Below are 71,602 nucleotides of genomic sequence, written 5' to 3'. Positions count from 1 at the left end.
TAACCTCTCCCATACAGGACGTCCCCTCTTCTATTATCTCTCCTATACAGGACGTCCCCTCTTCTATAACCTCTCCCATACAGGACGTCCCCTCTTCTATTATCTCTCCTATACAGGACGTCCCCTCTTCTATAACCTCTCCTATACAGAACGTCCCCTCTTCTATTATCTCTCCTATACAGGACGTCCCCTCTTCTATAATCCCTCCTATACAGAATGTCCCCTCTTCTATAACCCCTCCTATACAGGACGTCCCCTCTTCTATGACCTCTCCTATACAGGACGTCCCCTCTTCTATGACCTCTCCTATACAGGACGTCCCCTCTTCTATAACCTCTCCTATACAGGACGTCCCCTCTTCTATAACCTCTCCTATACAGGACGTCCCCTCTTCTATGACCTCTCCTATACAGGACGTCCCCTCTTCTATGACCTCTCCTATACAGGACGTCCCCTCTTCTATAACCTCTCCTATACAGGACGTCCCCTCTTCTATAACCCCTCCTATACAGGACGTCCCCTCTTCTATAACCTCTCCTATATAGGACGTCCCCTCTTCTATAACCTCTCCTATATAGGACGTCCCCTCTTCTATAACCCCTCTTATACAGGACGTCCCCTCTTCTATAACCCCTCCTATACAGGACGTCCCCTCTTCTATAACCTCTCCTATACAGGACGTCCCCTCTTCTATGACCTCTCCTATACAGGACGTCCCCTCTTCTATAACCCCTCCTATACAGGACGTCCCCTCTTCTATAACCTCTCCTATATAGGACGTCCCCTCTTCTATAACCTCTCCTATATAGGACGTCCCCTCTTCTATAACCCCTCCCATACAGGACGTCCCCTCTTCTATAACCCCTCCTATACAGGACGTCCCCTCTTCTATAACCCCTCCTATACAGGACGTCCCCTCTTCTATAACCTCTCCTATACAGGACGTCCCCTCTTCTATAACCTCTCCTATACAGGACGTCCCCTCTTCTATAACCCCTCCTATACAGGACGTCCCCTCTTCTATAACCCCTCCTATACAGGATGTCCCCTCTTCTGTAACCTCTCCTATACAGGACGTCCCCTCTTCTATAACCCCTCCCATACAGGACGTCCCCTCTTCTATAACCCCTCCTATACAGGACGTCCTCTCTTCTATAACCTCTCCTATACAGGACGTCCCCTCTTCTATAACCCCTCCTATACAGGACGTCCCCTCTTCTATAACCCCTCCTATACAGGACGTCCCCTCTTCTATAACCCCTCCCATACAGGACGTCCCCTCTTCTATAACCCCTCCTATACAGGACGTCCCCTCTTCTATAACCTCTCCTATACAGGATGTCCCCTCTTCTATAACCTCTCCTATACAGGACGTCCCCTCTTCTATAACCCCTCCTATACAGGACGTCCCCTCTTCTATAACCCCTCCTATACAGGACGTCCCCTCTTCTATAACCCCTCCTATACAGGACGTCCCCTCTTCTATAACCTCTCCTATACAGGACGTCCCCTCTTCTATAACCTCTCCTATACAGGATGTCCCCTCTTCTATAACCTCTCCTATACAGGACGTCCCCTCTTCTATAACCTCTCCTATATAGGACGTCCCCTCTTCTATAACCCCTCCTATACAGGATGTCCCCTCTTCTATAACCCCTCCTATACAGGATGTCCCCTCTTCTATAACCTCTCCTATACAGGACGTCCCCTCTTCTATGACCTCTCCTATACAGGACGTCCCCTCTTCTATAATCCCTCCTATACAGGACGTCCCCTCTTCTATAACCCCTCCTATACAGGACGTCCCCTCTTCTATAACCTCTCCTATACAGGACGTCCTCTCTTCTATAACCTCTCCTATATAGGACGTCCCCTCTTCTATAACCCCTCCTATACAGGACGTCCCCTCTTCTATAACCTCTCCTATACAGGACGTCCTCTCTTCTATAACCTCTCCTATATAGGACGTCCCCTCTTCTATAACCCCTCCTATACAGGATGTCCCCTCTTCTATAACCTCTCCTATACAGGATGTCCCCTCTTCTATAACCTCTCCTATACAGGACGTCCCCTCTTCTATAACCCCTCCTATACAGGACGTCCCCTCTTCTATAACCTCTCCTATACAGGTCGTCCCCTCTTCTATAACCCCTCCCATACAGGACGTCCCCTCTTCTATAACCCCTCCTATACAGGATGTCCCCTCTTCTATAACCTCTCCTATACAGGACGTCCTCTCTTCTATAACCTCTCCTATATAGGACGTCCCCTCTTCTATAACCTCTCCTATACAGGACGTCCTCTCTTCTATAACCTCTCCTATATAGGACGTCCCCTCTTCTATAACCCCTCCTATACAGGATGTCCCCTCTTCTATAACCTCTCCTATACAGGATGTCCCCTCTTCTATAACCCCTCCCATACAGGACGTCCCCTCTTCTATAACCTCTCCTATACAGGACGTCCCCTCTTCTATGACCTCTCATATACAGGACGTCCCCTCTTCTATAACCCCTCCTATACAGGACGTCCCCTCTTCTATAACCTCTCCTATACAGGATGTCCTCTCTTCTATAACCTCTCCTATATAGGACGTCCCCTCTTCTATAACCCCTCCTATACAGGACGTCTCCTCCTCTGTAACCCCTCCCATACAGGAAGTCTCCTCTTCTATATCCCCTCCCATACAGAAAGTGCCCTCTATAACCCCTCCCATACAGGACGTCTCCTTCTCTGTAACCCCTCCCATACAGGAAGTCTCCTCTTCTATAACCCCTCCCATACAGGAAGTCCCCTTCTCTGTAACCCCTCCCATACAGGAAGTCCCCTGCTCTAAACCCCTCCCCTGTAGGCGGGACTTCCGTTTCTGTCCAGTGTGTGAAGGGGATAGGCACAGCTCTCAGTATAATTCTGCCCACTTCTCTGAGGATCCATCCAGGTTCAGGTTCTCTCCAGATCTGTTCCTGCAGCTATCATCACTCAGAATGGTACCCGGACCTGGAACCTGGCAGTCCCCAGCTGAAACTGGACCCTGCCTATACAAAACCCTGCGTTGTGTACATGCTGCCTGGTGTACCCCCGTAGGGTGCTGTATGGGTACAGGGCAGTGAGCTCCAGATGGGGGATCAGGTCCCAGAGGGCAGCCTCCTGCTATTGGTGAAGATAAGGGGAGAAGGCTGTGGTTGGAGGTATATGGGGTGCTCCTATCGCCCACTGCTGTAAATCGGCAGTTGGATTTCCTCTTTGTGCCCCTGGAGGGGTGAAGGAAAGGTCATGCCCCTCTGGGTCTGCAGTGACTAGGCCCGGCACATCGCACTTCCTCTGGTCACAGTATATTGCTGGAATCATCACCAGATCCCCCCCTCCAGAATTGAGGTCTGTGATTTTCAGGAGGACTTCCTGTTGCCGGTGTCAGCGGCACATGGCCCCGGTAGTGAGGATCGCTGTGTCCTGTGACATGGATTGGACGGATCAGACCCCCGATCTGGGGGATGTTTAGTTATGTGTCTTATAAACAATATATCATTGTGTGATATTCCGGGGGAGGGGGGGGGGTTCTCCCTCCAGGGGCAGAGCACGAAACCCTGGACTGGGACTGGCGGCCCATCTTCACCCCCCTCACCTCCGGAAGATTTACCCCCCTTCATGACCAGACCATAGCCTGCTATTCAGCACTGCCCTACTTTACCTGACAATTGTGCGGTCGTGCAGTACTGTACACTAATTACATTTTCCTACATAGAGCTTTCTTTTGGGGGGATTTGATAACCTCTGGGGGGGGGGGGGTATTTTTTGTTATTTAAATGAAAACGGACTAAAAATTATTTTTATTTTTTTACTTTCTGTTACAAAACATCCAATAAAAATATCTAAAAATTCAAATTTCTTCATAAATTTTGGCCAAAGTGTATTCTGCTCCATGTCTTTGGAGGAAAAGAAAATCCCAATAAGTGTTTATTGATCGGTGTGTGAAAGTTATATCCTCCACTAAATATCGGATATATGTACTGGAATTTAAATTTTTTTTAATGATCAGCTAATTATAATGGGACTGTGATAGTGTGGCGAAAAAATCTGACACTAACTGATGCTGGGAGGGAACTGACTGACACTAACACAGAGATCTGTGATAATACTATGCACTGTCACTGTACTGATGACACCGGCTGGGAAGGGATTACATGCAGGGCGGATAAAAATCAATGATTTTTTTTTTTTTTTTAAATCCTTTTTTTTTTTTTTTAATCAATTTTATTTGAATAAAATGCTTTTGGGGTAAAGCAGGCTGTATATTCTGCAATATTTACAATTTTGGTAAACTCATTCAAAGAATGCAAGCTGAGATAACATGTACTGCATTGATGTCACAGCAATCGTGAGATAAAACAAAGTTCCGGAATATTCCTCTATGTACACTACAAACTGTATGATTGAATCGGTTCTGATATCGCTTGTTTTACTAACCTGACAGCTTATCATTCTAAATAGGAAACCTTCATTTTGTTTGCAAATATTAAAGATTCTAATTACCAGCAAGAATGAGTCCTTCCATATAGAGAGCCCCTGTCATTATAGATCCATCATGGCAGCACCTGTTAGCGGGCGTCCAATCACCTGCTGCCGCCACATCCCTCCCCTTGTTGTGCCGCATCACCAGCTGTCCTATTAAAGTGAATGGGACTGTCGGTGAGTCACCAGTGCGTCAGAGGAGGAGCCAACAGCAGGTCAGAGGAGGAGCCAACAGCGGGTCAGAGGTGGAGCCAACAGCGGGTCAGAGGAGCAGCCAACAGCGGGTCAGAGGAGGAGCCAACAGTGGGTCAGAGGAGGAGCCAACAGCGGGTCAGAGGTGGAGCCAACAGCGGGTCAGAGGAGCAGCCAACAGCGGGTCAGAGGAGGAGCCAACAGTGGGTCAGAGGAGGAGCCAACAGCGGGTCAGAGGTGGAGCCAACAGCGAGTCAGAGGAGCAGCCAACAGCGGGTCAGAGGAGCAGCCAACAGCGGGTCAGAGGAGGAGCCAACAGTGGGTCAGAGGAGGAGCCAACAGCGGGTCAGAGGAGGAGCCAACAGCGGGTCAGAGACAACAGCGGGTCAGAGGAGGAGACAACAGCTGGTCAGAGAAGGAGCCAACAGCGGGTCAGAGGAGGAGACAACAGCAGGTCAGAGAAGGAGCCGCTGCACGTCAGAGGAGGAGACAACAGCTGGTCAGAGGAGGAGCCAACAGCGGGTCAGAGGAGGAGACAACAGCGGGTCAGAGAAGGAGCCGCTGCACGTCAGAGGAGGAGACAACAGCGGGTCAGAGGAGGAGACAACAGCTGGTCAGAGGGGGAGCCAACAGCGGGTTAGAGGAGGAGACAACAGTGGGTCAGAGAAGGAGCCGCTGCACGTCAGAGGAGGAGACAACAGCGGGTCAGAGGAGGAGACAACAGCTGGTCAGAGAAGGAGCCAACAGCGGGTCAGAGGAGGAGACAACAGCGGGTCAGAGAAGGAGCCAACAGCGGGTCAGAGGAGGAGACAACAGCGGGTCAGAGGAGGAGACAACAGCGGGTCAGAGAAGGAGCCAACAGCGGGTCAGAGAAGGAGCCGCTGCACGTCAGAGGAGGAGACAACAGCGGGTCAGAGGAGGAGACAACAGCTGGTCAGAGGAGGAGCCAACAGCGGGTCAGAGGAGGAGACAACAGCGGGTCAGAGAAGGAGCCGCTGCACGTCAGAGGAGGAGACAACAGCGGGTCAGAGGAGGAGACAACAGCTGGTCAGAGAAGGAGCCAACAGCGGGTCAGAGGAGGAGACAACAGCGGGTCAGAGAAGGAGCCAACAGCGGGTCAGAGGAGGAGACAACAGCGGGTCAGAGAAGGAGCCAACAGCGGGTCAGAGGAGGAGCCGCTGCACGTCAGAGGAGGAGACAACAGCGGGTCAGAGAAGGAGCCAACAGCGGGTCAGAGGAGGAGACAACAGTGGGTCAGAGGAGGAGACAACAGCGGGTCAGAGGAGGAGACAACAGCGGGTCAGAGGAGGAGACAACAGCGGGTCAGAGGTGGAGCCAACAGCGGGTCAGAGAAGGAGCCAACAGCGGGTCAGAGGAGGAGACAACAGCGGGTCAGAGGAGGAGACAACAGCGGGTCAGAGGAAGAGACAACAGCGGGTCAGAGGAGGAGCCAACAGCGGGTCAGAGGAGGAGACAACAGCTGGTCAGAGAAGGAGCCAACAGCGGGTCAGAGGAGGAGCCAACAGCTGGTCAGAGGAGGAGCCAACAGCGGGTCAGAGGAGGAGACAACAGCGGGTCAGAGAAGGAGCCGCTGCACGTCAGAGGAGGAGACAACAGCGGGTCAGAGGAGGAGACAACAGCTGGTCAGAGAAGGAGCCAACAGCGGGTCAGAGGAGGAGACAACAGCGGGTCAGAGAAGGAGCCAACAGCGGGTCAGAGGAGGAGACAACAGCGGGTCAGAGAAGGAGCCAACAGCGGGTCAGAGGAGGAGCCGCTGCACGTCAGAGGAGGAGACAACAGCGGGTCAGAGAAGGAGCCAACAGCGGGTCAGAGGAGGAGACAACAGCGGGTCAGAGGAGGAGACAACAGCGGGTCAGAGGAGGAGACAACAGCGGGTCAGAGGTGGAGCCAACAGCGGGTCAGAGAAGGAGCCAACAGCGGGTCAGAGGAGGAGACAACAGCGGGTCAGAGGAGGAGACAACAGCGGGTCAGAGGAGGAGACAACAGCTGGTCAGAGAAGGAGCCAACAGCGGGTCAGAGGAGGAGACAACAGCGGGTCAGAGGAGGAGACAACAGCTGGTCAGAGAAGGAGCCAACAGCGGGTCAGAGGAGGAGCCAACAGCGGGTCAGAGGAGGAGCCAACAGCGGGTCAGAGGAGGAGACAACAGCGGGTCAGAGAAGGAGCCAACAGCGGGTCAGAGGAGGAGACAACAGCGGGTCAGAGGAGGAGACAACAGCTGGTCAGAGAAGGAGCCAACAGCGGGTCAGAGGAGGAGACAACAGCGGGTCAGAGAAGGAGCCAACAGCGGGTCAGAGGAGGAGACAACAGCGGGTCAGAGAAGGAGCCGCTGCACGTCAGAGGAGGAGACAACAGCGGGTCAGAGGAGGAGACAACAGCGGGTCAGAGGAGGAGACAACAGCTGGTCAGAGAAGGAGCCAACAGCGGGTCAGAGGAGGAGACAACAGCGGGTCAGAGAAGGAGCCAACAGCGGGTCAGAGGAGGAGACAACAGCGGGTCAGAGAAGGAGCCAACAGCGGGTCAGAGGAGGAGACAACAGTGGGTCAGAGGAGGAGACAACAGCTGGTCAGAGAAGGAGCCAACAGCGGGTCAGAGGAGGAGACAACAGCGGGTCAGAGAAGGAGCCAACAGCGGGTCAGAGGAGGAGACAACAGCGGGTCAGAGAAGGAGCCGCTGCACGTCAGAGGAGGAGACAACAGCGGGTCAGAGGAGGAGACAACAGCGGGTCAGAGGAGAAGACAACAGCTGGTCAGAGAAGGAGCCAACAGCGGGTCAGAGGAGGAGACAACAGCGGGTCAGAGAAGGAGCCGCTGCACGTCAGGGGAGGAGACAACAGCGGGTCAGAGGAGGAGACAACAGCGGGTCAGAGGAGGAGACAACAGCTGGTCAGAGAAGGAGCCAACAGCGGGTCAGAGGAGGAGACAACAGCGGGTCAGAGAAGGAGCCAACAGCGGGTCAGAGGAGGAGACAACAGCGGGTCAGAGAAGGAGCCAACAGCGGGTCAGAGGAGGAGACAACAGCGGGTCAGAGGAGGAGACAACAGCGGGTCAGAGGAGGAGACAACAGCGGGTCAGAGGAGGAGACAACAGCTGGTCAGAGAAGGAGCCAACAGCGGGTCAGAGGAGGAGACAACAGCGGGTCAGAGGAGGAGACAACAGCGGGTCAGAGAAGGAGCCAACAGCGGGTCAGAGGAGGAGACAACAGCGGGTCAGAGGAGGAGACAACAGCTGGTCAGAGAAGGAGCCAACAGCGGGTCAGAGGAGGAGACAACAGCGGGTCAGAGAAGGAGCCGCTGCACGTCAGAGGAGGAGACAACAGCGGGTCAGAGGAGGAGACAACAGCGGGTCAGAGGAGGAGACAACAGCTGGTCAGAGAGGGAGCCAACAGCGGGTCAGAGGAGGAGACAACAGCGGGTCAGAGAAGGAGCCAACAGCGGGTCAGAGGAGGAGACAACAGCGGGTCAGAGAAGGAGCCAACAGCGGGTCAGAGGAGGAGACAACAGCGGGTCAGAGAAGGAGCCGCTGCACGTCAGAGGAGGAGACAACAGCGGGTCAGAGGAGGAGACAACAGCTGGTCAGAGGAGGAGCCAACAGCGGGTCAGAGGAGGAGCCAACAACGTGTCAGAGAAGGAGCCGCTGCACGTCAGAGGAGGAGACAACAGCGGGTCAGAGGAGGAGCCAACAGCGGGTCAGAGGAGGAGACAACAGCAGGTCAGAGGAGGAGACAACAGCGGGTCAGAGGAGGAGACAACAGCGGGTCAGAGGAGGAGACAACAGCGGGTCAGAGGTGGAGCCAACAGCGGGTCAGAGAAGGAGCCAACAGCGGGTCAGAGGAGGAGACAACAGTGGGTCAGAGGAGGAGACAACAGCGGGTCAGAGGAGGAGACAACAGCGGGTCAGAGGAGGAGACAACAGCTGGTCAGAGAAGGAGCCAACAGCGGGTCAGAGGAGGAGACAACAGCGGGTCAGAGGAGGAGACAACAGCGGGTCAGAGAAGGAGCCAACAGCGGGTCAGAGGAGGAGACAACAGCGGGTCAGAGGAGGAGACAACAGCTGGTCAGAGAAGGAGCCAACAGCGGGTCAGAGGAGGAGCCAACAGCGGGTCAGAGGAGGAGACAACAGCGGGTCAGAGAAGGAGCCAACAGCGGGTCAGAGGAGGAGACAGCAGCGGGTCGGAGGAGACAACAGCGGGTCAGAGGAGGAGACAACAGCGGGTCAGAGGAGGAGACAACAGCGGGTCAGAGAAGGAGCCAACAGCGGGTCAGAGGAGGAGACAACAGCGGGTCAGAGGAGGAGACAACAGCGGGTCAGAGAAGGAGCCAACAGCGGGTCAGAGGAGGAGCCAACAGCGGGTCAGAGAAGGAGACAACAGCGGGTCAGAGAAGGAGCCAACAGCGGGTCAGAGAAGGAGCCAACAGCGGGTCAGAGGAGGAGCCAACAGCGGGTCAGAGAAGGAGCCAACAGCGGGTCAGAGGAGGAGACAACAGCGGGTCAGAGGAGGAGACAACAGCGGGTCAGAGGAGGAGACAACAGCGGGTCAGAGGAGGAGACAACAGCGGGTCAGAGAAGGAGCCAACAGCGGGTCAGAGGTGGAGCCAACAGCGGGTCAGAGGAGGAGCCAACAGCGGGTCAGAGGAGGAGACAACAGCGGGTCAGAGGAGGAGACAACAGCGGGTCAGAGAAGGAGACAACAGCGGGTCAGAGGAGGAGACAACAGCGGGTCAGAGGAGGAGACAACAGCGGGTCAGAGGAGGAGACAACAGCGGGTCAGAGAAGGAGACAACAGCGGGTCAGAGGAGGAGCCAACAGCGGGTCAGAGAAGGAGCCAACAGCGGGTCAGAGGAGGAGACAACAGCGGGTCAGAGGAGGAGACAACAGCGGGTCAGAGGAGGAGACAACAGCGGGTCAGAGAAGGAGCCAACAGCGGGTCAGAGGTGGAGCCAACAGCGGGTCAGAGGAGGAGCCAACAGCGGGTCAGAGGAGGAGCCAACAGCGGGTCAGAGGAGGAGCCAACAGCGGGTCAGAGGAGGAGCCAACAGCGGGTCAGAGAAGGAGACAACAGCGGGTCAGAGGAGGAGACAACAGCGGGTCAGAGGAGGAGACAACAGCGGGTCAGAGGAGGAGACAACAGCGGGTCAGAGGAGGAGACAACAGCGGGTCAGAGAAGGAGCCAACAGCGGGTCAGAGGAGGAGCCAACAGCGGGTCAGAGGAGGAGACAACAGCTGGTCAGAGGAGGAGCCAACAGCGGGTCAGAGGTGACAGTTGCTCTTTAAATTATGGTTTAAATTGAGCCTTTTTACTTGTGATTTAAATGAAATAAAAAGCCGGCACATGGCTGCTGTCTGTGGAGAGCTCTGTGTTGTTTTCCAGCACAGAGATTTCTCTTCTGTCATTCGCTAAGCCGATCATTGGGTCCCAGACAGAAATAATTGTCCGGGACCCAGTGATCGGCATGGAGCGAAGGTCAGCATAGCCGGAGAGGCGGGCGTGCGCCCACCCACTACCCCGAACAGCTGGATCGCATACATGTACTTGACCCGGTGCAGTGGGGCCGCTCTGCCGCAGTATATCAGCCATAGGGGCCACTAAGTGTAAGTGGTTAAGGCTCCATTCACACTGGCCTGTCTCCAAAGCCACACGACTTTGGTGCAACTTTTGGTGTGATTTTACATTCTATGAATCAAAGTCGCACCAAAGCAGTGATTTGAATGGGTGCCATTGATAATAACGGGGTGCGGTTTGTCCAAAGTCGCATGACAAATGGCACCAGTGTGAAAAAAGACACAAGTCCATCCAGTCCAACCTATGTGTGTGATTATATGTCATATTACATTATATATCTCTGTATGTTGTGTGATTATATGTCATATTACATTATATATCTCTGTATGTTGTGTGATTATATGTCATATTACATTATATATCCTGTATGTTGTGTGATTATATGTCATATTACATTATATATCTCTGTATGTTGTGTGATTATATGTCATATTACATTATATATCTCTGTATGTTGTGTGATTATATGTCATATTACATTATATATCTCTGTATGTTGTGTGATTATATGTCATATTACATTATATATCTCTGTATGTTGTGTGATTATATGTCAGTATTACATTATATATCTCTGTATGTTGTGTGATTATATGTCAGTATTACATTATATATCTCTGTATGTTGTGTGATTATATGTCATATTACATTATATATCTCTGTATGTTGTGTGATTATATGTCATATTACATTATATATCCTGTATGTTGTGTGATTATATGTCATATTACATTATATATCTCTGTATGTTGTGTGATTATATGTCATATTACATTATATATCCTGTATGTTGTGTGATTATATGTCATATTACATTATATATCCCTGTATGTTGTGTGATTATATGTCATATTACATTATATATCTCTGTATGTTGTGTGATTATATGTCATATTACATTATATATCCTGTATGTTGTGTGATTATATGTCATATTACATTATATATCCCTGTATGTTGTGTGATTATATGTCATATTACATTATATATCCCTGTATGTTGTGTGATTATATGTCATATTACATTATATATCCTGTATGTTGTGTGATTATATGTCATATTACATTATATATCCTGTATGTTGTGTGATTATATGTCATATTACATTATATATCTCTGTATGTTGTGTGATTATATGTCATATTACATTATATATCTCTGTATGTTGTGGTCATTCAGGTGATTATCTAATAGTTTCTTGAAGCTATCAATGCTCCCCGCTGAGACCACCGCCTGTGGAAGGGAATTCCACATCCTTGCCGCTCTTACAGTAAAGAACCCTCTACGTAGTTTAAGGTTAAACCTCTTTTCTTCTAATTGTAATGAGTGGCCACGAGTCTTATTAAACTCTCTTCTGCGAAAAAGTTTTCTCCGTATTGTGGGGTCACCAGTCCGGTATTTATATATTGTGGGGTCACCAGTCCGGTATTTGTATATTGTGGGGTCACCGGTCCGGTATTTATATATTGTGGGGTCACCCGTCCGGTATTTATATATTGTGGGGTCACCGGTCCGGTATTTATATATTGTGGGGTCACCCTACCGGTATTTATATATTGTGGGGTCACCAGTCCGGTATTTATATATTGTGGGGTCACCAGTCCGGTATTTGTATATTGTGGGGTCACCAGTCCGGTATTTGTATATTGTGGGGTCACCAGTCTGGTATTTGTATATTGTGGGGTCACCAGTCCGGTATTTATATATTGTGGGGTCACCAGTCCGGTATTTGTATATTGTGGGGTCACCAGTCCTGTATTTGTATATTGTGGGGTCACCAGTCTGGTATTTATATATTGTGGGGTCACCAGTCCGGTATTTGTATATTGTGGGGTCACCAGTCCGGTATTTGTATATTGTGGGGTCACCAGTCCGGTATTTATATATTGTGGGGTCACCAGTCCGGTATTTGTATATTGTGGGGTCACCAGTCCGGTATTTATACAATGAAATCACATCCCCTCTCAAGCGTCTCTTCTCCAGAGAGAATAAGTTCCCCTCACAGGGGTTTCCTCACCACTTCCAAACACAAAAGCAAAACGTCATTGAGCCTCCCAGCTTCTTCTTGCGGTATCACCGCTTTGGCTGCACGCTCAGGTCTTGTGTCTGCTCCTTCAGCTCACATACTAACTCTGTACTCCCGCACCCCCACCCCCCGCTGCTCTGATCCACACCCCGACCTCTGGACAGGGGACCTTCTGTCTCCCGGGTGGCATCTTGAATCGCTACCGGCCCCTTGATTACAAAGGCTGTGTGACCTGTACAGTCCGGCTGATTGTCTCTAGAGGCTTTATTCCTCCCAAGACTCTTCGAAATCTCTGGACTCCACAACCCAGTTCAGGAGTTCCCAGTTCTGGAGTAAAGTGTAAGACCAGTTTTCTCCACTCAGAGAAGCCACCCTGGAGCCCCTCATCCTTCATCAGTGAGAAGCCTGATATTTCCTGTCAGGGCATTGCCACGATTTTATCACAGTTCCTCTTTACACCACATCTCAGTGCTGCGGATGTCTGCCACCTCTTTGCAGCCACATCCGGTCTCCATACACTTCCAGCACTGACTATACGGCACCCCTCAGGGCGGGTTTCCTGATGGTGGACCATGTCTGTGTGACAGGGTGACAACACAGGCGAACAATTGGGAGACGGGGACAGAGCGTTGTCACTCTATAAGAGGACGTGGCCGAACAAGAACCTTCCTCTACACTATTATTATAACGAAGGCTGCAGATTTAATGTGATGACAAATGATTCATCTACGTTACCATCCCATCTCCAGGAAGGGGAACCTTCTCTCTATGACCTCTTCCATGGACACAGCCTGACCTGAGACCCCGCAGTTACCAGCTGATCTGTGGGATTTCTCCAGTTAGAAGCAGCTGCCAATCAGCGGAGGGGAGGGGAATTGTGCCGGGTTCTGACTAAAGTCCGTGGGATTTCTGTGGTCAGGAACAGCTGCCGATCAGCGGTGTGGCAGAGCTTGTGCCAGAGTTCTAGTTACACCTAGAAAACTTTTAAAAGTGAACCGGGACTTATTTTAAAATGGAATCCCAGATGCATTATTCCGACCTGAGCCATCTCCATCATACTCATCTCCGTCCCTCATCCACCACGCTCATCTCCGTCCCTCGTCCACCGCGCTCATCTCCGTCCCTCGTCCACCGCGCTCATCTCCGTCCCTCGTCCACCGCGCTCATCTCCATCCCTCGTCCACCGCGCTCATCTCGGTCCCTCGTCCACCACGCTCATCTCTGTCCCTCTTCCAGTGCACTCATCTCGGTCCCTCATCCACCGCACTCAACTCGGTCCCTCGTCCACTGCGCTCATCTCTGTCCCTCGTCCACCGCGATCATCTCGGTACCTCGTCCACCGCGATCATCTCGGTACCTCGTCCACCGCGCTCATCTCGGTCCCTCGTCCACCGCGATCATCTCGGTACCTCGTCCACCGCGCTCATCTCGGTCCCTTGTCCACTGCGCTCATCTCTGTCCCTCGTCCAGCGATCTCATCTCGGTCCCTCGTCCACCGCGATCATCTCGGTACCTCGTCCACCGCGCTCATCTCGGTCCCTCGTCCACCGCGATCATCTCGGTACCTCGTCCACCGCGATCATCTCGGTACCTCGTCCACCGCGCTCATCTCGGTCCCTCGTCCACCGCGCTCATCTCGGTCACTCATCCAGCGCGCTCATCTCGGTCACTCGTCCAGCGCGATCATCTCGGTACCTCGTCCAGTGCTCTCATCTCGGTCCCTCGTCCAGCGTGCTCATCTCAGTCCCTCGTCCAGCGTGCTCATCTCGGTCCCTCGTCCAGCGTGCTCATCTCAGTCCCTCGTCCAGCACTCTCATCTCGGTCCCTCGTCCACAGCGCTCATCTCGGTCACTCGTCCAGTGCTCTCATCTCGGTCCCTCGTCCAGCGTGCTCATCTCAGTCCCTTGTCCAGCGTGCTCATCTCGGTCCCTCGTCCACAGCGCTCATCTCGGTCCCTCGTCCAGCGTGCTCATCTCGGTCCCTCGTCCACCGCGCTCATCTCGGTCCCTTGTCCACCGCGCTCATCTCGGTCCCTCGTCCAGCGCGCTCATTTCGGTCCCTCGTCCAGCGCGCTCATTTCGGTCCCTCGTCCAGTGCTCTCATCTCGGTCCCTCGTCCAGCGTGCTCATCTCGGTCCCTCCTCCAGCGTGCTCATCTCGGTCCCTCGTCCAGCGTGCTCATCTCGGTCCCTCGTCCAGCACTCTCATCTCGGTCCCTCGTCCACCGCGCTCATCTCGGTCCCTCGTCCACCAGGCTCATCTTGGTCCCTCGTCCACCGCGCTCATCTCGGTCCCTCGTCCAGCGCGCTCATCTCGGTCCCTCGTCCACCGCGCTCATCTCGGTCCCTCGTCCACCGCGATCATCTCGGTACCTCGTCCACCGCGATCATCTCGGTACCTTGTCCACCGCGATCATCTCGGTACCTTGTCCACCGCGCTCATCTCGGTCCCTCGTCCAGCGCGCTCATCTCGGTCCCTCGTCCACCGCGCTCATCTCGGTCCCTCGTCCACCGCGATCATCTCGGTACCTCGTCCACCGCGATCATCTCGGTCCCTCGTCCACCGCGATCATCTCGGTCCCTCGTCTACCGCGCTCATCTCGGTCACTCGTCCAGCGCGCTCATCTCGGTCACTCGGACAGTGCGATCATCTCGGTACCTCGTCCAGTGCGATCATCTCGGTCACTCGGACAGTGCGATCATCTCGGTACCTCGTCCAGTGCGATCATCTCGGTCCCTCGTCCAGCGATCTCATCTCGGTGCCTCAGTGCCATGTGCAGAGCCGCTGATACCATCCAGACGCCACAGTGTTTGTGGGAGAGCTCAATTTTTTCTCGGTCTTCTTTATCCATTATCTGAGTAGGGTGAGGCTGTGCCCTGTGCACCGTGTTATCAGCCGCTCTGATCTTTGTGTCCTCTAGATATGACAGTGTGAGGGGATAGGCACTCCCTGTCCTGATTCCACTCTTATCTCTGACAAAGGAATTTGTCTCATCCTCCTCCCTGGAGACATCAGAAGATCTTCAAGGCTCAGAGGAACTGTGAAAGGGTTAATCGGTTTATAATTAAGCTGAGTGTTGGAAAAAAAAACAGAGTGCAGGTGAGATACCAATCCACAACCTATAGAGAGGACAGAGCCGAGCGGCAGACATACCGATCCACAACCTATAGAGACTAGAGAGGAAAGAGAAGAGCGACAGACACACCGATATACAGGACAGAGCTTCAGGTAGAAGGACAGGACAGGTTTCTGTAGAAGACATGAAGTCCTATGTCTGGCTGTTCCTCCTCCTCCTGTCACTTCCCGGATCCCCAGCAAAAAAAATTCAGGTAAGCGATTAATCACCGTTCTATCACTGGAGGGCATAAGCCTTGCTTATGGAGAGAGCAAAGTCTCCCCCTTTCCCATGGTGAGCCTTAGGGGCCCCACAATACAGATTCACCTGTTTATAGAAATTTAAAGGTAGCATGGTGCATGTCCTGGAAGATACCATAGAGGTGGAAGGTAGCATGGTGCATGTCCTGGAAGATACGATAGAGGTGGAAGGTAGCATGGTGCACGTACTCTAAGATACCATAGGGGGGTAAAAGGTAGCATGGTACATGTACTGGGAGATACCATAGGGGTATAAAGTGACATGGTGCATGTACTAGGAGATTCCACAGGGGTGGTAGGTAGCATGGTGCATGTACTGGAAGATGCTATAGGGGTGGAAGGTAACATGGTGCTTGTGCCAGGCACTGGTACTGGACAGGTCACAGACAAAGCTGAGTGTACTAATTCTACAGGTTCTATCCCCTCAGCTTTGTATCTGCTATATGATATAAGGACAGACTCATGACCTCCAGAAAGATAAAACCTGATTAGTCAATGTGCGAGTGTAACAAGGGGTTAATAACAAGGGGTTAACTTCTGTGTTACATTTATTCATAGGTTCATTCATATATTTACCCTTTTCAGATATGTGGTCAGTAAATGCAAGGATTAAAACACACACAAAGAATGTAATAAAGGAAATTTACTTAGCTTTGATTAAAGATGTATTACAGATGATACGATACAGGATAAATACGGCATATTCAATCCAGGGGAGTCACAATCTCAGAAATGAGATACCTGGAGACGATAGTCAACTTGATTCAGACCTTCTCTTCAGTCCTGAATCAAACCTCAAACTTGGGACTGGCCTCCCAGTCATATTTATATGGTAGGGAAAACAATAGCTACAACTGATGAAAAGAAAAGCTCAAAGGTTCCCAACTTCCCATAGCATAATGAAGCAGATGTCTCATGCATTAAACATGTTGTATATAGATAGAAGTGATTACTTATAAAACTATTACTAATTCAATAACTAAAGTTATATATGAATATAGACCCATACTACAGCGAGGCAGTCCAAGTTTTGCTTAGATTCGATGGTAGATTCGCAGAGAGTACATTGATAACAGATAGGGCAGCAGATGATACATCCATAGAGAAATGTGGACAGTGGTGTAATATTCTGGTGAATGGGCTGTTTTTCAGGTGGGGAAATTCACCTTCTTGGTGGAGTCTGTGTTGAAACTGAAGGATTTTCTAGAAGAAGAAGAGAAGGATCCCATAGTTGCAACCTCCGAAGCCTGCCGTGACCCCAGACTTCCCGAAGAATTCATTCCAGTGTGTGAAGAGGCTGATGCCCCAGACATCTTCATGAAGCTAAGTAGGTACACAGCGGTACCCTGGTGTCACTGCAGGAAGACAGGTTTCTGGTCTTAGAGGGACCCATAGACCTTTCTTAGATTTGTTTGTAAGCTTTAAACGGTGTGGTGCCACTGGGCCTATGGTGGGTGGTCTGTGGTGGACGGTTTGTGGTGGGTGGTCTGTGGTGGACGGTTTGTGGTGGGTGGTCTGTGGTGGACGGTTTGTGGTGGGTGGTCTGTGGCAGATGGTTTGTGGTGGGCGGTCTGCGGCAGATGGTTTGTGGTGGGCTGCCTGTGGCAGATGGTTTGTGGTGGGCGGTCTGCGGCAGATGGTTTGTGGTGGGCGGCCTGTGGCAGATGGTTTGTGGTGGGCGGCCTGTGGCAGATGGTTTGTGGTGGGCGGCCTGTGGCAGATGGTTTGTGGTGGGCGGCCTGTGGCAGATGGTTTGTGGTGGGCGGTCTGTGGCAGATGGTTTGTGGTGGGCGGTCTGTGGCAGATGGTTTGTGGTGGGCGGTCTGTAGCAGATGGTTTGTGGTGGGCGGTCTGTGGCAGATGGTTTGTGGTGGGCGGTCTGTGGCAGATGGTTTGTGGTGGGCGGTCTGTGGCAGATGGTTTGTGGTGGGCGGCCTGTGGCAGATGGTTTGTGGTGGGCGGCCTGTGGCAGATAGTGTGTGGCGAATGGTCTGTGGCAGGCATCCTGGTCTGTGATGGATGGTCTGTGGCAGATGTCCTTCTGGTCTGTGATGGATAGTCTGTGGGGGATGTCCTTCTGGTCTGTGGTGGATGTCCTTCTGGTCTGTGGTGGATGTCCTTCTGGTCTGTGGGGGATATCCTTCTGGTCTGTGATGGACGGTCTATGGTGGATGTCCTTCTGGTCTGTGGTAAATGACCTTCTGGCATGTGGCGGATGTCCTTTTGGTCTGTGATGGATGGTCTGTGGGGGATGTCCTTCTGGTCTGTGATGGAAGGTCTGTGGGGGATGTCCTTCTGGTCTGTGATGGACAGTCTGTGGTGGATGTCCTTCTGGTCTGTGGGGGATGTCTTTCTGGTCTGTGATGGATGGTCTGTAATGAATGGTCTGTGGGGGATGTCTTTCTGGTCTGTGATGGATGGTCTGTGGTAGATGTCCTTCTGGTCTGTGATGGATGGTCTGTGGTGGATGTCCTTCTGGTCTGTGATTGGTGGTCTGTGGTGAACGGTCTGTGGGGGATGTCCTTCTGGTGTGTGTTGGGTGGTCTGTGGTGGATTGTCTGTGGCGGATGTCCTTTTGGTCTGTGGTGGACTTCCTGTGGGGGATGTCCTTCTGGTCTGTGGTGGGTGGTCAGTGGTGTGTGGTGGTCGGTCTGTGGTTGGTGGTCTGTGGAAGATGATGTGTGGCGGGCGGTCTGTGGTGGACGTTGTGTGGTGGGTGGTCTGTGGTGGATGTCCTTCTGGTCTGTGATGGATGGTCTGTGGGGGATGTCCGTCTGGTCTGTGATGGATGGTCTGTGGGGGATGTCCGTCTGGTCTGTGATGGATGGTCTGTGGGGGATGTCCGTCTGGTCTGTGGGGATGTCATTCTGGTCTGTGGTGAATGTCCTTCTGGTCTGTGGTGAACGGTCTGTGGGGGATGTCCTTCTGGTCTGTGATGTCTGGTCTGTGGGGGATGTCTTTCTGGTCTGTGGCGGATGTCCTTCTGTCTGTGATGGATGGCCTGTGGTGGACGGTATGTGGTGCATGTCCTTCTGATGTGTGGCGGGCGGTCTTTGGCAACCGGTGTGTGGTGGATTGTCTGTGGAGGATGTCCTTCTGGTCTGTGATGAATGGTCTGTAGCTTATGTCCTTCTGGTGTGTGATGGATGGTCTGCGGTGAATGTCCTTCTGGTCTGTGGTAGGCGGTATGTGGGGGATGTCCTTCTGGTGGGTGGTCAGTGGTGTGTGGTGGACAGTCTGTGGGAGATGTGTGGCAGGCGGTATGTGGTGGATGGTGTGTGGTGGGTGGTCTGTGGAGGATGTCCTGGTCTGTGATGGATGGTCTGTGAGGGATGTCATTTATGTTTTTGATGGATGGTCTGTGGGGATGTCCTTCTGGTCTGTAAAGGATGGTCTGTTGAGATGTTCTTCTGGTCTGTGGTGGACGGTCTGTGGCGGATGTCCTGGTCTGTGATGGATGGTCTGTGGCGGATGTCCTTCTGGTCTGTGATGGACGCTCTGTGGGGGATATCCTTCTGGTCTTTGGCGGATGTCCTTCTAGTCTGTGATGGATGGCCTGTAGTGAACGGTATGTGGGGGATGTCCTTCTGGTCTGTGATGGATGGTCTATGGGGGATGTCCGTCTGGTCTGTGATGGATGGTCTGTGGGGGATGTCATTCTGGTTTGTGATGGATGGTCTGTGGGGGATGTCATTTTAGTCTGTGATGGATGGTCTGTGGGGGATGTCATTCTGGTCTGTGATGGATGGTCTGTGGGGGATGTCATTCTGGTCTGTGATGGATGATCTGTGGGGGATGTCATTCTGATCTGTGGGGGATGTCCTTCTGGTCTGTAAAGGATGGTCTCTTGGGGTGTTCTTCTGGTCTGTGGTGGATGGTCTGTGGCTGATGTCCTGGTCTGTGGTGGACGGTCTGTGGCGGATGTCCTTCTGGTCTGTGGTGGACGCTTTGTGGGGAATATTCTTCTGATCTGTGGCAGATGTCCTTCTAGTCTGTGATGGATGGCCTGTGGTGGACGGTATGTGGGGGATGTCCTTCCGGTCTGCGGCGGATGGTCTGTGGCAGGCAGTCTGTGGTGGACGTTGTGTGGCAGATGTCCTGGTCTGTAAAGGATAGTCTGTGGGGGATTTCCTTCTGGTCTGTGATGGATGGTCTGTGGGGGATGTCCTGGTCTGTAATGGATGGTCCCTGTTATAATCAGGCCTGGCTCTGATCAAACTCTATTTCACGCCCACCGTGAGATAAATACGTTTGTGTTAAAGTCTGAAATGTAATTGGAGTGTTTTTCTTTTTCTTTTTAGTAGAAGCATTAAATAATTTTGATGAATGTGAGATCTGCGCTAATCCGGCCTGTCCAGGGTGTCGGTAACCAAGAACGTGTCACCTCTACTACCGTAAACCAACGTTCTCATCCCTATTATCTTTTGCCTTGATGAGTCCTCTTCCCTGACCTTCTGCCATGGCTATCCATTACAAGCACTATGTGGTGTTGTCTGGTTTATTATGACAAAGCTCATCTATGTTGGGGTCTATTACCTGTGATCCAAGTGGTCTCTCTCACCCTCTCTGATTAATAAATCATCTCTTCTGCCTGTCACGGTGTCCAGACTGGAGCTCTGATTCCTGATGGATGGATTTCTGTTTATCCTGGCGTTCATTTACCTGACCAATGGACCCCCATTCATATTAAAGATCCGATCCCTGGTGGGTCCAAGTTAAAACTTTTATTCCTGACCGATGGGCCTCTGTCGGGACTAGAGCTCTGGTCCCTGGCCAATGGACCTCTCTTCATACCGGAGTTCCGATTCCTTACAGATGTATCTCTGTCCGGGCTTGAACTCTCATTCCTGACCAATTGATCTCATTCCAGACTGAAGATTCACTTCCTGAATGAAAAAAACCTCTTCCCATACTGGAGTTTCCATCCCTAAACGATGGATCTCTGCCAGGACTGAAATTCTTATCCTTAACCGCAGTCTGAGGATCCACTTCCTGACAGAAGACTATCCAGACTGGAGCTCCAATTTCTAACTGCTGGACCTCTAATCCCTGACTGATGGAACGCTGTACAGTCTAGTGTCAAATGAATCAAATCTAAACCAAAAGTTCCTATACATTACCAATTGATTTCTGTCTAGACTGGGGCTTGTAGGGACTGGAGCATTTATCCCTAACTGATAAATCCCTGTCTGTCCTGGAGCTCTCATACTTGGATGATGAACCTCTGTGCAGTTTAAATTCTTAAATGATGGGGACTCTGTCCAGACTGGAGCTCCGATCCCTGACCAATGGATTTTTGTCCGGACTGAAGTTACTATCCATGACCAATGGATCTTTGTCCAGAATGGAGCTTTTTGACCCCTGACCAATGGACAGGATATCTGTCCAGAATGGGGCTCCAATCCTGGACCAGTGGACCTCTGTTCAGTCCGGAGCCCTGATCCCTGACGGATGTATCTTTTTACGACTGGAGTTCCTATCCATAACCAATGGATATCTGTCCAAACTGGAGCTTTAGCCCCTGACCATTTGGCATCTATCCATTCTGGTGCTCCAACCCCTGACCAGTGGTCATCTATCCATTCTGGAGCTCCAACCCCTGACCAGTGGTCATCTATCCATTCTGGAGCTCCAACCCCTGACCAGTGGACATCTATCCATTCTGGAGCTCCAACCCCTGACCAGTGGACATCTATCCATTCTGGAGCTCCAACCCCTGACCAGTGGACATCTATCCATTCTGGAGCTCCAACCCCTGACCAGTGGACATCTAATCATTCTGGAGCTCCAACCCCTGACCAGTGGACATCTATCCATTCTGGAGCTCCAACCCCTGACCAATTGGCCTCTGTCCAGGCTGGGACTTCTTCTTCTGGAAATCCAGCAATCTTTTTTCTATATTTCCTTTTTCTTTATTGATGTGAATTTGGAGAAAAATGCTAAAACTGAAGCCAAGAAGCAATAAATATAACCTTATCTGTAGACTCGAGCCAACTGGATAACGTATAATTACAATAGCAAATAAAAGCACAGATCTGATTGGCTGTGACTTCATACCCAGGGAAACAATTTAATCTGTCCTTTTTCTACTCCTGCACTTCTATCGATCACCAATCTCTTTCTGAAGGATAGTCGGTGAGTCAGGCAATTCATGTAAAGAAAAGTATTGATCACCATGAACAGACTCTTTCAGCATCTTTTATCTCCGGAATAATAAGAAAGGGAAGATTGTTATTCTGTAATCGTATAATTGTATGACCCGATTTCCTAAGGATTGTGGAAGATAAAAAGTATAATGTATGTGCAAATGTATCCCATATCGGATTAAATGATATAAAGAACCAATGATTGTGTCTATTTCTTGTGTTCGGACCGATACGGGACATTTTCCTTCTTTTATCTGTATCATATTAATGAAGAATAGATTTACTAAACCTGGAGCACTCAGAATCTGGTGCAGCTGTGCATGGGAGCCAATCAGCTTCTTCAATTAAAAGAGAAGTATGGAGGTTTGTTTTTTTTTTAATCATACTTACCTAGCTGGATGCTGCATTTGTCCCCCACTGGCTCTAATACTGAGAACCTGAGCAATCAAGCACCGCCGATCGCTCGGTTCTCAGAGCTCCCTGAGCAGAGAGCTGGTGACTGTCAGTCACTGCCTCTTTTCTCTGCCCCACCCCCCCTCGTTCACTGGAGCACTGGGCTGTGGAGGAGGCAGGAGTCACTGGCTCAAGCTCTCGGCGGCTCGCTGAGAGGCTGAGTGTCGGTCCAGGCATGTGGGCAGATCCCGACCATGTGTAGGAAATCTTTTCCGAGTCTGGACCGGCTATGTAATGTCAGCCCACTGTCTGCTGGGAATGGGTCACAGGAGTGCAGAACGAACTGCACTATTGTCATCACCCGGAGAAGCACAGCCAAAGGAGCTTTCCCTGTACTTCTCCTCTTAAGCTTTGAGAATAAAACCTGGAAGCTGATTGGCTCCCATGCACAGCTGCACCAGGTTTTACACACTCCAGTTTTAGTAAATCCCCCCCACAGTGTCTAAACTCAGATTTCTGTCTTTAGTTTCCTCTAACAAAAAACTCAGTTCCTAAGATCCCCCAATGTAAAAAACCCCGATCACACTGGGATCTGAACATCTCCTCATCACACATGGGGATCTCCTCATCACATCACACATGGGGATCTCCTCATCGCACATGGGGATCTCATCATCACATCACACATGGGGATCTCCTCATCACATCACACATGGGGATCTCCTCATCGCACATGGGGATCTCATCATCACATCACACATGGGGATCTCCTCATCGCACATGGGGATCTCATCATCACATCACACATGGGGATCTCCTCATAACACATGGGGATCTCCTCATCACATCACACATGGTGATCTCCTCATCACATCGCACATGGTGATCTCCTCATCACATCGCACATGGTGATCTCCTCATCACATCGCACATGGTGATCTCCTCATCACATCGCACATGGTGATCTCCTCATCACATCGCACATGGGGATCTCCTCATCACATCGCACATGGGGATCTCCTCATCACATCGCACATGGGGATCTCCTCATCACATCGCACATGGGGATCTCCTCATCACATCGCACATGGGGATCTCCTCATCACATCGCACATGGGGATCTCCTCATCACATCGCACATGGGGATCTCCTCATCACATCGCACATGGTGATCTCCTCATCACATCACACATGGGGATCTCCTCATCACATCGCACATGGGGATCTCCTCATCACATCGCACATGGGGATCTCCTCATCACATGGCACATGGGGATCTCCTCATCACATGGCACATGGGGATCTCCTCATCACATGGCACATAGGGATCTCCTCATCACATCACACATGGTGATCTCCTCATCACATCACACATGGGGATCTCATCACATCACACATGGGGATTTCCTCATCACATGAGGATCTCCTCATCACATCACATGGGGTTCTCCTCATAACACATGGGGACCTCCTCATCACATCACATATAGGGATCTCCTCATCGCATCACATGGGGATCTCCTCATCACATCACACATGGGGATCTCCTCATCGCATCACATGGGGATCTCCTCATCGCATCACATGGGGATCTCCTCATCACATCGCACATGAGGATTTCCTCATCACATCGCACATGGGGATCTCCTCATCACATCACACATGGGGATCTCCTCATCACATCACACATGGGGATCTCCTCATCACATCACACATAGGGATCTCCTCATCACATCACACATAGGGATCTCCTCATCGCATCACATGGGGATCTCCTCATCACATCGCACATAGGGATCTCCTCATCACATCACACATGGGGATCTCCTCATCACATCACATGGGGTTCTCCTCATAACACATGAGGACCTCCTCATCACATCACACATAGGGATCTCCTCATCACATCACATGGGGATCTCCTCATCACATCACACATGGGGATCTCATCATCCCATCACATGGGGTTCTCCTCATAACACATGGGGACCTCCTCATCACATCACACATGGGGATCTCCTCATCACATCACATGGGGATCTCCTCATCACATCACACATGAGGATCTCCTCATCACATCACACATGGGGATCTCCTCATCGTATCACACATGGGGATCTCCTCATCGCATCACACATGGGGATCTCCTCATCGCATCACACATGGGGATCTCCTCATCGCATCACACATGGGGATCTCCTCATCGCATCACATGGGGATCTCCTCATCACATATGGGGATCTCCTCATCACATCACATATGGGGATCTCGTCATCACATCACACATGGGGATCTCCTCATCACATCACACATGGGGTTCTCCTTATCACATCACACATGGGGATCTCCTCATCACACCACACATGGGGATCTCTTCATCACATCACATGGGGATCTCCTCATCACATCACACATGGGGATCTCCTGATCACATCACATCACACATGGGGATCTTGTCATCACATCACACATGGGGATCTCCTCATCACATCACACATGGGGATCTCCTCATCACATCACACATGGGGATCTCCTCATCACATCACACATGGGGATCTCCTGATCACATCACATCACACATGGGGATCTCCTCATCGCATCACATGGGGATCTCCTCATCGCATCACATGGGGATCTCCTCATCACATCACACATGGGGATCTCCTCATCACATCACACATGGGGATCTCCTCATCACATATGGAGATCTCATCGCATCACACATGGGGATCTCCTCATCGCATCACATGGGGATCTCCTCGTCACATATGGGGATCTCGTCATCACATCACACATGGGGATCTCCTCATCGCATCACACATGGGGATTTCCTCATCGCATCACATGGGGATCTCCTCATCACATCACACATAGGGATCTCCTCATCACATCACACATGGGGATCTCCTCATCACATATGGAGATCTCATCGCATCACACATGGGGATCTCCTCATCGCATCACATGGGGATCTCCTCGTCACATATGGGGATCTCGTCATCACATCACACATGGGGATCTCCTCATCACATATGGAGATCTCATCGCATCACACATGGGGATCTCCTCATCGCATCACATGGGGATCTCCTCGTCACATATGGGGATCTCGTCATCACATCACACATGGGGATCTCCTCATCGCATCACACATGGGGATCTCCTAATCGCATCACATGGGGATCTCCTCATCACATCACACATAGGGATCTCCTCATCACATCACATCACACATGGGGATCTCCTCATCGCATCACATGGGGATCTCCTCATCACATCACACATAGGGATCTCCTCATCACATCACATCACACATGGGGATCTCCTCATCGCATCACACATGGGGATTTCCTCATCGCATCACATGGGGATCTCCTCATCACATCACACATAGGGATCTCCTCATCACATCACACATAGGGATCTCCTCATCACATCACATGGGGATCTCCTAATCGCATCACATGGGGATCTCCTCATCACATCACACATGGGGATCTCCTCATCACATCACACATGGGGATCTCCTCATCACATATGGGGATCTCCTCATCTAATCACACATGGGGATCTCCTCATCGCATCACATGGGGATCTCGTCATCACATCACACATGGGGATCTCCTCATCGCATCACATGGGGATCTCCTCCTCACATCACACATGGGGATCTCCTCATCACATCACACATGGGGATCTCCTCATCACACATGGTGATCTCCTCATCACACATGGTGATCTCCTCATCACATCACATGGTGATCTTCTCATCACATCACATGGGGATCTCCTAATCGCATCACATGGGGATCTCCTCATCACATCACATATGGGGATCTCCTCATCACATCAAACATGGGGATCTCCTCATCACATCACACATGGGGATCTCCTCATCACATATGGGGATCTCCTCATCTAATCACACATGGGGATCTCCTCATCACATCGCACATAGGGATCTCCTCGTCACATCGCACATAGGGATCTCCTCGTCACATCACACATGGGGATCTCCTCATCACATCACACATGGGGATCTCCTCATCACACATGGTGATCTCCTCATCACACATGGTGATCTCCTCATCACATCACATGGTGATCTTCTCATCACATCACATGGGGATCTCCTAATCGCATCACATGGGGATCTCCTCATCACATCACATATGGGGATCTCCTCATCACATCAAACATGGGGATCTCCTCATCACATCACACATGGGGATCTCCTCATCACATATGGGGATCTCCTCATCTAATCACACATGGGGATCTCCTCATCACATCGCACATAGGGATCTCCTCGTCACATCGCACATAGGGATCTCCTCGTCACATCACACATGGGGATCTCCTCATCACATCACACATGGGGATCTCCTCATCACACATGGTGATCTCCTCATCACATCACATGGTGATCTCCTCATCACATCACATGGGGATCTCCTAATCGCATCACATGGGGATCTCCTCATCACATCACATATGGGGATCTCCTCATCACATCAAACATGGGGATCTCCTCATCACATCACACATGGGGATCTCCTCATCACATATGGGGATCTCCTCATCACATCACACATGGGGATCTCCTCATCACATCACACATGTGGATCTCCTCGTCACATCACACATGGGGATCTCCTCATCACACATGGTGATCTCCTCATCACATCACATGGTGATCTCCTCATCACATCACATGGGGATCTCCTAATCGCATCACATGGGGATCTCCTCATCACATCACATATGGGGATCTCCTCATCACATCAAACATGGGGATCTCCTCATCACATCACACATGGGGATCTCCTCATCACATCACACATGGGGATCTCCTCATCACATCACACATGGGGATCTCCTCATCACATATGGGGATCTCCTCATCTAATCACACATGGGGATCTCCTCATCACACATGGGGATCTCCTCATCGCATCACACATGGGGATCTCCTCATCGCATCACATGGGGATCTCCTCGTCACATCACACATGGGGATCTCCTCGTCACATCACACATGGGGATCTCCTCATCACATCACACATGGGGATCTCCTCATCACATCACATGGGGATCTCCTCATTACATCACATCTTTGTAGAAGGGATTGCCACCCTTTCCCTTACCCATGGAGAAACAAGAAAGGTGGCGTGTTTGTAAGCTGTTACCCCACTTCCACAGAGTAACATAGATTATGACAGCGGGGTGGGGGTGGGGTAATGGTTAGACATATTTCTTGGTGCCCACCAGGAGACAGTCGAGGTTGGCATTCGATTTCTGCATAGCTAATTCCCAATCTGATCTCTGCCCCAACTTTCTCCCAGAAACAATCTGTATCCTTTGGGTGAAGCCTCTCCAATATGTTGGCAGATCTTTCTCTGGGACACACCCAGAACTAATGATCAGTCCATTGGGTCACTTGCCTGTTAGTATGTTGTAAATGATCCCAGGTTAAGAAATGAAGGTGAACTTTGTAAATATGTGTAGAATATTATCGGGGCAGGCTCTGTGAAATGTGTGACACGGCAATGCCAAATCACAGAGCCCAGTGACTCCGTGTCACAGAATTCAGGAAAATATGTGTGTGGGATCCTCACAAAGTTTACAAATTTCAAGACTAATAAGAGCAGGCAGGAAATGATCGGAATACAATGTAGTAATGAATATATGGTTTGACATGGCACACAGTGTTCATTAGAAATCTATTTATTAGAACCAAAACTTTTCAAAAAATATGGGGCAGGTGGGTGGCTATCCCTCTAACCCTTACCCCAGGGTAGATACATTGTTATATACTACTCTTGGTCATTCCATGCATTTCACCATCTTAACACATCTGGTTGCCTTTTTAAACGGGAGAATTGAATGTTGGTCATTTCTCGTAATCTTGCACTTCATAACCACAAGAGACATTTGATTTGATATCTGTTTATTGAATGTTCAAGTGTATTACCTGTTTATACATTACTATGAATAACCAAAGTCTTACTTTTGTATGTTGGTTTATCTTAAACACAATAAAAATATCTTTAAAGAAAAATAAATCAATTTATTGAGTATTCAGAGGCTCCATTGGATTTGATACAATCTCTTCTTCATTCGATAGATGGAAGCTGCAGACTAGGATGGTGCATCAATCTGGGGTTTGAAAGGTCATAGCAGATCCAGACCTCCACCATTACCAACACCCAGTGCAGGCCGCGTTGGCACAGATCTCACACTCGTCCATACCTCCACAAATTCTAGCTGAAGGTCAAAAACACAAGACGTCACAGTGAGGAGCGCCACAGATAACGACATCAGCTGAGTTACAGGTGAAGAATTATAGTAAATACACTTTCCTCTCTTTATAATGTCCCCTGGGATGTATTTTTATAGAATAACGAGTATGAAGCTGTCCTGGTTACACCAACTGAGTGGAAGAAGGAGAAAGCGGAGCGAGAGAAGAGTACAAGACTGAGGCGGTAGAACAGAAAGGGTTTGGGGTGGGAGAATAGAAGAGGGTGAAGGAATGATGAGCAGCAGAGAGGAGGGTGAAGGAAAAGGGTGGCAGTTGAAAAAAGTAAGGGGGCGGTAGAGAGGAGGATGCAGGAATCGGGTGGCAGTAAAATTGCGAGTAAATAGGAAAGGGAGGGTAGTAGACAGGAGGGTGCAGGAATGGGCAGCAGAGGGGAAAGAAGAGGAAAGGATGCAGGAATGGGATGGCAGTATAGAGGAGGGCGCAGGTATGGGGGGGGACAGTAGAGATGAGGGCGCAGGTATGGGGGGGGACAGTGGAGAGGAGGGTGCGGGTATGGTGGTGGTGGGGACACTAGAGAGGAGGATGCAGGTGTGGTGGTGGTGGTGGGGACAGGAGAGAGGAGGATGCAGGTATGGTGGGGGGACAGTGGAGAGGAGGGTGCTGGTATGGTGGGGGGACAGTAGAGAGGAGGGTGCGGGTATGGTGGGGGGACAGTAGAGAGGAGGGTGCGGGTATGGTGGGGGGACAGTAGAGAGGAGGGTGCAGGTGTGGTGGGGGGACAGTAGAGAGGAGGGTGCGGGTGTGGTGGGGGGACAGTGGAGAGAACGGTGCTGGTATGGTGGGGGGGACAATGGAGAGGAGGGTGCGGGTGTGGTGGGGGGATAGTGGAGAGAAGGGTGCGGGTATGGTGGGGGGACGGTGGAGAGGAGGGTGCGGGTATGGTGGGGGGACAGTGGAGAGGAGGATGCGGGTATGGTGGGGGGATAGTAGAGAGGAGGGTGCGGGTATGGTGGGGGGACAGTAGAGAGGAGGGTGCGGGTGTGGTGGGGGGACAGTGGAGAGAACGGTGCTGGTATGGTGGGGGGACAATGGAGAGGAGGGTGCGGGTGTGGTGGGGGGACAGTGGAGAGAAGGGTGCGGGTATGGTGGGGGGACGGTGGAGAGGAGGGTGCGGGTATGGTGGGGGGACAGTGGAGAGGAGGATGCGGGTGTGGTGGGGGGACAGTAGAGAGGAGGGTGTGGGTGGGGTGGGAAGACAGTAGAGAGGAGGGTGCTGGTATGGTGGGGGGATAGTAGAGAGGAGGGTGCGGGTATAGTGGGGGACAGTGGAGAGGATTGTGCAGGTATGGTGGGGGAACAGTAGAGAGGAGGATGCGGGTATGGTGGGGGGACAGTGAAGAGGAGGGTGCGGGTGTGGTGGGGGGACAGTAGAGAGGAGGGTGAGGGTATGGTGGGGGGACAGTGAAGAGGAGGGTGCGGGTGTGGTGGGGGGACAGTGGAGAGGAGGGTGTGGGTATGGTGGGGGGACAGTGGAGAGGAGGGTGCGGGTGTGGTGGGGGGACAGTGGAGAGGAGGGTGCGGGTGTGGTGGGGGGACAGTGGAGAGGAGGGTGCGGGTATGGTGGTGGTGGGGACAGTGGAGAGGAGGGTGCGGGTATGGTGGTGGTGGGGACAGTAGAGAGGAGGGTGCCGGTATGGTGGGGGGACAGTGGAGAGGAGGGTGCGGGTATGGTGGGGGGACAGTGGAGAGGAGGGTGCGGGTATGGTGGGGGGACAGTGGAGAGGAGGGTGCCGGTATGGTGGGGGGACAGTGGAGAGGAGGGTGCAGGTATGGTGGGGGGACAGTGGAGAGGAGGGTGTCGGTATGGTGGGGGGACAGTAGAGAGGAGGGTGCAGCTATGGTGGGGGGACAGTGGAGAGGAGGGTGCGGGTGTGGTGGGGGGACAGTGGAGAGGAGGGTGCCGGTATGGTGGGGGGACAGTGGAGAGGAGGGTGCGGGTGTGGTGGGGGGACAGTAGAGAGGAGGGTGCGGGTATGGTGGGGGGACAGTGGAGAGGAGGGTGCCGGTATGGTGGGGGGACAGTGAAGAGGAGGGTGCAGGTATGGTGAGGGGAAAGTGGAGAGGAGGGTGCGGGTGTGGGTGGGGGGACAGTAGAGAGGAGAGTGCCGGTATGGTGGGGGGACAGTAGAGAGGAGGGTGTCGGTATGGTGGGGGGACAGTGGAGAGGAGGGTGTCGGTATGGTGGGGGGACAGTGGAGAGGGGGGTGCAGGTATGGTGGGGGGACAGTGGAGAGGAGGGTGTCGGTATGGTGGGGGGACAGTGGAGAGGAGGGTGTCGGTATGGTGGGGGGACAGTGGAGAGGGGGGTGCAGGTATGGTGGGGGGACAGTGGAGAGGAGGGTGTCGGTATGGTGGGGGGACAGTGGAGAGGAGGGTGCGGGTATGGTGGGGGGACAGTGGAGAGGAGGGTGCGGGTATGGTGGGGGGACAGTGGAGAGGAGGGTGCCGGTATGGTGGGGGGACAGTGGAGAGGAGGGTGCGGGTATGGTGGGGGGACAGTGGAGAGGAGGGTGCGGGTATGGTGGGGGGACAGTGGAGAGGAGGGTGCCGGTATGGTGGGGGGACAGTGGAGAGGAGGGTGCAGGTATGGTGGGGGGACAGTGGAGAGGAGGGTGTCGGTATGGTGGGGGGACAGTAGAGAGGAGGGTGCAGCTATGGTGGGGGGACAGTGGAGAGGAGGGTGCGGGTGTGGTGGGGGGACAGTGGAGAGGAGGGTGCCGGTATGGTGGGGGGACAGTGGAGAGGAGGGTGCGGGTGTGGTGGGGGGACAGTAGAGAGGAGGGTGCGGGTATGGTGGGGGGACAGTGGAGAGGAGGGTGCCGGTATGGTGGGGGGACAGTGAAGAGGAGGGTGCAGGTATGGTGAGGGGAAAGTGGAGAGGAGGGTGCGGGTGTGGGTGGGGGGACAGTAGAGAGGAGAGTGCCGGTATGGTGGGGGGACAGTAGAGAGGAGGGTGTCGGTATGGTGGGGGGACAGTGGAGAGGAGGGTGTCGGTATGGTGGGGGGACAGTGGAGAGGGGGGTGCAGGTATGGTGGGGGGACAGTGGAGAGGAGGGTGTCGGTATGGTGGGGGGACAGTGGAGAGGAGGGTGTCGGTATGGTGGGGGGACAGTGGAGAGGGGGGTGCAGGTATGGTGGGGGGACAGTGGAGAGGAGGGTGTCGGTATGGTGGGGGGACAGTGGAGAGGAGGGTGTCGGTATGGTGGGGGCACAGTGGAGAGGAGGGTGTCGGTATGGTGGGGGGACAGTGGAGAGGAGGGTGTCGGTATGGTGGGGGGACAGTGAAGAGGAGGGTGTGGGTATGGTGGGGGGACAGTGGAGAGGAGGGTGTCGGTATGGTGGGGGGACAGTGGAGAGGAGGGTGTCGGTATGGTGGGGGGACAGTGGAGAGGAGGGTGCGGGTATGGTGGGGGGACAGTGGAGAGGAGGGTGCGGGTGTGGTGGGGGGACAATGGACAGGAGGGTGTGGGTATGGTGGGGGGACAGTAGAGAGGAGGGTGCGGGTGTGGTGGGGGGACAGTGGAGAGGAGGGTGAGGGTATGGTGGGGGGACAGTGGAGAGGAGGGTGCGGGTATGGTGGAGGGACAGTGGAGAGGAGGGTGCGGGTATGGTGGGGGGACAGTGGAGAGGAGGGTGCGGGTATGGTGGGGGGACAGTGGAGAGGAGGGTGCGGGTGTGGTGGGGGGACAATGGACAGGAGGGTGTGGGTATGGTGGGGGGACAGTAGAGAGGAGGGTGCGGGTGTGGTGGGGGGACAGTGGAGAGGAGGGTGTGGGTATGGTGGGGGGACAGTAGAGAGGAGGGTGTCGGTATGGTGGGGGGACAATGGACAGGAGGGTGTGGGTATGGTGGGGGGACAGTAGAGAGGAGGGTGCGGGTGTGGTGGGGGGACAGTGGAGAGGAGGGTGTGGGTATGGTGGGGGGACAGTGGAGAGGAGGGTGCGGGTATGGTGGGGGGACAGTGGAGAGGAGGGTGCGGGTATGGTGGGGGGACAGTGGAGAGGAGGGTGCGGGTATGGTGGGGGGACAGTGGAGAGGAGGGTGCGGGTGTGGTGGGGGGACAATGGACAGGAGGGTGTGGGTATGGTGGGGGGACAGTAGAGAGGAGGGTGCGGGTGTGGTGGGGGGACAGTGGAGAGGAGGGTGTGGGTATGGTGGGGGGACAGTAGAGAGGAGGGTGAGGGTATGGTGGGGGGACAGTGGAGAGGAGGGTGTGGGTATGGTGGGGGGACAGTGGAGAGGAGGGTGTGGGTATGGTGGGGGGACAGTAGAGAGGAGGGTGAGGGTATGGTGGGGGGACAGTGGAGAGGAGGGTGCGGGTATGGTGGGGGGACAGTAGAGAGGAGGGTGTGGTGGGGGGACAGTAGAGAGGAGGGTGTGGGTATGGTGGGGGGACAGTGGAGAGGAGGGTGCGGGTATGGTGGGGGGGACAATAGAGAGGAGGGTGCGGTGTAGTGGGGGGACAGTGGAGAGGAGGGTGCAGGTATGGTGGGGGGACAGTGGAGAGGAGGGTGCGGGTATGGTGGGGGGACAGTGGAGAGGAGGGTGCGGGTGTGGGTGGGGGGACAGTAGAGAGGAGAGTGCCGGTATGGTGGGGGGACAGTGGAGAGGAGGGTGTCGGTATGGTGGGGGGACAGTGGAGAGGAGGGTGTCGGTATGGTGGGGGCACAGTGGAGAGGAGGGTGCAGCTATGGTGGGGGGACAGTGGAGAGGAGGGTGTCGGTATGGTGGGGGGACAGTGGAGAGGAGGGTGCAGGTATGGTGGGGGGACAGTGGAGAGGAGGGTGTCGGTATGGTGGGGGGACAGTGGAGAGGAGGGTGCAGGTATGGTGGGGGGACAGTGGAGAGGAGGGTGTCGGTATGGTGGGGGGACAGTGGAGAGGAGGGTGCAGGTATGGTGGGGGGACAGTGGAGAGGAGGGTGAGGGTATGGTGGGGGGACAGTAGAGAGGAGGGTGAGGGTATGGTGGGGGGACAGTGAAGAGGAGGGTGTGGGTATGGTGGGGGGAGAGTGGAGAGGAGGGTGAGGGTATGGTGGGGGGACAGTAGAGAGGAGGGTGAGGGTATGGTGGGGGGATAGTGGAGAGAAGGATGCGGGTATAGTGGGGGACAGTAGAGAGGGGGGTGAGGGTATGGTGGGGGGACAGTGGAGAGGAGGGTGCGGGTATGGTGGGGGGACAGTGGAGAGGAGGGTGCGGGTATGGTGGGGGGACAGTAGAGAGGAGGGTGCGGGTGTGGTGGGGGGACAGTGAAGAGGAGGGTGTGGGTGTGGTGGGGGGACAGTGAAGAGGAGGGTGTGGTGGGGGGACAGTGAAGAGGAGGGTGAGGGTATGGTGGGGGGACAGTGAAGAGGAGGGTGTGGGTATGGTGGGGGGAGAGTGGAGAGGAGGGTGCGGGTATGGTGGGGGGACAGTAGAGAGGAGGGTGAGGGTATGGTGGGGGGACAGTGGAGAGGAGGGTGCGGGTATGGTGGGGGGACAGTAGAGAGGAGGGTGCGGGTATGGTGGGGGGACAGTAGAGAGGAGGGTGAGGGTATGGTGGGGGGACAGTGGAGAGGAGGGTGTGGGTATGGTGGGGGGACAGTAGAGAGGAGGGTGTGGGTATGGTGGGGGGACAGTAGAGAGGAGGGTGAGGGTATGGTGGGGGGACAGTAGAGAGGAGGGTGTGGGTATGGTGGGGGGACAGTGGAGAGGAGGGTTCGGGTATGGTGGGGGGGACAATAGAGAGGAGGGTGCGGGTATGGTGGGGGGGACAGTGAAGAGGAGGGTGCGGGTATGGTGGGGGGACAGTGAAGAGGAGGGTGTGGTGGGGGGACAGTGAAGAGGAGGGTGAGGGTATGGTGGGGGGACAGTAGAGAGGAGGGTGTGGGTGTGGTGGGGGGACAGTGGAGAGGAGGGTGCGGGTGTGGTGGGGGGACAGTGGAGAGGAGGGTGTGGGTGTGGTGGGGGGACAGTGGAGAGGAGGGTGCGGGTGTGGTGGGGGGACAGTGGAGAGGAGGGTGCGGGTATGGTGGGGGGGACAATAGAGAGGAGGGTGCGGGTATGGTGGGGGGACAGTGAAGAGGAGGGTGTGGGTGTGGTGGGGGGACAGTGGAGAGGGGGGTGCGGGTATGGTGGGGGGACAGTGGAGAGGAGGGTGTGGGTGTGGTGGGGGGACAGTGGAGAGGAGGGTGCGGGTATGGTGGGGGGGACAATAGAGAGGAGGGTGCGGGTATGGTGGGGGGACAGTGAAGAGGAGGGTGTGGGTGTGGTGGGGGGACAGTGAAGAGGAGGGTGTGGTGGGGGGACAGTGGAGAGGAGGGTGTCGGTATGGTGGGGGGACAGTGAAGAGGAGGGTGAGGGTATGGTGGGGGGACAGTAGAGAGGAGGGTGAGGGTATGGTGGGGGGACAGTAGAGAGGAGGGTGAGGGTATGGTGGGGGGACAGTAGAGAGGAGGGTGTGGGTATGGTGGGGGGACAGTGAAGAGGAGGGTGCGGGTGTGGTGGGGGGACAGTGGAGAGGAGGGTGCCGGTATGGTGGGGGGACAGTGGAGAGGAGGGTGTGGGTGTGGTGGGGGGACAGTGAAGAGGAGGGTGTGGTGGGGGGACAGTGAAGAGGAGGGTGTGGGTATGGTGGGGGGACAGTGGAGAGGAGGGTGAGGGTATGGTGGGGGGACAGTGGAGAGGAGGGTGCGGGTATGGTGGGGGGACAGTGGAGAGGAGGGTGCGGGTATGGTGGGGGGACAGTGGAGAGGAGGGTGAGGGTATGGTGGGGGGACAGTGGAGAGGAGGGTGCGGGTATGGTGGGGGGACAGTGGAGAGGAGGGTGAGGGTATGGTGGGGGGACAGTGAAGAGGAGGGTGCGGGTATGGTGGGGGGACAGTGGAGAGGAGGGTGCGGGTGTGGTGGGGGGACAGTGAAGAGGAGGGTGTGGTGGGGGGACAGTGAAGAGGAGGGTGAGGGTGTGGTGGGGGGACAGTGAAGAGGAGGGTGAGGGTGTGGTGGGGGGACAGTGAAGAGGAGGGTGCGGGTGTGGTGGGGGGACAGTGAAGAGGAGGGTGAGGGTGGGGGGACAGTGAAGAGGAGGGTGTGTTTAACCATGTTGGAACACGTAATGTCTGGGGGACAACTGCTCTCCTTACATGAGCTTACGGCTAAATTCGGACTGCCCCGTTGGATGGGTTTCCGGTACCTACAGCTGAGACATGCAGCCAGGGCTCAATTCCCCCAGACTCCCCTGTTACAGACGGACCCCATCGAAGATCTCCTATCCCCTGGAGACTTGACCAAACCCCTATCTTCTCTATATAATGCGTTGCTGGGAAGAGATTCCCCTAAGATTAATGAATTATGGGAAAGATGGCGGGCTGATATCCCGTCGCTGGATAGAGAGGGATGGGAGGACTGTCTAGAGTATGGCCCGAAATTGGTGATAGCATCCAAGGACAAACTAATTCAAGTTAAATTTATACACAGGGTCTACTATACCCCACAGAGACTCCATCGTATATTTCCTGAGAGAGACCCCATGTGTCCTAAATAGAAAGTCCATATAGGCACATTTATACATATGTTCTGGGAGTGCCCAATCATTGCACTATTTTGGACTAAGATTGTAGGTGAAATTAACTCCAGATTGCAGACCTCTATCCCGCTCTTACCGGCCATGGCGTTGCTGGGGATACATGACGATGAGCAGAGGCCATATCATCTTAAATTACTGATTTCCTTTCTTCTTTTCTATGCCAAAAAAGAAATACTTATGAAATGGATAGATTCTTCCCCTCCATCCTTTTCAGCCTGGGAGGCACAGATTGAGGCAGTAATTCCCATGTATAAAATGACATATATAAACCGTGGCTGTCCGTGGAAATTTGAAAAAGTTTGGGCTCCGTGGATGGCCTCGTAAAGAAAAATTTAATTCCTTATGATCATTTGACCCAATTGGGGAGGGGGTTTTTTGGAGGGTGGAGGGTGGACGGTACTTGTTGAGAATGGTACTATTAACCTATGTATTGCCTGCAGGTTTTGCATACTATTTTCCCTATCCTCAATTATATAATCCACATATGTTGTGTTTTGTACTCTGTTAAATGGTATTCTGTAACTCTGCTTATTTATTACAACAATAAAGCACCACTGTTTTTGTTAAAAAAAAAAAAAAAAGAAGAGGAGGGTGTGGGTGTGGTGGGGGGACAGTAGAGAGGAGGGTGTCGGTATGGTGGGGGACAGTAGAGAGGAGGGTGTCGGTGTGGTGGGGGGACAGTAGAGAGGAGGGTGTCGGTATGGTGGGGGGACAGTAGAGAGGAGGGTGCGGGTGTGGTGGGGGACAGTAGAGAGGAGGGTGCGGGTATGGTGGGGGGACAGTGAAGAGGAGGGTGTGGGTGTGGTGGGGGGACAGTAGAGAGGAGGGTGTCGGTATGGTGGGGGGACAGTAGAGAGGAGGGTGCGGGTGTGGTGGGGGGACAGTAGAGAGGAGGGTGTCGGTATGGTGGGGGGACAGTGGAGAGGAGGGTGCGGGTGTGGTGGGGGACAGTAGAGAGGAGGGTGCGGGTATGGTTGGGGGACAGTGAAGAGGAGGGTGTGGGTGTGGTGGGGGGACAGTAGAGAGGAGGGTGTCGGTATGGTGGGGGGACAGTAGAGAGGAGGGTGCGGGTGTGGTGGGGGGACAGTAGAGAGGAGGGTGCGGGTATGGTGGGGGGACAGTGAAGAGGAGGGTGTGGGCGTGGTGGGGGACAGTAGAGAGGAGGGTGCGGGTATGGTTGGGGGACAGTGAAGAGGAGGGTGTGGGTGTGGTGGGGGGACAGTAGAGAGGAGGGTGCGGGTGTGGTGGGGGGACAGTAGAGAGGAGGGTGCGGGTATGGTGGGGGGACAGTGAAGAGGAGGGTGTGGGCGTGGTGGGGGACAGTAGAGAGGAGGGTGCGGGTATGGTTGGGGGACAGTAGAGAGGAGGGTGCGGGTGTGGTGGGGGGACAGTGGAGAGGAGGGTGCGGGTGTGGTGGGGGACAGTAGAGAGGAGGGTGCGGGTATGGTTGGGGGACAGTAGAGAGGAGGGTGCGGGTATGGTGGGGGGACAGTGGAGAGGAGGGTGCGGGTGTGGTGGGGGACAGTAGAGAGGAGGGTGCGGGTGTGGTGGGGGGACAGTGGAGAGGAGGGTGCGGGTGTGGTGGGGGACAGTAGAGAGGAGGGTGCGGGTATGGTTGGGGGACAGTGGAGAGGAGGGTGTCGGTATGGTGGGGGGACAGTAGAGAGGAGGGTGCGGGTATGGTTAGGGGACAGTGGAGAGGAGGGTGTCGGTATGGTGGGGGGACAGTGGAGAGGAGGGTGCGGGTGTGGTGGGGGACAGTAGAGAGGAGGGTGCGGGTATGGTTGGGGGACAGTGGAGAGGAGGGTGCGGGTATGGTTGGGGGACAGTGGAGAGGAGGGTGTCGGTGTGGTGGGGGGACAGTAGAGAGGAGGGTGTCGGTATGGTGGGGGGACAGTAGAGAGGAGGGTGCGGGTGTGGTGGGGGACAGTAGAGAGGAGGGTGCGGGTATGGTGGGGGGACAGTGAAGAGGAGGGTGTGGGTGTGGTGGGGGGACAGTAGAGAGGAGGGTGTCGGTATGGTGGGGGGACAGTAGAGAGGAGGGTGCGGGTGTGGTGGGGGGACAGTAGAGAGGAGGGTGTCGGTATGGTGGGGGGACAGTGGAGAGGAGGGTGCGGGTGTGGTGGGGGACAGTAGAGAGGAGGGTGCGGGTATGGTTGGGGGACAGTGAAGAGGAGGGTGTGGGTGTGGTGGGGGGACAGTAGAGAGGAGGGTGTCGGTATGGTGGGGGGACAGTAGAGAGGAGGGTGCGGGTGTGGTGGGGGGACAGTAGAGAGGAGGGTGCGGGTATGGTGGGGGGACAGTGAAGAGGAGGGTGTGGGCGTGGTGGGGGACAGTAGAGAGGAGGGTGCGGGTATGGTTGGGGGACAGTGAAGAGGAGGGTGTGGGTGTGGTGGGGGGACAGTAGAGAGGAGGGTGCGGGTGTGGTGGGGGGACAGTAGAGAGGAGGGTGCGGGTATGGTGGGGGGACAGTGAAGAGGAGGGTGTGGGCGTGGTGGGGGACAGTAGAGAGGAGGGTGCGGGTATGGTTGGGGGACAGTAGAGAGGAGGGTGCGGGTGTGGTGGGGGGACAGTGGAGAGGAGGGTGCGGGTGTGGTGGGGGACAGTAGAGAGGAGGGTGCGGGTATGGTTGGGGGACAGTAGAGAGGAGGGTGCGGGTATGGTGGGGGGACAGTGGAGAGGAGGGTGCGGGTGTGGTGGGGGACAGTAGAGAGGAGGGTGCGGGTGTGGTGGGGGGACAGTGGAGAGGAGGGTGCGGGTGTGGTGGGGGACAGTAGAGAGGAGGGTGCGGGTATGGTTGGGGGACAGTGGAGAGGAGGGTGTCGGTATGGTGGGGGGACAGTAGAGAGGAGGGTGCGGGTATGGTTAGGGGACAGTGGAGAGGAGGGTGTCGGTATGGTGGGGGGACAGTGGAGAGGAGGGTGCGGGTGTGGTGGGGGACAGTAGAGAGGAGGGTGCGGGTATGGTTGGGGGACAGTGGAGAGGAGGGTGCGGGTATGGTTGGGGGACAGTGGAGAGGAGGGTGTCGGTATGGTGGGGGGACAGTAGAGAGGAGGGTGCGGGTATGGTTGGGGGACAGTGGAGAGGAGGGTTCCGGTATGGTGGGGGGATGGTGAGGGCATTACTGAGGAGTTACTCTGTACAGGCAAAATGTTTCGGTAGAAGTACAGCTGCCTCGGGTGTGAATGTGTTGGATTTAATGACCCGGACTATCCACATGTGGAATGTCTACTGTAAACACACAGTGTCAGTGTCGCTTTCCTACCCCCCCTCCCCCCCCCCAGCAATCTCAGGTCATTTATGTGTCAGTCTGTGGTTTGGGAGTCAGGAGTGACCCATAGACAGGGCACCAAGAGTCATACTGCTGCTGTTCATTATTCACTAGAGAGAAAGAGCCCCGCATTACCAAGTTCTCCAAATGTCTTCATGATCTCTTTGGTGTCGGTGCCGTGGCACACTTCCTGTAATTCACTCGGCAACTCCTTGTTTCCGCACATTTCCTGTTCGGTTTGAGGAGTTGGGTCAGCCACCACGTGACTCTTCTCCATCATATGTTTGTACTGCTTCACGGCCTCCAGAGAGAAAGTATGACTTCCGACCTACAATATAGAGAGCCATCATTACCGAGTGACCTCCGACCTACAATATAGAGAGCCATCATTACCAAGTGACCTCCGACCTACAATATAGAGAGCCATCATTACCAAGTGACCTCCGACCTACAATATAGAGAGCCATCATTACCGAGTGACCTCCGACCTACAATATAGAGAGCCATCATTACCGAGTGACCTCCGACCTACAATATAGAGAGCCATCATTACCAAGTGACCTCCGACCTACAATATAGAGAGCCATCATTACCAAGTGACCTCCGACCTACAATATAGAGAGCCATCATTACCGAGTGACCTCCGACCTACAATATAGAGAGCCATCATTACCGAGTGACCTCCGACCTACAATATAGAGAGCCATCATTACCAAGTGACCTCCGACCTACAATATAGAGAGCCATCATTACCAAGTGACCTCCGACCTACAATATAGAGAGCCATCATTACCGAGTGACCTCCGACCTACAATATAGAGAGCCATCATTACCAAGTGACCTCCGACCTACAATATAGAGAGCCATCATTACAGAGTGACCTCCGACCTACAATATAGAGAGAGCCATCATTACAGAGTGACCTCCGACCTACAACATAGAGAGCCATCATTACCGAGTGACCGCCAACCTACAATATAGAGAGCCATCATTACCGAGTGACCTCCGACCTACAATATAGAGAACCATCATTACCGAGTGACCTCCGACCTACAATATAGAGAGCCATCATTACCAAGTGACCTCCGACCTACAATATAGAGAGCCATCATTACCGAGTGATCTCCGACCTACAATATAGAGAGCCATCATTACTGAGTGACCTCCAAACTACAATATAGAGAGCCATCATTACCGAGTGACCTCCGACCTACAATATAGAGAGCCATCATTACCGAGTGATCACCGACCTACAATAGAGAGAGCCATCATTACCGAGTGACCTCCGACCTAGAATATAGAGAGCCATCATTACTGAGTGACCTCCAAACTACAATATAGAGAGTCATCATTACCGAGTGACCTCTGACTTACAATTTAGAGAGCCATCATTACCGAGTGACCTCCGACCTACAATATAGAGAGCCATCATTACCGAGTGACCTCCGACCTACAATATAGAGAGCCATCATTACCGAGTGATCACCGACCTACAATATAGAGAGCCATCATTACCGAGTGACCTCTGACTTACAATATAGAGAGCCATCATTACCGAGTGACCTCCGACCTACAACATAGAGAGCCATCATTACCGAGTGACCTCCGACCTACAACATAGAGAGCCATCATTACCGAGTGACCTCCAACCTACAATATAGAGAGCCATCATTACCGAGTGACCTCCGACCTACAATATAGAGAGCCATCATTACCGAGTGATCTCCGACCTACAATATAGAGAGCCATCATTACCAAGTGACCTCCGACCTACAATATAGAGAGCCATCATTACCAAGTGACCTCCGACCTACAATATAGAGAGCCATCATTACCGAGTGACCTCCGACCTACAATATAGAGAGCCATCATTACCAAGTGACCTCCGACCTACAATATAGAGAGCCATCATTACAGAGTGACCTCCAACCTACAATATAGAGAGAGCCATCATTACAGAGTGACCTCCGACCTACAACATAGAGAGCCATCATTACCGAGTGACCGCCAACCTACAATATAGAGAGCCATCATTACCGAGTGACCTCCGACCTACAATATAGAGAACCATCATTACCGAGTGACCTCCGACCTACAATATAGAGAACCATCATTACTGAGTGACCTCCAAACTACAATATAGAAAGCCATCATTACTGAGTGACCTCCAAACTACAATATAGAGAGAGCCATCATTACCGAGTGACCTCCGACCTACAATATAGAGAGCCATCATTACCGAGTGATCACCGACCTACAATAGAGAGAGCCATCATTACCGAGTGACCTCCGACCTAGAATATAGAGAGCCATCATTACTGAGTGACCTCCAAACTACAATATAGAGAGTCATCATTACCAAGTGACCTCTGACTTACAATTTAGAGAGCCATCATTACCGAGTGACCTCCGACCTACAATATAGAGAGAGCCATCATTACCGAGTGACCTCCGACCTACAATATAGAGAGCCATCATTACCGAGTGATCACCGACCTACAATATAGAGAGCCATCATTACCGAGTGATCTCCGACCTACAATATAGAGAGCCATCATTACCAAGTGATCACCGACCTACAATAGAGAGAGCCATCATTACCGAGTGACCTCCGACCTACAATATAGAGAGCCATCATTACCGAGTGATCTCCGACCTACAATATAGAGAGTCATCATTACCGAGTGACCTCTGACCTACAATATAGAGAGAGCCATCATTACCGAGTGACCTCCGACCTACAATATAGAGAGCCATCATTACCGAGTGATCACCGACCTACAATATAGAGAGCCATCATTACCGAGTGACCTCCAACCTACAATATAGAGAGCCATCATTACCGAGTGATCTCCGACCTACAATATAGAGAGTCATCATTACCGAGTGACCTCTGACCTACAATATAGAGAGAGCCATCATTACCGAGTGATCTCCAAACTACAATATAGAGAGCCATCATTACCGAGTGAAATATGACTTACAATATAGGGAGCCATCATTACCGAGTGACCTCCAAACTACAATATAGAGAGCCATCATTACCGAGTGAAATATGACTTACAATATAGGGAGCCATCATTACCGAGTGACCTCCGAACTACAATATAGAGAGCCATCATTACCAAGTGACCTCTGACTTACAGGGTCTGAGGTGCTAGGAGTGAACATTATTTAGGGGTCTGAGGTAGTATGAGCGGACATTATATAAAGGTCTCAGGTGGTAGGAACTGACGTTATATAAGGGTCTGAGGTTGTAGAAGTCAACATTATTTAGGGATCTGAGGTGGGAGGAGCTTACGTTATTTAGGGATCTAAGGTGGTAAGAGCAGACATTATATATGGATCTTAAATGATAGGAGCGGATGTTATATAGGGGTTTGAAATGGTGAGAGGGGACGTTTATATAGGGATCTGAGGATGCTTAATAGTGATTTGAGGTGGCAGGAGCAGAGGGTATATAGAGATCTGAGAATGTTATACAGGAATCTGAGGTGGTGGAAGCAGACATTATATAGGGATTTGGGGTGGGAGGAGCGGATGTTGCGACAAGAGATAGCCAGAGGCTACAGGCATATTATAGGACAGTGATGGTCAGAGACTGGGGTCATGCCATAGGAGATGGTCAGAGACTGGGGACGTGCCATAGGAGATGATCAGAGACTGGGGACATGTCATAGGAGATGGTCAGAGACTGGGGACATGCCATAGATGATGATCAGAGACTGGGGTCATGCCATAGGAGCTGGTCAGAGACTGGGGTCATGCCATAGGAGATGGTCAGAGACTGAGGTCATGCCATAGGAGATGGTCAGAGACTGGGGACATGTCATAGGAGATGGTCAGAGACTGGGGTCATGCCATAGGAGATGGTCAGAGACTGAGGACGTGCCATAGGAGATGGTCAGAGACTGGTGATATGCCATAGGAGATGGTCAGAGACTGTGGACATGCCATAGATGATGATCAGAGACTGGGGTCATGCCATAGGAGATGGTCAGAGACTGGGGTCATGCCATAGGAGATGGTCAGAGACTGGGGTCATGCCATAGGAGATGGTCAGAGACTGGACCGTGCCATAGGAGATGGTCAGAGACTGGAGATGTGCCATAGGAGATGGTCAGAGACTGGGGACATGTCATAGGAGATGGTCAAAGATTGGAGACATGCCATAAAATATGGTCAGAGACTGGTGACATGCCATATGAGATGGCCAGAGACTGGTGACATGCCATAGGAGATGGTTAGAGATTGGTGACATGCCATTGGAGATGGCCAGAGACTGGGGACATGCCATAGGAGAATGTCAGAGACTGGTGACGTGCCATATGAGATGGCCAGAGACTGGTGACATGCCATAGGAGATGGTCAGAGACTGGTAACATGCCATAGGAGATGGTCAGAGACTAGGGACATGCCATAGGAGAGGGTCAGAGACTGGTGACATGCCATAGGAGATTGTCAGAGACTATGGGCATGCTATATGAGATGGTCAGAGACTGTGATCCTACCATAGGAAATGGTCAGAGACTATAAGCATGATATAGGACAGTGATGGCGAACCTTGGCACCTCAGATGTTTTGGAACTACATTTCCCATGATGCTCGTGCACTGTGCAATATAGTTGAGCATCATGGGAAATGTAGTTCAGAAACATCTGGGGTGCCAAGGTTCGCCATCACTGATATAGGAGATGGTCAGAGACTGAGGACATGCTGCAGGAGATGGTCAAAGACTGCGGATGTACTATAGGAGATGGTAAGAGACTAAGGACATGATATAGGGGATGGTTGAAGACTTGGGACATGCCATAGGAGATGGTCAGAGACTGGTGACATGCCATAGGAGATGGCCAGAGACTGGTGACATGTCATAGGAGATGGCCAGAGACTGGTGACCTGCCATAGGAGATGGTCAGAGACTGGTGACATGCCATAGGAGATGGACAGAGACTGGGGACATGTCATAGGAGATGGTCAGAGACTGGGGTCCTGCCATAGGAGATGGTCAGATACTGGTGACATGCCATAGGAGATGGTCAGAGACTGGGGTCCTGCCATAGGAGAAGGTTGGAGACTGGTTACATGCCATAGGAGATGGTCAGAGACTGGGGACATGTCATAGGAGATGGTCAGAGACTGGGGTCTTGCCATAGGAGATGGTCAGAGACTGGGGACATGTCATAGGCGATGGTCAGAGACTGGGGACATGTCATAGGAGATGGTCAGAGACTGGGGTCATGCCATAGGAGAGGGTCAGAGACTGGGGATGTACTATAGGAGATGGTAAGAGACTAAGGACATGATATAGGGGATGGTTGAAGACTTGGGACATGCCATAGGAGATGATCAGAGACTGGTGACATGCCATAGGAGATGGTCAAAGACTGCGGATGTACTATAGGAGATGGTAAGAGACTAAGGACATGTCATAGGCGATGGTCAGAGACTGGGGACATTTCCTAGTAGATGGTCAGAGACTGGGGTCATGCCATAGGAGATGGTCAAAGACTGCGGATGTACTATAGGAGATGGTAAGAGACTAAGGACATGATATAGGGGATGGTTGAAGACTTGGGACATGCCATAGGAGATGATCAGAGACTGGTGACATGCCATAAGAGATGATAGGAGATGGTCAGAGACTGGTGACATGCCATAGGAGATGGCCAGAGACTGGTGACATGTCATAGGAGATGGCCAGAGACTGGTGACCTGCCATAGGAGATGGTCAGAGACTGGTGACATGCCATAGGAGATGGCCAGAGACTGGTGACATGTCATAGGAGATGGCCAGAGACTGGTGACCTGCCATAGGAGATGGTCAGAGACTGGTGACATGCCATAGGAGATGGACAGAGACTGGGGACATGTCATAGGAGATGGTCAGAGACTGGGGTCCTGCCATAGGAGATGGTCAGATACTGGTGACATGCCATAGGAGATGGTCAGAGACTGGGGTCCTGCCATAGGAGAAGGTTGGAGACTGGTTACATGCCATAGGAGATGGTCAGAGACTGGGGACATGTCATAGGAGATGGTCAGAGACTGGGGTCTTGCCATAGGAGATGGTCAGAGACTGGGGACATGTCATAGGCGATGGTCAGAGACTGGGGACATGTCATAGGAGATGGTCAGAGACTGGGGTCATGCCATAGGAGATGGTCAGAGACTGGGGACGTTCCATAGGAGATGGTCAGAGACTGGGGACATGTCATAGGAGATGGTCAGAGACTGGGGTCATGCCATAGGAGATGGTCAGAGACTGGGGACGTTCCATTGGAGATGGTCAGAGACTGGGGACATGTCATAGGTGATGGTCAGAGACTGGGGACATGCCATAGGAGATGGTCAGAGAATGGGGACATGCCATAGATGATGATCAGAGACTGGGGTCATGCCATAGGAGATGGTCAGAGACTGGGGTCATGCCATAGGAGATGGTCAGAGACTGGGGTCATGCCATAGGAGATGGTCAGAGACTGGGGACATGTCATAGGGGATGGTCAGAGACTGGAGACATGCCATAGGAGATGGTCAGAGACTGGAGACATGCCATATGAGATGGCCAGAGACTGGTGACATGCTATAGGAGATGGTCAGAGACTGGGGACAGAGGCGGCTCTAGGCTTTGTGAGGCCTTATGCAAAACTTAGACATGAGGCTCCACTCACGCCCATAATGGGAAAAAAAATTCAAGCAATAAAAATGGCTGCAGAAAGATGCACGGCTCTAGCACACAGTTCATCTGCACCACTTCCAGGGCACCCTCCTCACCCATCAAACATATGCAGCCAATACAACATCTGGGACCCAGCAAGGTGACAACCCCTCTAGGAATTTTCCATGTGCCTTGGGAGAATGAGGAGGGGTGTCACTGAGTCATTCTACATCCACGGGGGAAATACGGGGGGGAGAGAGAGAGAGAGCAGGGGGGGAGAGAGAGAGAAAGAGGAGGGCAGAGGGGGGGAGAGAGAGAGGAGGGGAGAGAGAGAGAGAGGAGGGCAGAGAGAGAGAGAGGCGGGCAGAGGGGAGAGGAGGGGAGGGGAGAGTGCGGGCTTTGCCAGGCCCACACTGGGACAAAAAAATAGGCCCACCATTTTAGACTGAGCAGCCCATGATACTGGTCCCTTCACCGCTCTCCATCCAGGCAGATCCCCTGCAGCAGCTGGCAGGAAAAAGGAGGGGGGAACCTAGCAGAGCTGCAGAGAGTGAGGGGGGCCAGAAAAGAGCACAGGGGTGGTGAAGAGCACTGAGGGGAGTGGAAAGAACTGGGGGAGTGGAGAGAACTGGGGGGAGCAGAGAGCACTGGTGGGGTTGGAGAGCACATGGATGGGGGCAAAGAGCAGGGGGGAGTGGAGAGCACAGGGGTGCGGAGTGGAGAGGGGGGAGCCAAAAAGAACAGAGGTGGAGTGCACAGGGGGGCAGAGAGCACTGTGGGATGGGCAGTAAGAACAGGGGTGGAGAGCACGGGGGGCTGGAGAGCACTCTGGGGGAGCTGGAGATCACTGGGGGGGAGGAAAGCACAAGGGTGGGGGCTGGAGAGTGATGGGGGAGCTTGAGCATCGGGGGGCAGAAAGAATAGGGGTGGAGAGCATGAGGGCAGGAGTGCACAGGGAGGAGGCTGGGGGAGAGCTGGAGAGCACTGGGAGGGCCAGAAAGAACAGGGGTGGGGAGCATGGGGGGGGGGGGGCTGGAGAGCACTGGGGAGGGACAAAGAGCAGGGGGGAGCAGAGAGTACTGGGGGGGGTGGAGAACAATGGGGAGAACTGGAGAGCACTGGGGGTGCCAGAAAAAACAGGGTTGGAGAGTACTGGGGGTACTAAGAGCAGGGGGGAGCAGAGACCCCTGGGGGAGTGGAGAGCACAAGGGTGGGGGCTGGGGAGTGATGGGGAGAGCACTGGGGGGAGTGGAGAGTAGAGGGTGGGGGCTGGAGAGTGATGGGGAGAGCTGGAGAGCAATGGAGCCAGAAAGAACAGGGTTTGGGAGCACTGAGGGAGACGGAAAGCACTGGGGGAGACGGAAAGCACTGGGGGCGGAGAACATGGGGGAGGAGCCAGGGTGCACAAAGAGGGGCTGGCCTGGAGAGCACAGGGGGAAAAGCAAAAGAAGTTGGATAGGAGGAGCAGCGGGGCGGCTGCATATAGAGGATTTGAGCTTTCCATATTCCAATTCCTCCATGCAGCCATTGAATGCTTGATTCTCCTCCTCTCCCTCCTTGAAGCATTCAGCTGCATGGAGGAATATGGAAAGCTCAAATCCTCTATATGCAGCCGCCCTGCCACTCCTCCTATCCAGGCACAGGGAGGGGCGCTGCGTGGGCACTTACTTTGTCATCGGCCGTGGGGGTCAGCGGGTAGCATAAAAAGATTGGAGCTCTGTCCGCATCCTTCCATTTCACAGTCATGGGGACTGCTGATTAGAATAGGCGGCCGAGCAGGTGTGGAACCACGCGGGCTGCAGGAGCAGTCCCAGCTGCCTTAGGGCCCCACATGGACATGCTGCACGCACGTCTTAAGGAGATGGCACCTGGAGCCGGGTGCCGTCATCCAGACACTGCTGCCACCGGACGCTGCATGACGAGGCCGCGCGGGGTCCCAGCGGCGGTAGGGTGAGCCATCGGCGCCAGAATCGGTGCTTGATCACAGGCAAATTAGGCGGCCGCGAGGCCCCTGTGAGTGCGGGGCCTTAGGCGACCGGCTAATTTGCCTAGTTAGAGAGCCGCCTCTGACTGGGGACATGTCATAGGAGATGGTCAAAGATTGGGGACATGCCATAAAATATGGTCAGGGAGTGGTGACATGCCATATGAGATGGCCAGAGACTGGTGACATGCCATAGGAGATGGTTAGAGATTGGTGACATGCCATAGGAGATGGCCAGAGACTAGGTGCATGCCATAGGAGAGGGTCAGAGACTGGTGACATGCCATATGAGATGGCCAGAGACTGGTGACATGCCATAGGAGATGGTCAGAGACTGGTGACATGCCATAGGAGATGGTCAGAGACTAGGGACATGCCATAGGAGAGGGTCAGAGACTGGTGACATGCCATAGGAGATTGTCAGAGACTATGGGCATGCTATATGAGATGGTCAGAGACTGTGATCCTACCATAGGAAATGGTCAGAGACTATAAGCATGATATAGGACAGTGATGGCGAACCTTGGCACCCCAGATGTTTTGGAACTACATTTCCCATGATGCTCGTGCACTGTGCAATGTAGTTGAGCATCATGGGAAATGTAGTTCAGAAACATCTGGGGTGCCAAGGTTCACCATCACTGATATAGGAGATGGTCAGAGACTGAGGACATGCTGCAGGAGATGGTCAAAGACTGCGGATGTACTATAGGAGATGGTAAGAGACTGAGGACATGATATAGGGGATGGTTGAAGACTTGGGACATGCCATAGGACATGGTCAGAGACTGGTGACATGCCATAGGAGATGAAAGGAGATGGTCAGAGACTGGTGACATGTCATAGGAGATGGACAGAGACTGGTGACCTGCCATAGGAGATGGTCAGAGACTGGTGACATGCCATAGGAGATGGTCAGATACTGGGGACATGTCATAGGAGATGGTCAGAGACTGGGGTCCTGCCATAGGAGATGGTCAGAGACTGGTGACATGCCATAGGAGATGGTCAGAGACTGGTGACATGCCATAGGAGATGGTCAGAGACTAGGGACATGCCATAGGAGAGGGTCAGAGACTGGTGACATGCCATAGGAGATGGTCAGAGACTATGGGCATGCTATAGGAGATGGTCAGAGACTGTGATCCTACCATAGGAAATGGTCAGAGACTATAAGCATGATATAGGACAGTGATGGCGAACCTTGGCACCCCAGATGTTTTGGAACTACATTTCCCATGATGCTCGTGCACTGTGCAATGTAGTTGAGCATCATGGGAAATGTAGTTCAGAAACATCTGGTGTGCCAAGGTTCGCCATCACTGATATAGGAGATGGTAAGAGACTGAGGACATGATATAGGGGATGGTCAAAGACTTGGGACATGCCATAGAAGATGGTCAGAGACTGGTGACATGCCATAGGAGATGATAGGAGATGGTCAGAGACTGGTGACATGTCATCGGAGATGGCCAGAGACTGGTGACATGTCATCGGAGATGGCCAGAGACTGGTGACATGTCATCGGAGATGGCCAGAGACTGGTGACATGTCATCGGAGATGGCCAGAGACTGGTGACATGTCATCGGAGATGGCCAGAGACTGGTGACATGCCATAGGAGATGGTCAGAGACTGGTGACATGCCATAGGAGATGGTCAGAGACTGGGGACATGTCATAGGAGATGGTCAGAGACTGGGGTCCTGCCATAGGAGATGGTCAAAGATTGGGGACATGCCATAAAATATGGTCAGAGACTGGTGACATGCCATATGAGATGGCCAGAGACTGGTGACATGCCATAGGAGATGGTTAGGGATTGGTGACATGCCATAGGAGATGGCCAGAGACTAGGGACATGCCATAGGAGAGGGTCAGAGACTGGTGACATGCCATAGGAGATTGTCAGAGACAATGGGCATGCTATAGGAGATGGTCAGAGACTGTGATCCTACCATAGGAAATGGTCAGAGACTATAAGCATGATATAGGATAGTGATGGCGAACCTTGGCACCTCAGATGTTTTGGAACTACATTTCCCATGATGCTCGTGCACTGTGCAATGTAGTTGAGCATCATGGGAAATGTAGTTCAGAAACATCTGGGATGCCAAGGTTCGCCATCACTGATATAGGAGATGGTCAGAGACTGTGGGCATGCCATAGGAGATGGTCAGAGACTGGGGTCATGCCATAGGAGATGGTCAGAGACTGGGGTCATGCCATAGGAGATGGTCAGAGACTGGGGACATGTCATAGGAGATGGTCAGAGACTGGAGACATGCCATGGGAGATGGTCAGAGACTGGAGACATGCCATAGGAGATGGTCAGAGACTGGGGACATGTCATAGGAGATGGTCAAAGATTGGGAACATGCCATAAAATATGGTCAGAGACTGGTGACATGCCATATGAGATGGCCAGAGACTGGTGACATGCCATAGGAGATGGTTAAAGACCGGTGACATGCCATAGGAGATGATCAGAGACTGGTGACATGCCATAGGAGATGGCCAGAGACTAGGGACATGCCATAGGAGATGGTCAGAGACTGGTGACATGCCATAGGAGATGGCCAGAGACTAGGGACATGCCATAGGAGATGGTCAGAGACTGGTGACATGCCATAGGAGATGGTCAGAGACTAGGGACATGCCATAGGAGAGGGTCAGAGACTGGTGACATGCCATAGGAGATGGTCAGAGACTATGGGCATGCTATAGGAGATGAAGAGAGACTGTGATCCTACCATAGGAAATGGTCAGAGACTATAAGCATGATATAGGACAGTGATGGCGAACTTTGGCACCCCAGATGTTTTGGAACTACATTTCCCATGATGCTCGTGCACTGTGCAATGTAGTTGAGCATCATGGGAAATGTAGTTCAGAAACATCTGGGGTGCCAAGGTTCGCCATCACTGATATAGGAGATGGTAAGAGACTGAGGACATGATATAGGGGATGGTCAAAGACTTGGGGTACGCCATAGGAGATGGTCAGAGACTGGTGACATGCCATAGGAGATGGCCAGAGACTAGTGACATGTCATAGGAGATGGTCAGAGACTGGTGACGTGCCATAGGAGATGGCCAGAGACTGGGGTCATGCCATAGGAGATGGTCAGAGACTGGTGACATGCCATAGGAGATGGTCAGAGACTGGTGACATGCCATAGGAGATGATAGGAGATGGTCAGAGACTGGTGACATGCCATAGGAGATGGTCAGAGACTGGTGACATGCCATAGGAGATGATAGGAGATGGTCAGAGACTGGTGACATGTCATAGGAGATGGCCAGAGACTGGGGTCATGCCATAGGAGATGGTCAGAGACTGGTGACATGCCATAGGAGATGGTCAGAGACTGGTGACATGCCATAGGAGATGATAGGAGATGGTCAGAGACTGGTGACATGTCATAGGAGATGGCCAGAGACTAGTGACATGTCATAGGAGATGGTCAGAGACTGGTGACATGCCATAGGAGATGGTCAGAGACTGGTGACATGCCATAGGAGATGATAGGAGATGGTCAGAGACTGGTGACATGCCATAGGAGATGGTCAGAGACTGGTGACATGCCATAGGAGATGATAGGAGATGGTCAGAGACTGGTGACATGTCATAGGAGATGGCCAGAGACTGGGGTCATGCCATAGGAGATGGTCAGAGACTGGTGACATGCCATAGGAGATGGTCAGAGACTGGTGACATGCCATAGGAGATGATAGGAGATGGTCAGAGACTGGTGACATGTCATAGGAGATGGCCAGAGACTAGTGACATGTCATAGGAGATGGTCAGAGACTGGTGACATGCCATAGGAGATGGTCAGAGACTGGTGACATGCCATAGGAGATGATAGGAGATGGTCAGAGACTGGTGACATGTCATAGGAGATGGCCAGAGACTAGTGACATGTCATAGGAGATGGTCAGAGACTGGTGACATGCCATAGGAGATGGTCAGAGACTGGTGACATGCCATAGGAGATGATAGGAGATGGTCAGAGACTGGTGACATGCCATAGGAGATGATAGGAGATGGTCAGAGACTAGTGACATGTCATAGGAGATGGTCAGAGACTGGTGACATGCCATAGGAGATGGTCAGAGACTGGGGCCATGCCATAGGAGATGATAGGAGATGGTCAGAGACTAGTGACATGTCATAGGAGATGGTCAGAGACTGGTGACATGCCATAGGAGATGGTCAGAGACTGGTGACATGCCATAGGAGATGATAGGAGATGGTCAGAGACTGGTGACATGCCATAGGAGATGGTCAGAGACTGGGGTCATGCCATAGGAGATGGTCAGATGTCAGTCTTTATGGACATTTTTTCCTGCAAATCCCATCTAACAATTTACATTAACAATAGAAGATTAAGCCACCGTTCACTTCAGCGCAATTTCAAAGCTGTAGATCAGTGCGATTTGGACCTCTGATTTCACTGCGGTTTGTGACTTCATTTAACAGAAGTCGCAATGAAATCGAAAAAAGTAGTGCAGGAACCTTTTTCAAAGTTGCCGCAACTTGAGTTGCAATGATTTGAACGGTTCCATTGTCAGCAATGAGGTGGAGTAGAACATCTCTTCATATAACCTTCCCCCCTCCCCGATATTACTTCACAGATACAACATGTACCCCTAATCTTCATATAACCTTTCCCCCTCCCCCGATATTACTTCACAGATACAACATGTACCCCTAATCTTCATATAACCTTCCCCCCTCCCCCAATATTACTTCACAGATACAACATGTACCCCTAATCTTCATATAACCTTCCCCCCCTCCCCCAATATTACTTCACAGATACAACATGTACCCCTAATCTTCATATAACCTTCCCCCCCTCCCCCAATATTACTTCACAGATACAACATGTACCCCTAATCTTCATATAACCTTCCCCCCTCCCCCGATATTACTTCACAGATACAACATGTACCCCTAATCTTCATATAACCTTCCCCCCCTCCCCCAATATTACTTCACAGATACAACATGTACCCCTAATCTTCATATAACCTTCCTCCCTCCCCCAACATGTACCCACCTCCGTTTTGCATTAGCGGTTGAGCATGAAGTATTTTGATATCTGTGGAGCACAACCCACTTATTTTTGGGTTCCATCCAAAAGTAAAATTCAGTTGGAGGTGAAGCCTATCAGTAATCTCTGGGTTTGTACAGATGGCTCGGGGTCTCGCCTTCATAGTCCCCGACCACCAACCTGTACATTATAAAATGGGATAAAGTTCTTTTAAAGCAGATTGGGACCCCCTCACAACCTCTGCAGTGCTGGGGAATGAAGTACCGAGGTCTCCTGAGAAAAGAAGGAACCGTTAGTTGGTATAACTTTCCAGCATCCACCAGTAGGTGGGGGTGTGGATCTTACCTTTGGTGGTGTGGATCTTACCTTGACAGTGATACAGTCCCCCAGGTAGAGGAGCCCGAGAAGACACAGAAGTCTGGTCCACATCTTGAGGTCCTGAGAAGGTTCTTCTGCTGGACTCCAGTGTCGGGTTTTTATACTTTGTGTGGAATCAGGAAGAAGATTTTCCTCCTATCACTGGTTGCAGTGGGACTTGGCACTCTGGGAGGTAACCATAAAACTTTACTATCTCTGATAGATGGGATGACTTTTATCAGCATCGCTGTCTATTGACTGAACCCGAGCCAAGAATAAACAACGCTTGTGTGAGAGAATCTCCTGAACAAATATCAGAACATCTTCCCATGTTTGTGGGTGTCTGTAGTCCAGAATAGGCAAGTAATGTATAAACTGGCTCAGTGCTTCTGGCAGGTTAGGCGATGCTGGTGTACCCACAGCATTCGTAAAGGATTCAGGCCAGTCGGTTATAATGTGTGCCTATACCATCTTCCAACAAACACATGCGTATATATTCCTGTTGTAGGATATATAGGGTTACAATGACCTTCTTTGTGTAAGAAACCATCCACATGGTTGTATTGTTACATTTCTTCTTCTGTTTTCTTTTTCCTGGCTGAAAAAGACATAAGAGAATGGATTCAGGAAGCCCGTGTTTTGCTGAGTGCACTATATATAATTTTTTGTGGAGTAGACACCTGCTTTGGCAAGGAGGGAACTCTATCTATGTATCCATGGCTGGTGGCTGCAGAGGGTAGGTTTTGGGCAGTGGATGGGTTCCAGTCGTTGGTGGCTGTGGGGGCAGGCATTGGCCAATAGTTCGGTTACAGTCTTTGGTGGTAGCAGTGGGCAGGCATTGGGCAGTGGATGGGTTCCAGTCTTTGGTGGCTGTGGTGGGCAAGCATTGGGCAGTGGATAGGTTCCAGTCTTTGGTGGCTGTGGCGGGCAGGCATTGGGCAGTGGATAGTTTCCATTCTCTGTAGCTGCAGCGGCAGGCATTGGGCAGTGGATAGGTCCAGTCTTTGGTAGCTACAATGGGCAGGCATTAGGCAGTGGATAGGTTCCAGTCTTTGGTGGCTGCAGTGGGCAGGCATTGGGCAGTGGATAGGTTCAAGTCTTTGGTGGCTGTGGTGGGCAGGCATTGGGCAGTGGATGAGTTCCAGTCTGGTGGCTGTGGTGGGCAGGCATTGGGCAGTAGATGGGTTCCAGTCTCTGGTGGCTGCAGCAGGCAGGCATTGGGCAGTGGATAGGTCCAGTCTTTGGTAGCTACAGCAGGCAGGCATTAGGCAGTGGATAGGTTCCAGTCTTTGGTGGCTGCAGCGGGCGGGCATTGGGCAGTGGATAGGTTCCAGTCTCTGGTGGCTGCATTGGGCAGTGGATAGGTTCCAGTCTCTGTGGCTGCAGCGGCAGGCATTGGGCAGTGGATGGGTTCCAGCCATAAATGATGGATCTATTCATTAGTATCGGGCAGGGGGGGAAGAAAGTTGTCACTTATCCAGCTTTCGTTCATTTTGATAAAGGTCAGTCTCTCCACTCTTGCAGCAGACAGCTTTGTACATTTGGGGTGGATGGCGCCACCTACCTCACGGAATACTCTTTCTGAGAGGACACTTGATGGTGGACAGGTGAGCAGCTGGATGGCAAACTGAGCCAGCTCAGGCCACTGGTCCAGTTTGCACACCCAGTAGTTCATGGGGTCGTAGCTCAGGTTGTCTGGGACCAGGGAACAGTCCAGGTAGGAGGTGACCATCTTTTCGAAATGTTGCTTATATCTTTGGTTGGATGGCTCAGTGTGTGGTGGTGGCTGGAAAAAAGTCTCCATCATGTCGAATAAACTGTAGTGGATGCTGCTGGTGCTACTGGTGCTGGTGATTTTGCTGAAGGTGTCGGAGTGATGGGGAAGCTGGGAGCGGAGAGGGGCCTCATCCTCAGGTAGAGGACTTATCGGTGTCTGCTCAGTGAAAGCAGCTGCAAGCAGACTGCAGAGTGTAGACTGGTAATGCCTGAGTTTTGTTTCCCTTTCAGAAGCTTCAAAAAATTTCCCCATCTTGCTCTTATAGCGGGGGTCCAGAAGTGTGGCCACCCAATAGTCATCCCTCTGTTTAATATCCATAATATGCATGTCACTCTGCAAACAAGTCAGCATGTAGCTGGCCATACCTGCCAGTGTTTCTGAGCCCATAGTCAATTCATTCCTCACCTCCCACTGGAATTCCTCATTGTGGTTATCGTCCTGGTCACCACTGGCACACCTGCTAGACAGGTGGTCAGCCTCATCCCCAACTGGCAATGACATTGCCTCCTCTTCCCCCTCTTTCAAAGGAATTGAAAGGCGAACCTTCTCTTCAGTCTTCGAATGTATGAAATGTTGACCTGCCTCATCATCCTCCATTTCCTCCTGTGCAGAGCCCCCCCCAAACGTTTCCCCATCAGATACACGGCAGCCAGTCAGATCCTGAACTTCATCTTCTTCTTCACCTTGCTGCATTAATGTCAGTGCCTTCTCCAGTATAAAGATGAGTGGGATGACATCGTTCAAGCCGCAGTTCTCCCGACTGACAAACCTGGTGGCCTCTTCAAAGGGTTTTAGAAGGTGACACACATCCCTGATCATCTGCCATTGGCCAGGATCAAACAAGCACACGTTGACTGCGTTGGTGCCATGGTGCATCATGTAGTCATCTACTGCTTTGCGTTGCTCATAGAGTCGGTCCAGCATCTGCAGGGTGGAATTCCATTGCATGGGGATGTCGCAGATAAGCTTGTGAAAAGGGAGGCCGTTCTGTCTCTGCAAGTCCAAGAGAGCATTTTTTGCAGCGTAAGATCTGCTGAAATGGGAGCAGACTTTCCTGGCCATGCCCAAGACATTTTCCAAACCTGGATAGTTTGTGAGAAATGAATGCACTGCTGAGTTTAGGATGTGAGTGAAGCTGGGGGAATTTTTCAGTTTCCCCATGCGCAGTGCAGTGGCTACACTCTTGGAATTGTCACTGACCACATTGCCCACATGAAGAAGGTGGGGGGAAAACCAACGGGCAATCTGTTGGTTGATACATGCCAGCAACTCGCCCGCCGTGTGACTTCTGTCCCCAAGGCTCATGAGGTGCAATATGGCACGGCAGCGCTTCACCTTACAGGTATGATAAGGAGGAAGACAAGTACTTGCTGGCTGTTTTGCTGTTGGCGATCGGGATTGGTCCTCTGAAGAAGATATGGAAGACAGGGACAAACGTCTCGTCTCAGAGCTTGACCTGGCCATTCGTGGTGGTGTTACCAGCTCCACCTCCTGCCCCTGTAAACACGATGCATTGTCACTGCTGGTTACTAAGTTGACCCAATGGGCTGTGAAAGCCAAGTACTGTTCTTGACTGTGGTTGCTGGTCCAGATTTCGGCAGTGGTGTGCACTGAGCTGCAAAGGGAGAAATCGAGGGAATGGGCGACGTTCTTGGTGACGTGAGCGTAGAGGGCAGGGATAGCCTTGTTAGAGAAGTAGTGGCTGCTTGGTATCCTCCATCGAGGCTGAGCACACTCCATGAGTTTATGAAAAGAGTTGGAATCCACTAGTTGGTACGGCAGCGACTGCATCACCAGCAATCTGGCTAGGTGAGCATTGAGTTGGCATACTAGCGGATGATTGGCAGCGTGTTTCTGTTTCCGTTCCAGACACTCCACAATGGATGGTTGGTGACTGTAGGGAGGTGGAGGAGAAGGGTTATGCTCTTGCTGCTGGTGGGAGTGAGGCTGACTGTGCATAGCCAAAGAGCCACTGGGGTCCAACTTGCTTTTAGTACTGGCCGTGTCGCCTTCTTCATCATCGCTACAACAGACAGCGGCGTCTTCCTGCCCCGAAGAGGCCTGGACGCTGTGGGTAAGAGCGGCAGTGGCAAACGATGAGGATGATGATGCTCTGTGGGTCTTGGATTGAAAACTGGACTGATTACGAGGAGGAAGGGCTTGGCGTTGTTGGCCACTGCACATCTCCCATAGGATGGTATGATGGCGTCGCATGTGCTGTATGAGCGCCGAAGTTCCCAAATGGGTCCCCGGACGGCCCCGGCTTAGCCTCTGCTCACATAAGTTGCATACGGCAACAGACACGTCTTCCGGGGATGTGGAGAAAAATTGCCAGACTGCCGAACCCCGTGCAGGACCACTGCCACTCCCTGATGTGCCATGGCTGGAACTTGTCCTGAGTCTGGCCCCCTGAGAGCGAGAGGCGAGGGCAGCATCACCGCTTCCAGAGCCTCGCATTGGTGTCATGGGGGTCGCTCCAGCACAGAACCCTGACACTTTCTTCTTCTTCGGGAAGGAGGAGGAGGGAAGGCTGGGATCTCTTTCTGTCAATTGGCAGCTCCCGGCAAGCTTCAGGCAAACACAATCAGCACACACTACACTGATTGCTAAGTGTAATCCCAGACCCGCCCCTCCACCAATCACAGTCTAGATGGCTCTGCACTCTGGGCAGTGGATTAACACAGCTATTGAAGTGTCTGCAGTGATGGGCTCCAGCAGCCATTTTGGGGGTGCTAGTATTATAAGTAACATCTGGACTATGAAGGGGAGAAGGGGGGATACAGAGAAAAGCTGAGAGTGGAGGGTGAGCGGACCTGGGAAGGGGCAGAGGAAGTGATATGGATTGTAAGGTGGATACGGTGATTGGAGCCGTATAAAACAGTTCAGTACTGGACCCGATACTTTATTATTTGCACTAAAGCTGGCCATAGATGGTAGAATTTCAAATGAAAATTCTTGGGAAAAGAAGGTTCTAAGAAAGTTTTTCCGTTTTTCTAATCGTTAGTGAGATTAAATTGACGAAGGAGCAGTTTGTAAATCTTTCTCGAACAAACTTTTAACAGTGAATGTGGTTTTTGTTCGGTAAAATCTTTCCATTCTTTCCAAAATCAAATGTGAAAAGTAAACAAAATCATTTAAACGACAAGCGAATGTTCTAAGAATTGTTTGTACGAATTTTTGTATACAAAGAATATTTGTTTGAATATCTATCGATCTACGGCCAGCTTAACATTTACGTATTCAGGACAAGCTTTCGGGATGTTCCCTTCTTCCCGGTACAAGCAGTGCTGAGCGCAGGCCCCAACAGTTTCTTCTAGCCCTCTCTGGTAATGTGGGGGAAGTCTAAAGAAAGACACATCAACTAAAGCCTCTTGTACCATGGCACCAATCTCTTCCACCATGGCACCAATCTCTTCCACCATGGCACCAATCTCCTCCACAATTGCACCAATCTCCTCCACCATGGAAGCGATCTCTTCCACTATGGCAGCAGTGTTTTGTAGTCTTGGGAACTTGGTACATGGCCTTATGTAACATGACCACAGTCTTCTGAATCTCTAGCAGAGATCCTTTCTATAGCCACCCTGCACACCCTCCCCAGTTGGTCCCACCCTACACACCCTCTTCAGTTGGTCCCACCATACACACCCTCCCCAGTTGGTCCCACCCTGCACACTCCTCCCCAATTGGTCCCACCCTGCACACCTTCCCCAGTTGGTCCCACCCTACACACCCTCCCCAGTTGGTCCCACCATACACACCCCTCCCCAGTTGGTCCCACCCTGCACACCCTCCCCAGTTGGTCCCACCCTACACACCTTCCCCAGTTGGTCCCACCCTACACACTCTCCTCATTTGGTCCCACCCTACACACCCTCCCCAGTTGGTCCCACCCTGCACACCCTCCCCAGTTGGTCCCACCCTACACACCTTCCCCAGTTGGTCCCACCATACACACCCTCCTCATTTGGTGCCACCCTACACACCCTCCCCAGTTGGTCCCACCATACACACCCTCCTCATTTGGTCCCACCCTACACACCCTCCCCAGTTGGTCCCACCATACACACCCTCCCCAGTTGGTCCCACCCTACACACCTTCCCCAGTTGGTCCCACCCTACACACCTTCCCCAGTTGGTCCCACCCTACACACCTTCCCCAGTTGGTCCCACCCTGCACACCCCTCCCCAGTTGGTCCCACCATACACACCCTCCTCATTTGGTCCCACCCTACACACCCTCCCCAGTTGGTCCCACCATACACACCCTCCCCAGTTGGTCCCACCCTACACACCTTCCCCAGTTGGTCCCACCCTGCACACCTTCCCCAGTTGGTCCCACCACACACACCCCTCCCCAGTTGGTCCCACCCTACACACCCTCCCCAGTTGGTCCCACCCTGCACACCTTCCCCAGTTGGTCCCACCCTACACACACTCCCCAGTTGGTCCAACCCTGAACACCCTCCCCAGTGGATTCCACCCTGAACACCCTCCCCAGTGGATTCCACCCTGAACACCCTCCCCAGTTGGTCCCACCATACACACCCTCCCCAGTTGGTTCCATCCTGAACACCCTCCCTAGTTGGTCCCATCCTGAACACCCTCCCCAGTTGGTTCCATCCTGAACACCCTCCCTAGTTGGTCCCATCCTGAACACCTTCCCCAGTTGGTCCCACCACACACACCCTCCCCAGTTGGTCCCACCCTGCACACCCCTCCCCAGTTGGTCCCACCCTGCACACCCTCCCCAGTTGGTCCCACTCTGCACACCTTCCCCAGTTGGTCCCACTCTGCACACCTTCCCCAGTTGGTCCCACCCTACACACCTTCCCCAGTTGGTCCCACCCTACACACCCTCCTCATTTGGTCCCACCCTACACACCCTCCCCAGTTGGTCCAACCCTGAACACCCTCCCCAGTTGGTCCCACCATACACACCCTCCCCAGTTGGTCCCACCCTACACACCTTCCCCAGTTGGTCCCACCCTGCACACCTTCCCCAGTTGGTCCCACCCTGCACACCCCTCCCCAGTTGGTCCCACCATACACACCCTCCTCATTTGGTCCCACCCTACACACCCTCCCCAATTGGTCCCACCATACACACCCTCCCCAGTTGGTCCCACCCTACACACCTTCCCCAGTTGGTCCCACCCTGCACACCTTCCCCAGTTGGTCCCACCACGCACACCCCTCCCCAGTTGGTCCCACCCTGCACACCCCTCCCCAGTTGGTCCCACTCTGCACACCTTCCCCAGTTGGTCCCACCCTGCACACCTTCCCCAGTTGGTTCCTACCCTACACACACTCCCCAGTTGGTCCAACCCTGAACACCCTCCCCAGTGGATTCCACCCTGAACACCCTCCCCAGTTGATTCCACCCTGAACACCCTCCCCAGTTGGTCCCACCCTGCACACCCTCCCCAGTTGGTCCCACCCTGCACACCCTCCCCAGTTGGTCCCACCCTGCACACCCTCCCCAGTTGGTCCCACCCTACACACCTTCCCCAGTTGGTCCCACCGTACACACCCTCCCCAGTTGGTCCCACCATACACACCCTCCTCATTTGGTCCCACCCTACACACCCTCCCCAGTTGGTCCCACCATACACACCCTCCTCATTTGGTCCCACCCTACACACCCTCCCCAGTTGGTCCCACCATACACACCCTCCCCAGTTGGTCCCACCCTACACACCTTCCCCAGTTGGTCCCACCCTACACACCCTCCCCAGTTGGTCCCACCATACACACCCTCCTCATTTGGTCCCACCCTACACACCCTCCCCAGTTGGTCCCACCATACACACCCTCCTCATTTGGTCCCACCCTACACACCCTCCCCAGTTGGTCCCACCATACACACCCTCCCCAGTTGGTCCCACCCTACACACCTTCCCCAGTTGGTCCCACCCTGCACACCTTCCCCAGTTGGTCCCACCACACACACCCCTCCCCAGTTGGTCCCACCCTGCACACCCTCCCCAGTTGGTCCCACCCTGCACACCCTCCCCAGTTGGTCCCACTCTGCACACCTTCCCCAGTTGGTCCCACCCTGCACACCTTCCCCAGTTGGTCCCACCCTACACACACTCCCCAGTTGTTCCAACCCTGAACACCCTCCCCAGTGGATTCCACCCTGAACACCCTCCCCAGTTGATTCCACCCTGAACACCCTCCCCAGTTAGTCCCACCATACACACCCTCCCCAGTTGGTTCCATCCTGAACACCCTCCCTAGTTGGTCCCATCCTGAACACCCTCCCCAGTTGGTCCCACCCTGCACACCTTCCCCAGTTGGTCCCACCCTGCACACCCCTCCCCAGTTGGTCCCACCATACACACCCTCCTCATTTGGTCCCACCCTACACACCCTCCCCAGTTGGTCCCACCCTACACACCTTCCCCAGTTGGTCCCACCCTGCACACCTTCCCCAGTTGGTCCCACCACACACACCCCTCCCCAGTTGGTCCCACCCTGCACACCCTCCCCAGTTGGTCCCACTCTGCACACCTTCCCCAGTTGGTCCCACCCTGCACACCTTCCCCAGTTGGTCCCACCCTACACACACTCCCCAGTTGGTCCAACCCTGAACACCCTCCCCAGTGGATTCCACCCTGAACACCCTCCCCAGTTGATTCCACCCTGAACACCCTCCCCAATTGGTCCCACCATACACACCCTCCCCAGTTGGTCCCATCCTGAACACCCTCCCCAGTTGGTCCCACCCTGCACACCTTCCCCAGTTGGTCCCACCACACACACCCTCCCCAGTTGGTCCCACCCTGCACACCCCTCCCCAGTTGGTCCCACCCTGCACACCTTCCCCAGTTGGTCCCACTCTGCACACCTTCCCCAGTTGGTCCCACCCTACACACACTTCCCAGTTGTTCCAACCCTGAACACCCTCCCCAGTGGATTCCACCCTGAACACCCTCCCCAGTTGATTCCACCCTGAACACCCTCCCCAGTTAGTCCCACCATACACACCCTCCCCAGTTGGTTCCATCCTGAACACCCTCCCTAGTTGGTCCCATCCTGAACACCCTCCCCAGTTGGTCCCACCCTGCACACCTTCCCCAGTTGGTCCCACCACACACACCCTCCCCAGTTGGTCCCACCCTGCACACCCTCCCCAGTTGGTCCCACCCTGCACACCTTCCCCAGTTGGTCCCACCACACACACCCTCCCCAGTTGGTCCCACCCTGCACACCTTCCCCAGTTGGTCCCACCACACACACCCCTCCCCAGTTGGTCCCACCCTGCACACCCTCCCCAGTTGGTCCCACTCTGCACACCTTCCCCAGTTGGTCCCACCCTACACACCTTCCCCAGTTGGTCCCACCCTACACACCCTCCTCATTTGGTCCCACCCTACACACCCTCCCCAGTTGGTCCAACCCTGAACACCCTCCCCAGTTGGTCCCACCCTACACACCTTCCCCAGTTGGTCCCACCCTGCACACCTTCCCCAGTTGGTCCCACCCTGCACACCCCTCCCCAGTTGGTCCCACCATACACACCCTCCTCATTTGGTCCCACCCTACACACCCTCCCCAGTTGGTCCCACCCTACACACCTTCCCCAGTTGGTCCCACCCTGCACACCTTCCCCAGTTGGTCCCACCACACACACCCCTCCCCAGTTGGTCCCACCCTGCACACCCTCCCCAGTTGGTCCCACTCTGCACACCTTCCCCAGTTGGTCCCACCCTGCACACCTTCCCCAGTTGGTCCCACCCTACACACACTCCCCAGTTGGTCCAACCCTGAACACCCTCCCCAGTGGATTCCACCCTGAACACCCTCCCCAGTTGATTCCACCCTGAACACCCTCCCCAGTTGGTCCCACCATACACACCCTCCCCAGTTGGTCCCATCCTGAACACCCTCCCTAGTTTGTCCCATCCTGAACACCCTCCCCAGTTGGTCCCACCCTGCACACCTTCCCCAGTTGGTCCCACCACACACACCCTCCCCAGTTGGTCCCACCCTGCACACCCCTCCCCAGTTGGTCCCACCCTGCACACCTTCCCCAGTTGGTCCCACCACACACACCCTCCCCAGTTGGTCCCACCCTGCACACCCCTCCCCAGTTGGTCCCACCCTGCACACCCTCCCCAGTTGGTCCCACTCTGCACACCTTCCCCAGTTGGTCCCACTCTGCACACCTTCCCCAGTAGGTCCCACCCTACACACCTTACCCAGTTGGTCCCACCCTACACACCCTCCTCATTTGGTCCCACTCTGCACACCCTCCCCAGTTGGTCCCACCCTGCACACCCCTCCCCAGTTGGTCCCACCCTGCACACCCTCCCCAGTTGGTCCCACTCTGCACACCTTCCCCAGTTGGTCCCACCCTACACACCTTCCCCAGTTGGTCCCACCCTACACACCCTCCTCATTTGGTCCCACTCTGCACACCTTCCCAAGTTGGTCCCACCCTACACACCTTCCCCAGTTGGTCCCACCCTACACACCCTCCTCATTTGGTCCCACCCTACACACCCTCCCCAGTTGGTCCAACCCTGAACACCCTCCCCAGTTGGTCCCACCCTACACACCTTCCCCAGTTGGTCCCACCCTGCACACCTTCCCCAGTTGGTCCCACCCTGCACACCCCTCCCCAGTTGGTCCCATCCTGAACACCCTCCCCAGTTGGTCCCACCCTACACACCCTCCCCAGTTGGTCCCACCATACACACCCTCCCCAGTTGGTCCCACCCTACACACCTTCCCCAGTTGGTCCCACCCTGCACACCTTCCCCAGTTGGTCCCACCACACACACCCCTCCCCAGTTGGTCCCACCCTGCACACCCTCCCCAGTTGGTCCCACTCTGCACACCTTCCCCAGTTGGTCCCACCCTGCACACCTTCCCCAGTTGGTCCCACCCTACACACACTCCCCAGTTGGTCCAACCCTGAACACCTTCCCCAGTGGATTCCACCCTGAACACCCTCCCCAGTTGATTCCACCCTGAACACCCTCCCCAGTTGGTCCCACCATACACACCCTCCCCAGTTGGTCCCATCCTGAACACCCTCCCTAGTTTGTCCCATCCTGAACACCCTCCCCAGTTGGTCCCACCCTGCACACCTTCCCCAGTTGGTCCCACCACACACACCCTCCCCAGTTGGTCCCACCCTGCACACCCCTCCCCAGTTGGTCCCACCCTGCACACCCTCCCCAGTTGGTCCCACTCTGCACACCTTCCCCAGTTGGTCCCACTCTGCACACCTTCCCCAGTTGGTCCCACCCTACACACCTTCCCCAGTTGGTCCCACCCTACACACCCTCCTCATTTGGTCCCACCCTACACACCCTCCCCAGTTGGTCCAACCCTGAACACCCTCCCCAGTTGGTCCCATCCTGAACACCCTCCCCAGTTGGTCCATCCTGAACACCCTCCCCAGTTGGTCCCATCCTGAACACCCTCCCCAGTTGGTCCCATCCTGAACACCCTCCCCAGTTGGTCCCATCCTGAACACCCTCCCCAGTTGGTCCATCCTGAACACCCTCCCCAGTTGGTCCCATCCTGAACACGCTTTCCCAGTTGCTCTTTAGCTGGGAAAAAATTTCAGGTCTTTATTTTTAAGTGTGTCCCCATTGGACAGATTTGCTTAATTCTCCCGAATGGTCACCAGTACATGCATTTTCCTTTTACATAACTACAGCAGGTCCTGATTTCCATCACTGGAGCCTGGAAGTAGGAACATGGCATAACAAACACAAACAGCCAGAATGAGTGAATTTTTGTCATCATTTTATTTTGTATACAGAATTTCCAGCTTATTATTGATTTGTTCAATCAGTAGACGAAGGTTTCAGAGCGTTCATCGTTCATCGAGGAGGAGGAGGTGATGGACAGGTCGGCACTACGTACATCGGCAGGCCGGGTGGGCGCAGAGCTCACACTCATCTATGTTGGCACAAATTTTGGCTGAAAACAAAACACAAAATGTCATAATTAGGGGGGCCAGGAGATATTAAAAAATGCTTGTCTGGTCCTACTGCAAAAACAAGTGAGAGTAGAGAGGAGGGTGCAGGGATGGGGTGGCGGTAGAGAGGAGGGTGCAGGGATGGGGTGGCGGTAGAGAGGAGGGTACAGGGATAGGGTGGCAGTAGAGAGGAAGATGCAGGAATGGGGAGTAGTGGAGAGGAAGGTGCAGGGATGGGGAGTAGTGGAGAGGAAGGTGCAGGGATGGGGAGTAGTGGAGAGGAAGGTGCAGGGATGGTGTGGGTGAGGAAAGGAGGTCACAGGAGGGAGGTGGAAGAAGAGAGGACGGTGTAGAAATGGGAAGACAGAAGAGAGGAGGGTGCAGGAGTTAGGTGGAAGAAGAGAGGTGTGTCTAGGAATTTAGGTAGTAGAAGAGAGGAAGGTGTGGGAATAGGGGGTAGAAAAAAGGAAGGTGTGCATGGGGGTGCAGGGGGGGGGGTAGAGAGGAGTTTGTAGGGGTGGATTGTAAGAGGAGAGGAGTGAAGAGTGCAGTAATGGGGAGGATGGTGTGGAAATGGGAGGACAGGAGACACTAAATGGAGGGGAGGTGGAGGCCCCGAGCATACAGAATTTTTAATGTAAATGGTGCTCAGAGGTGTCCCCGGTCTTCTAGGACCCGAGAGCCCCCCTCACATAACTAGAGGGCTTGTACTATGGGGTCAATCTGAGTGTGCCTAACGGCGTCTTGTGGGACTGTAGGGAGGATTATGGGAGCTGTATCAGTTCTATGTCAGTAAGAAGAAGATACATTACAGATCTCTGTCAGGATCTTCATGACCAGTTGGTGGTCTCCAGTCTGGCACAGTTCCTGGAACTCTTTGGGCAGTCCTGGGTTCTTACACATTGACATACCGTGGATTTTATTTTCATCAGATTTCACATTCTGACTCTTATATAAAATATCTTTGTACTTCTTCACTGACTCCAGAGGAAAGGTGTGATCTCCAACCTATGAGGAAGTGATATTGTTACTGACCAGCGTCTAAAAGAACAACAGAGACAAGACATGATCATCTGTCCTATCTGTCCTCCATAGGTGTGTTATCACCCTGTACCAGCTCTTCCATGACTGTGGGCTGAGCTCACATCCTGAATATGGGTGGCTTGTCCCTCTCTCCAGACCTGAATAACTATATATACTATGGGCTCAATTCACAAATCTAACACTCTAGAAAGAGGACTCTTATTTACAAAAAAAGTTATTTTCAGTCCAGTAAAATGTAGAAGATACAGTCACACAGCTAAAATAAAGTTCTGTATCCTTGTTTTGAATCTTTGTGAATTTAGTCCTATGTATTAAACCATGTATATGGTCAGAGGATCACTAGGCACATATTGGGGTTCTTTCAACCAATACAAACGCAATGTTCCCCACGCACACATTCAAGAAACCGTCTGTTTAGTGATGCTGGGTGCTGTAATGACCATGGGCTGGAAACCGTGGATGACCAAAGTGAAGAAAATGTCATTAGCTCACCAAGGATTCCTCGAAAGGGTCCAAAGCTTTATTCCATGGTCACATGATAAATTTACAGCAACGTTTCAAAGCCACACAGGGCCCCTTTGTCAGGCAAATCACTTGCCTGGCGATGGGGCCCTGCTTGGCTCCGAAACTTTGCTGTAAATTTATCATGTGACCATGGAATAAAGATTTGGACCCTTTCGAGGAATCCTTGGTGAGCTAATGACATTTTCTTCACTTCTATCAACCAATACAACGCCAAATCAATCATTCTCCCCCTCGGGTGCTTTCCTAGGAGGACACAGTTTCAGCTCAGAACATTAACCTACGCTCTCTTTGTGGATGGCATAATGAAGCCCGGAGAAATGTTTGATTCGTCGTCTATTTCCCTCGCATTATATAAAGTGGAAGCTTTGTGGTGCATTGATAGGTAGAGATGAACTTCCTATGGCCTAGCTTGGTGGTTTGTAGTGTAGATCTGGGTGCCATGTCTGTATTGTAAATAGTAGAAGAAGAAGACATGTGGTACCATGGGTCATGGATCTGATTAACTATTTCTCCAAACCAGCAGAGAGGTCCCCAGGGACCAGACACCGCCCCGTCCCCATGTGATACAACACAAATATTGGGGCTCATCCATTATACAGTGAATAGAGAAGGACGAAGTGATGATAGATTGTGTTGTTATGATTCTGTCATTAGCTTCTCCTTTTCCTGACATATTAATCTTTTGCTGGGTGATGATTAATAGTGAACGGCATTTTGTAGCATTTATAATTATTACTGTTGATCGTATACCTCTTATCTAATCTCATTGTTTTGAGTTATGTGCCGACATCTGAATAGCTGGAGATTGTTCCATCTGGTTTACCAGCTGCTGCCCGTGACTGACACGGAATGGGGCATCCAATGGGCTCTCCAATAAGGGATGTCCCGGCTTGTGACTCCGAGGGGAGAAGGATTCGCACCTTCACAGAACATTGGTTTTTATGAAATATCCTCATCGCTGGACATCGTCTACTTGGACCACTTGGCTTCTGTACTCTTTGGACTCTTCAGACTTGGGGCTGACATGAAATTTCTCCACTCGTGGCCCCGGTCTGGGTGTATCATACATACAAGTCTATGTGGCCGGTACAGAGGAGTCTGGGTGCGGGTGGACCTCAAGGTGAGAACTGTGTGGTGACTATAGATATTGAGGGGCTCGGTGTTTGTAGGCAGTTTATTACATGACCCCAGCATTTCTCACCCGGGTTTCTCTCACCAGCTGCCCTCTCGGGGTTCCTCCTTCTTTATCAGTAGATGGATTTCTAGTATTATTAGTTTCATTATTATTAATAGATACTCCCAGACTCTAAAGAAATGATAAGTGAAGCTTCTGGTAGGACATGTTGATTTCCACTCCCAGGTACACAATAGGGTTTTCTTTTGCTGTATTATAACTCAGATCTTCATTGTACAGTTTTGGGGTTTTGTCCATTCCTTCTGGAGCTTCTGTGTGAAGTATTGCTGGGGTGTTTATTCTATCTGATGTCAGTATACCTTTTCCTGTACCAAGAGAAATGGAGGGGGGGGGGGTGGTCGCCATGCCTGCTTTGCTTTTAGAAATGCTGGTTGCCTGGCTGTGTCTGGTAGTGCTGCTCTCTGAGTCATAGACCTGGGGAAGGCCTTCAGAAAGTCAGAGAACAATCAGAACTTGTATCGGGACCGGCTCCAGGTCAGTGACCCAAAATACAGTGAATACAAAACATCAGCTGGACACGTAAGTGGTATTTTCAGGAGAGGACAGCGATGGGCGGCTCATTTATCTATGTCATGATGGGTTCCTTGTGTGCGTTGTCAGATTGTGGTTGTCGGAGAGATGGGGATGAGTGAAGAGGACTGAGACTTGGCTCCCTGGATGCAGCTTCTGGTCTGTGATACCCGGGGCTCCAGCAACACCCAACATCAGGTGCTGGGCAGTAATCTGTGACTCCAGTTACTGCGCAACTGTCTGTCCTGTGATACCAATGATGGGGCACTATTCCTCCCACTGACACCAATGATGAGGCACTATTCCTCCCACTGATACCAATGATGGGGCACTTATTACTCCCACTGACACCAATGATGGGGAACTATTCCTGCTACTGACACCAACAATGGGACACTATTCCTCCCACTGATACCAATGATGGGGCACTATTCTTCCCACTGATACCAATGATGGGGCACTATTCTTCCCACTGACACCAATAATGGGAGACTTTTCCTGCATTATTACTAACACCAATGATGGGGCAATATTCCTCCCACTGACACCAATGATGGGGCACTATTCCTCTACTGATACCAATGATGGGGCACTATTCCTCCCACTGATACCAATGATGGGGCACTATTCTTCCCACTGACACCAATAATGGGAGACTTTTCCTCCATTATTACTGACACCAATGATGGGGCACTATTCCTCTACTGATACCAATGATGGGGCACTATTCCCCCCATTGACACCAACAATGGAGAACAATTTCTCCCACTGATTCCAGTCATGGGGAATTTTCTACTTCCACCGGCTGCAGTCTGGCCCCCTCAAAGTCTGAAGGACAGTAAACTGGCCCTTTGTTTGGAGAGTTTGGAGACCCCTACCCTAGTGTATAGACCCTCGCAGTGTGTAAAGCCCAGATCTTACCTCCACAATGACGGAGTCAGCCACATAGAGGAACACGAGAAGACACAGCAGTTTGGTCCACATCTTGAGGTCCTCGGCTGGTGTTGTCTCCAAGACTCTGGTATCAGCTTTATAAGCAATGTGTCTGAGCAGGAAGAAGCTTGTCCTCTTCTCATTGGCCACAGTTTTCATTAGGTGACACCAACAACGTTTACTGACTGATGAATAATCTGTCATTGATTGGTAAGACTTGGTATGACGGAGCCGTGCACACAATCAATACTGAACACAAGGTGGTTCTCCCGGGAGCGACATTTATCTTCAGCTGGAAGGTCATGCCAACATATAATCTGTCTCTAGGCAGCTCCCCACAAACCTCACAGACACCCCAAATAATTACCCCCCATAACCACCCTCCACTACCCACACTGATAGGATGTAATAGAGCCGGGCAGATGGGTAGAACCCTGCAAAGTGCCCTATGAAGAGACCGTTTTATGATGACGGAGGGCCGGTGTCAAGGGGCTTTCTTTAGTCAGCTGCCCTCCCTGTGCGGTTCAATAATTTAAGGCGGCATGAAACCAGAAACGTCATATATTGCAGCTTACCAATCATTAGATGTGGCGGCTGCATTCCTTTTCTTTTTACCCTCTGTTTTCACCTGGTGATCAGGCCAGTAACACACCTCTTGTATTAGAGCACCCCTCCCCGGTTGAAGGAGCACAGGGGGCACCTTTGGACAGCAGCATTATCAGTCTGGGGGGGGATCATTAGTTGTACTAGCAGATTTAGATACACTAACAAACTGAAGCCAAACTCCACCCACCACTTTATGATCAGTGACAGTTTTGTTCCTTTTGGGCTAAAGGGTGCACATGAATACATTAAAGCTGATTACTATAAGCAGCCCTGTCGGTGTAAAATGGTGTTAAAGGATTGTCTCATCCTAACTGCCACATCTGCAGGACAGCTTATTCGGTTGAAAAACAACAGACTTACTGGCAGGATCACTAGGTGAAAATAAAGGAAGGAAAACAAATGCAGCCATCACATCTGAGAATTGGAAAGCTGCAATATAAGAAATGTTTGTTTTTGGGTTTAATACCACTTTAGGAAGGACTCTGCAGGTCAAATGTGCCCATCAAGGAGCTCCGAATGATCTTACAATGTCCCTGAAAGCACCACACAAGGCCTCCATCTTTATTGTACCGTTCTTCATGTCATTGCAGTTACCTTCATTTGTTATGAACAGATGGGACCCCCAGAACTAACTTCCATTCCTGGGGAGTGTCAGGGTCACACTGGCATCATGTAATCCTTCTATTGTGTTTTTGGAGAGTGGTGGAGACAGATCGGAGGAACCCTGACTTCTGTCCACCACGAAGGAGGTCATTTCCCAGCACATGGCAAACAGGAGAAACATTAGAGAAAAGCCCCCTGAAATCCACTCTTTGCTCTTCTCTGGTAACCAGTTAGGTCCAGGCAGTCCTTGTCTCAGGTCTAATGTACACAGAAGGGTCCTTATATCATGAAGAACTTTGGAGAAATGCAGAAAGTGTGCTGCTCTGTACCATTAGACTGGTCCTCTTACTGCAGCCCAGGGACCTATGTCACGTATACATCAGAACACGTCTGTATGGTATAGCAGGATGTCTGCTGACCTGCATTGGCGGTTTTGACTTTACTGCTTTTCTTGGGTATGTTTGATGGCCAGTGTTATCAATGCTACAACCATAAACCTTATCTCCAAGGTGCAATATTCTGCTCTATTGGCTTGGAAGGCTTGTTAGCCGGTCAATAAAGGGAAAAGTTCCAGATCATCCTCAGATATCTGGCATTGATCCCACAAAGAAAATCCCTTTCAAAGTTCAGTAAACATGCCTATAATGATGTGAGTAAAGACACCCCATGAGGTCTTCTGCAGTGGTCTGAGTACAGACACCCCTGTGAGGTCTACCGTGGTGGTCTGAGTAAGGACACCCCTGAGATGTCTCCTGTGGTGGTCTGAGTAAAGACACCCCTGTGATCTGGTTACAGAGCATGGGGAGATGGCGAAGGTATTGAATTTATTCTTCTCCTCAGTATTTACGAGTGAATTGGGGGGCTTCAGTAACCAAAACTGCAGTGTTTATCCTCAGGACACAACACGGGAAGCACCTACATGGTTAACAGAGGACGGAATTAAAATTAGACTTGAGAAACTTAACATTAATAAATCACCGGGACCAGATGGCTTGCATCCGAGGGTACTTAGGGAACTCAGTCAAGTA

At 52.7% G+C, this 71,602-nt stretch overlaps 3 protein-coding genes across 3 annotated transcripts; 1 reads left to right on the top strand and 2 right to left on the bottom strand.

Annotated features, from left to right (window-relative positions):
- Positions 1-15,095: 15,095 nt before the first annotated feature.
- Positions 15,096-22,027, top strand: LOC141110205 (guanylin-like). Its single transcript, XM_073601438.1, has 3 exons — positions 15,096-15,636; positions 16,835-17,009; positions 19,984-22,027. Exons 1-3 carry the CDS (start codon positions 15,568-15,570, stop codon positions 20,049-20,051), a joined length of 312 nt encoding a protein of 103 aa, XP_073457539.1. The 5' UTR covers positions 15,096-15,567; the 3' UTR covers positions 20,052-22,027.
- A 6,127-nt stretch (positions 22,028-28,154) lies between these two features.
- LOC141110204 (guanylin-like) lies at positions 28,155-54,619 on the bottom strand. The gene is made up of 3 exons (XM_073601437.1): positions 53,448-54,619; positions 39,512-39,704; positions 28,155-28,488 (listed from the first exon to the last, which is right to left on the bottom strand). The coding sequence occupies exons 1-3, from the start codon at positions 53,508-53,510 to the stop codon at positions 28,421-28,423; spliced, it is 324 nt and encodes a 107-aa protein (XP_073457538.1). The 5' UTR covers positions 53,511-54,619; the 3' UTR covers positions 28,155-28,420.
- A 10,347-nt stretch (positions 54,620-64,966) lies between these two features.
- On the bottom strand, positions 64,967-69,485 carry LOC141109771 (guanylin-like). Its single transcript, XM_073601054.1, has 3 exons — positions 69,354-69,485; positions 65,971-66,166; positions 64,967-65,160 (listed from the first exon to the last, which is right to left on the bottom strand). The coding sequence occupies exons 1-3, from the start codon at positions 69,414-69,416 to the stop codon at positions 65,096-65,098; spliced, it is 324 nt and encodes a 107-aa protein (XP_073457155.1). The 5' UTR covers positions 69,417-69,485; the 3' UTR covers positions 64,967-65,095.
- Between the last annotated feature and the right edge of the window lie 2,117 nt (positions 69,486-71,602).

This window comes from Aquarana catesbeiana, linkage group LG10 (assembly GCF_042186555.1).
Source record: "Aquarana catesbeiana isolate 2022-GZ linkage group LG10, ASM4218655v1, whole genome shotgun sequence".
NCBI lineage: Eukaryota > Metazoa > Chordata > Amphibia > Anura > Ranidae > Aquarana > Aquarana catesbeiana.
The sequence above is the reverse complement of the archived record's forward strand: the minus strand, read 5'-3'. Positions and strand labels throughout refer to the sequence as shown.

Coding starts and splice junctions, on each gene's coding strand:
- LOC141110205 (XM_073601438.1), top strand. CDS start 15,568: ATGAAGTCCTATGTCTGGCTGTTCCTCCTCCTCCTGTCACTTCCCGGA. Junction 15,637..16,834: donor CCCCAGCAAAAAAAATTCAG/GTAAGCGATTAA, acceptor GCTGTTTTTCAG/GTGGGGAAATTCACCTTCTT. Junction 17,010..19,983: donor AGACATCTTCATGAAGCTAA/GTAGGTACACAG, acceptor TTTTCTTTTTAG/TAGAAGCATTAAATAATTTT.
- LOC141110204 (XM_073601437.1), bottom strand. CDS start 53,510: ATGTGGACCAGACTTCTGTGTCTTCTCGGGCTCCTCTACCTGGGGGAC. Junction 39,705..53,447: donor GGGACTGTATCACTGTCAAG/GTAAGATCCACA, acceptor TCTATATTGTAG/GTCGGAAGTCATACTTTCTC. Junction 28,489..39,511: donor GAAGACATTTGGAGAACTTG/GTAATGCGGGGC, acceptor TTTGACCTTCAG/CTAGAATTTGTGGAGGTATG.
- LOC141109771 (XM_073601054.1), bottom strand. CDS start 69,416: ATGTGGACCAAACTGCTGTGTCTTCTCGTGTTCCTCTATGTGGCTGAC. Junction 66,167..69,353: donor CTGACTCCGTCATTGTGGAG/GTAAGATCTGGG, acceptor ACTTCCTCATAG/GTTGGAGATCACACCTTTCC. Junction 65,161..65,970: donor GAAGATCCTGACAGAGATCT/GTAATGTATCTT, acceptor TTTTGTTTTCAG/CCAAAATTTGTGCCAACATA.